Source organism: Nicotiana tabacum, chromosome 6 (genome assembly GCF_000715075.1).
Source record: "Nicotiana tabacum cultivar K326 chromosome 6, ASM71507v2, whole genome shotgun sequence".
Lineage (NCBI taxonomy): Eukaryota > Viridiplantae > Streptophyta > Magnoliopsida > Solanales > Solanaceae > Nicotiana > Nicotiana tabacum.
In genome coordinates, this window is record NC_134085.1 from 114,065,144 (window position 1) to 114,137,232 (window position 72,089).

General features: G+C 39.0%; 1 protein-coding gene and 1 non-coding gene across 5 annotated transcripts; both read right to left on the reverse strand.

Annotated features, from left to right (window-relative positions):
- Nucleotides 1-4,621: 4,621 nt before the first annotated feature.
- On the reverse strand, nucleotides 4,622-31,056 carry LOC107814737 (lipid droplet phospholipase 1). 4 transcript variants are annotated; one of them, XM_075255189.1, is made up of 13 exons: nucleotides 30,649-31,056; nucleotides 29,597-29,664; nucleotides 28,254-28,324; nucleotides 27,887-28,129; nucleotides 25,067-25,227; nucleotides 24,893-24,948; nucleotides 24,743-24,795; nucleotides 24,550-24,670; nucleotides 23,893-23,990; nucleotides 21,484-21,611; nucleotides 20,688-20,735; nucleotides 9,130-9,265; nucleotides 4,622-6,298 (listed from the first exon to the last, which is right to left on the reverse strand). In XM_075255189.1, exons 1-10 carry the CDS (start codon nucleotides 30,786-30,788, stop codon nucleotides 21,540-21,542), a joined length of 1,083 nt encoding a protein of 360 aa, XP_075111290.1. In that variant the 5' UTR covers nucleotides 30,789-31,056; the 3' UTR covers nucleotides 4,622-6,298; nucleotides 9,130-9,265; nucleotides 20,688-20,735; nucleotides 21,484-21,539. The 4 variants fall into 4 exon arrangements, with proteins under 4 accessions (XP_075111290.1, XP_016495675.1, XP_016495674.1 ...); XM_016640189.2 differs by lacking the exons at nucleotides 4,622-6,298; nucleotides 9,130-9,265 and having other exon boundaries at nucleotides 20,573-20,735; XM_016640188.2 differs by lacking the exons at nucleotides 4,622-6,298; nucleotides 9,130-9,265; nucleotides 20,688-20,735 and adding an exon at nucleotides 21,226-21,363.
- An 11,581-nt stretch (nucleotides 31,057-42,637) lies between these two features.
- Nucleotides 42,638-42,710, reverse strand: TRNAR-UCU (transfer RNA arginine (anticodon UCU)). Its single transcript has one exon. It is a non-coding gene; the product is annotated as a tRNA-Arg (tRNA).
- Between the last annotated feature and the right edge of the window lie 29,379 nt (nucleotides 42,711-72,089).

The window sequence follows — 72,089 nt, forward strand, 5'->3', positions numbered from 1 at the left end:
TTTCGCAACTTTTGCTTGACAGAAGGGAATGCTGGATCAGTTGGCAATTTATGAACTACCAGATCAGTGCTCAGGCCCGACATATCATCATATGACCATGCAAAGACATCTTTGTACTCAAACAATATTTTGATTATTACCTCCTTAACTTGCGGCTCTAAATGCACACTTATCTTGGTTTCCCTAACATCATCCTAGTCCCCTAAATTGATTGCTTCGGTCTCACTCAAATTAGGCTTTGGTTTTTCTTCAAATTGTTTTAGCTCTTTACTGATTTCCTCAAATGCTGCTTCTTCATCATATTCTATTTCATCATTATATTCTACTTCTTGGATTGTTATTTCAGAATTAGATTGGCTTTTAAGACTCGGCTGAAAACTCTTCATGCATGTCATGTCACTGCAACCAGCATAAAAAGAACTGTACAAAAGAAAAAAGAACAAAATAAAACACTATTAAGAATAACGGAAAACAGAAAATTGCATTTCATTGAAAATAAAAGGATAGAAGGGTTTGAACATCAAAACAAGCAAAACTAAAAATCTGGATTACAACCCTGGAATAACCCAGATAATAGAAAGGAAAACAAAGCAAACTACCAAAACTCCTTCCTGGTGGGGAGAGGAGTAGCTTCCCAATTGCTAAGCTTCACGTTTGGGCCAACGAGATGCACATTTGCTTTACTAGAGCCTTCACCAACTTCTACCATATTGACTTCTTCGAACAGACTTTGGAACCTCTTGATCAACTCTTCATCAACATCGACCACAGGTTTTGGGATTGAGGAGGTTGGAGGCTTTTCGGTCCCTGGCTTGACAAAAGACTTAGAGATGTGTGGGAAGGGCTTGGGGAGCGACCATACCTTCTGTTTTAGATTTTTAACCCTTTTCATGTCCTTCTCTGTGGGCATGAATCCCAAACCAAATGTACCAGGATTCCCACTGGGGCGCACTGGATGCACAATACCCTGCAGAGATGAGCCCAGACCCTTGCCCGGCACAAAACCATTCTTCAACATTTCATTCGCAACCATGACGGACGTGGATGATAGCTTAGGACCCGGAATGCATTTTCCTTCAGGAATTTTCTCAACGGACACTGTTTCGAAAGTCTGATAGACCCAAGGTCCCTTATCATCTTCAGCTTCGATGAACGGAACAATTGTGTCATTACAAGCTGACAAGTCCTCATCACCGTGCACAACTATTTCCTGCGTGTCCCATTCAAACTTCACCATTTGGTGTAGAGAAGACGGGACTGCCTTAGCAGCATGTATCCAGGGCCTGCCCAACAACAGATTGTAGGAGACAACCACATCTAACACTTGGAATTCCATGGTAAACTCAACAGGCCCTATTGACAATTCGAGCATTATATCTCCAATAGAATCTTTACCTCCCCCATCAAAGCCTCGGACACACACATTGTTCAAGTGGATTCTTTCGGTGCCAATCTTCAGTTGTTGCAGAGTAGACAGGGGACAAATATTCGCACTAGAGCCATTATCAACCAAAACCCTTGAGATAACAGAATCTTCACACTTCACCGTGAGATAAAGAGCTCGGTTGTGTTCTGTACCCTCCATAGGAAGTTCATCGTCCGAGAAAGTGATCCTATTTGCTTCGAAGATCCTTCCAGCTATCTTTTCCAAGTGGTTCACTGTGATCTTATCAGGAACATTTGCCTCATTCAAAATCTTCATCAAGACCCTGCGATGTTCATCTGAATGTATCAACAAAGACAAAAGAGAAATGTGAGCTGGTGTTTTCCTTAACTGCTCCACAATGGAATAATCCTGCACTTTCATCTTTTCAGGAACTCCTCAGCCTCTTCCTCAGTGACCGATTTCTTTACTGGCATTGGGTTATCCTTGAATGGCTTGGCTTTCCTTAATTCTTCTGGGGTGAAACATCCCCCAGAACGAGTCAATCCTCCAGTTTCATTAACTTCTTCCTCTATTTCTTTTCCTTTGTATGTCACTATCACTTGTTTATAGTTCCACGGAACAGCCTTGGCATCCATCACTAGCAGCTGGGTTACTGGTTTAATGATGATAGGGGTAATAGGAGCCCCTTTCACAACTATGACATGCTTACTTGAAATCCCTGGTACTACCACTTTTGAACTTTCTGAACTTGCCCCGATATCTTTCGACAGCCCTTTCACGACCAACACTGGTGACTTCGAATTGAGTGAGCTCGGCTTTTTCTGTAATCCCTTCAACTATCAAGGGCGTTGCTTTTGTAGAGTCTGGAGCTTTAACCAAATTGCTTTCACTGGCCCAAATCATCATGACGGACTTAGAAGACTTTTTGGGCTCCCCATCCTTGTGAACTATTTCAATCATGTGCGTCTCTGCATGGGCTGGCAAAGGGTTTTGGTTGATGTTTGGCACATCTGGGCTTTGGACTACAATTTGGTTTGTATCAATGAGCTCCTGGATTGCCCGTTTCAAATGCCAACACTTCTCTATGTCATGCCCTGGAGCATCAGAACAATAGGTGCATCTTAGGGAATAATCGAGGTTTTTTGGAGGGGGATTTGGTATCTTTGACTCAATCGACCTCAAGACGTTCAACTGCCTTAACCTTTGAAACAGACTAGCATAGGACTCTCCAAGCGGGGTAAAAGTTTGTTTCCGCTGCTGCTTCTCTCTCCTATATCTGGCCTTGATCGAAAATTTGAACCAGTGAGGCTTTGATAGGGTTGTGGGGGTGGATAGGTATTTTGTGGAGCTGGGTAGATATTCTGCGGAGCTGGAGCACGCCATTGCAGGTAAGAAGGGGGTTGAGCATATGACTGTGTGTGGTGAACAAGGTATTGGGATGACCTGGCTAAGTATTGGGGGTTTTGCGGGGAAAAGTAATGTTGAGGTGGATTATATGGAGCTTGGGCGTAGGCTTGGGGTCGGGGTCGAGGATGGATGTACTGATGAGGTGAACCCCTCTGGCCATGCCATGATCCGGAGACAAACATAGCGACATCTTCCTTCTTCTTCTTGCCTAGCAAACATCCGGTACCACTCTGGATTGCCTGGGTGGTTGCTTTTATAGCAGAATAGCTCATGATCTTACTCGACTTGAGCCCCTCTTCCACCATTTCTCCCATCTTCACCACATCATTGAAAGACTTACCAATGGCTGAGATCAAGTGGCCATAGTAAGTGGGCTCTAGGGCTTGAAGAAAGTATTTAACTATCTCGTCCTCTTCCATCGGAGGATTGACTCGTGCAGCTTGCTCCCTCCACCAGAACCCATATTCTCTAAAGCTTTCACTGGGTTTCTTTTCCACCTTGGTCAGAGATAGGCGGTCTAGAACAATGTCTATATTGTACTGAAAGTGTCGGGCAAAGGCCTGAGCCATATCGTCCCAGGTGTACCACTTGCTGGCGTCCTGGTGGGTGTACCATTCTAAAGTTGCCCCACTCAGACTTTGGCTAAAGTATGCCATCAGTAATTCATCTTTTCCCCCGGCGCCTCTCATCTTACTACAATAACCTCTCAGATGAGCTATAGGATCCCATGTCCGTCATACAAGTCAAACTTGGGCATCTTGAACCCGACAAGCAATTGGACATCGAGGAACAAACACAAATCCTTATAGGCTACACTCACTTGGTTTCCCAACCCTTGCATATCTCTCAGTGATTGCTCCAGACTCTGTACCTTCCTAAACATCTCTTCTTGCTCTGCGTTCTTGGGTAGTTTGTCAGTTTCAACATGAGGCTCAAATTGGGGATTGTAAGAGTAAGGATCTGGGACTTTGAAGGTGGGGTCCGGTGCATAGTAGTGAGTATCTGTAGCGAGGAATTTGGGCTCACTAGAGGATCGGTGGAGGGTAGCTTGTGGAGGGGGTACAAAAATAGGAGTAGATGTCTGAGCAGGGTATGAGGTTGTTTTGGCTGGCGGAGCATGAACAGTTTGGGCTGAAGTGCCGGGGTAGTTGTGGTAAGGGGTAAAGCCAGGTGCGTGTTGTAGGGAAAGATCAATGGTATTGGGCATCTGGGATTGAGAGAGCGGTGGAATGGAAGCAGGGTTTTCTGTGTAGTTGGTAGGGAACGAGGGTGGAGGATGTCCCTTAATCCAGGCTTGATACATTTCTGCCATCTGATGCTTCAACCTCCGGACCTCCTCTTGTAGTTCCGATTCCGACTCAACAATCTCCCTTGGTGGGTATACAACTCTAGTGTCTGTTTCCTTGCTAACCATGACTGTTTGACGCTTTGACCGGGTGTTGTATAGATGACTTGCCAGGAGGCCAACAAACTAACCACCTTCCTGAAACTTAATAAAGATAATAGAGGACAACAACACAAAACCACCATGTTAGCATTGGAGTATTTATCAAATAATAATATCACATTACGTGCAATGCACCTAGCAACAATCAACGGTTCTAAAATGGTTTTGAGGGTCGCAGGGTCATATGGTATCATCCCAATTTGCTCATTTTAATCCTTTCTTCTCTTTCTTTTCCAACACCTCTTATCACTCTTTTCTTTTTCTTTCTCTTTTTATTTTGAACCAAAAATGATTTGATCGGACCCGATGTAGGTTGCCTACGTATCATGTCCCTCATGAATCAGACCAAGCGTAGTTCTGGAGAAGTGGTGGAAAATAAATTGAAAACAAAATCTTTTTGGGATTTTTCATTTAAAACTTTTCGATATTAAAATACAAAGGGAAATACGATAATGAAAGACATGACAGACTCAACTACACTACGACAGACTCTGACATTACCTAAAGGACTCGGTACTTCTAGACAAGACACGAAAGTAAAAGACAACATAAGACAATCTCAAAACACCTAAATAGAATGACTCCTCAAGCTGCTCCTGAATGCGACTGTCCTGACCGGGATGGTCCTGGGCTGTCTGCCATGCTCAAACTCTGTAACATGCCTCGTAAAGAAACACCAATGTTGGGAATAAAGGCCCTGGCGTGTGCCTCCGCATCCTGAAGGCCGACCCTAAACAAATATTGGCTATGCTGCCAATCCCGCTAACTGAGACTTTATCAACTCAAGCTTATCCTAGGGATCTTGGTCCGATGCCTCCCCAAAATCATCTGTCTGAACTGCCCGACCCTTGAGTTGGCTTGGCAATGGGATGCTGACCCCTGGCGGGACGGATTGTAACCAAATCAAGTACTCCTGAGTACACTCGGGCCTGCCAACATCCTCTACTAATGTATTTTTCTTCATCCTCTTTGCATTGTTCCAGTATTGCACATACTTGATTTCATCAGCCACCTTTTTGCTAAAATTTATGATGTGCCTTCGAAGGGTCAAAAATCCGGTGTCTACAGCCGCATTACCCTAACGGGAGTGTACGGCCTGACACACTTGAGTCCTATCAGCATCAGGAAAGGCTGCATGAGGCACCCTACCAAGATATCATCCAAAGGTAGCCAAAGGTAAGCCCACAAAACATTCCCATTTGTCCTCAAACCAAGGAACTCAATCCAAGCCGTGACGCCTACTGGGTACGTAAACTTAGGAGATTTCATCATGCGTTCGATGCATACCACCCAATCCCTCAAGGCACGGTCGATGGGACAAAGTAAGGAAGCGGTGTGCAAATGCTCCATCATCCACAGCTGTAGCAAAAGGTTACTTCCCTCAAAATATCTGACACCTCCCCTAACCTCACTCAGGGCTCGGTACAACTCTGCTAAGATCATCGGCACAACGGTAACGGTTTTGCGTTGCTTCTCATGAAATAGTGCCATTACCACTGACTGTAGACGGGTACTAATGTGCCTCTCATCTAATGGAAAAACCAATAATCCCAACAAAGCAAGGCTGAAAGCTTCGAGGCGACGTCTTTGCCACTTTGCCTTGGTTGTGCAGAACTCATCCCAAAAGACATCAAAACTATCCTGTGGTCCAAATCTAGCAAACAAATAATCCAAGGATATCCAGGACTGCTCGAGACATTTTAAATGCTTATTATCTTTCAGGCCTAGGTCGCTGAGGAATCTTGTCCTAGAGTGGTCTCAAGGAAGTATCATGTCCTTGCCTATATAGCTTAAACGAGTGAGACCAGACATTTCTGCCAAGGTAGGAGTCATCTCACACTCTCCAAATCTGAAAATCAAATTTTGTGGATCCCAATAAGTCAGCATCACCTCCACTAAATCTGGGCGGGGTGTGATATCAATAAGGGAAGTTAGGGTGCCCAATTTCTGCATTAACTCGTGCTGCTCTAACGATGAAAACATTTTCCACCACTTGATCAACTTCCTAGGAATCTTTACTACCATCAGCACTTTAGATCGAATCAGCGGGTCCATACCTGAATGAAGCAAACATGGTTAGCGACTCGGGACACTACGTTACCCCACCACATTTCCTAGTCGACAAATGCAGGACACAACTTGGTTATTTTTGCAAAATGGCCTAAGTGGTTGAAAGTGGCTATTAGCGCAAACTTGACAGAGTTGACCCCTAATGCATGAGAAATACTCCATTTAAAGCTTACATGACTCTAATATCCCGACAATCATGGTCTTAAAAATTACTTTGCAGAAATGGACCCTTTTTGCAAAAATGGCCGATGTGGCCAAATGTGGCTAGGGACGCAAACACGACATGGATGGACCTTAAAGTGATATGAAATCGAGTTATAAATCAAGATCCTAAGACATGGGTAATTGAGCCACTCTTGCAAAAATAACCCTATTTTGCAAGAATGACCGATGTGGCCAAAAGTGGCTAGACATGCAAATTTGACAGGAATGAACCTTAGAATTAAGAGGATACTTTATTGTAGACTCAAGATCCTAGGACAAGAGATAGCAAACTACTTTGAGAAAGCACTTCTATTTTTGCAAAAACGGCCAAAGTGGCCAAATATGGCTATACATGCAAGATTTGGCTACGACCCTGGAAGCCAAGAACCTAGGACCTAATAGGAAGACCGGACCCTATGTGGGTTGCCTACGTATCCCGCCCCAGAAGACGAGAATCAGGTTCGCGTAGTTCAGGAAGATTGGTCATGGGAGAAAGCCTTTTTTAAAAAAAATGCAACTAATTTGGAAAAACCATATTTTTTGTCTTTCTGAGAAATGATGGAAAATGTAAACACTTTTTGGATTTTCTTTTCTCTTTTTTTTGAATTTTTGGAAAATGATGGAAAATGTAAAATCTTTTGGATTTTCTTTTTTTTTCTTTTTTTTTTCTTTTTGGAAAATAATGGGAAAATGTAAAATCTTTTTTGGATTTTTCATTTTCATTTTTTTTTAAAAAGTAGTGAAAGAAAAATATAACTGGGCCCTACTTGCTTCGTCTTTCACCCTTCTTTCCCAAGCATCGGTCCGCCAAATGACCTTTTTACCCTCAAAGATGCAACATGTATCACATAGGGATGATTGAATGTCTTTTTGGGCCACGGGCCCATTTTGACAAAATTTGGATAGGTTTCCTACAAAGGGACACGGTACCTGGGACCGAGCCCTACTAGGTCTAAATGACATGATGCAAATAAAAATGATCTAAAGGCTGACCTAAGTTTGGGGTTCACTAACAAGGCAATTCGGGGGAGCGTATGGTCGATGGTGGCTGCTCAAGCTTTCCACCCACTCCATACGCCGACGCCCCCCTCCCCTTCTAAAATAAGGGTGACTCAACGAAGAGTTCGTGCACGCAATGCGTACTCCGAGACTTGTTGCAGAAAGAAAACCCATGGTTATGCACATGATGACAATTTATAAAACAGTAACTCATAAAGGAAAAACTGTAAATAAATAAGCAACTAGCAAATAAAAACGATATAAACAAAATAAAAAGCAAACAAAACACATAAAAACCTCAACTGAATATCCTAAAAACCAACAAGATCAAGTACTAGCTCGAATCTGCAGGTCCCCAGCAGAGTCGCCAGTGATGTCACACCCCTTTTTCAAACAAACTCACTAAGCCCTCTTAAAATAATAAAAAGATTTAGTAAAACTTGAAAAGGGTTTTCGATTCGAGAAGTGACAGAGTTGTGTTCAAAAGGATTAACTCAGAGTCGCCACCTGACATTGATTTCGGTGTGTCAGGTCACCGTTTTTCTAAAAATAATTTTTTTTCTTTTAAAACACTTGAGACTCTAAAGCTAAGTCTGCACCAGAGAATCGGGTAAGGTGGTTTATTTGACTCGGGGAGAAGGTGTTAGGCATTCCCCAAGTCCCGTGAAAGTCACGGTTGCATACTCGATCTAGTTGACTTTTAGAATATTCGGATTGAGGTAAGATAAACACAGAAAAATAAACACACAAAAGGCTCGAGGTCGTCCCCACCTAATAAAAGAAAAAAAATGAAAATAAAATACTACAAGTTCTACTTTTCGGTCTCTGAATACAAATACTACGGGGCATACCCCAGATAAATTTAACTAAGGGAACGACCTCTCTCCACGAAAACTAATAAAAATCCTAAGGCTTGCTTACCCAAGTGTGATCAACCTAAAACATGTTACTAGCGGGGAAACGTTGAAATAAAATTGTTGGAAAATCAAATTGAGTCCTTTTATACCCGCATCCCACCGCATGATCTGAACTATCCAAAATAGGTACGAACTATACCAATAAAATTAAATAAACCTATAAAGGAAAACATCTAAACATGCATATAAAATAGAAGAATGCATAATGGAATAATAGGAAAAGAGAAGCAAACGTGATATTATTTGAAGTTCAAGACAATTTTGACAACTGATTGCTGCTAGAAAAAAACTTTGGTTCTACCATTTGCCTAAATATTACTTATTGTTAATGGCAATTCTAAATCCCAAACTAACTACCATATACTAACCAAATATTCTTCAGTCAATATAACTTTATTGAGCAATTTACTAATAACCAAACTAATCATACATCTACGAGGCTAAACTTCAAACTTTAGAACCAACAAATGCAAAAAGACTCCAAACATTTAAAGAGTAAAATCAACGATCATGCCCCAATATTTTTAGCAAGAAGGTCAATTAAACTGACCGGTAGATTAATCTCATCAAAGTTTAGGCCAAATAAAAGAATTTCACTTAAAATCAAAGAGCAAGCACACAACCAAATAAATGTTCCGTTCAAACACCAAAACAATTGAAATCTGAAAATCTGAGAAGAAACAGAGTGAGGAATAGACCTTTAATTGAGCAGCGACCAAAAATACCAGTTGGGACACGAACACGACGGAATCTCGAACAGAACCTCGCGCCGACGACAAATCGACCCTTTCCGCTTAGACTGGAATACTCGATCAACTAGAGCATCAACCCAAGCTTAAAATAAAATCGAGCAATTCACTAAAAATATTCGAACAGCAAACCACATCGACTGGATCGACTCAAAATGATGGACCATAATTTTTACTCCAGTAGCTACGATTCCAGATTTCAATTTACAAAAGGGAAACAAAAAATGAAACTAGACAAAGTGAACTAAACATTTTTTGGTGATTTTCTTGGTAGAGTATTTGGAATAGTTTGTAAAGGGTCGAGAAGATGAAGCAACCGCCGATGGCTCTTTTTAGTTCAAGACCAAGAGTTCAAAACTTGGGTTAGGGTTTCTATAATTGGGTATTTTATATGAAGGGGGGAAGGGATGATGGCCATTGGATTAGAAGGAAATAGATGGCTAAGATTAAATCTTGCACATAAATGGGCTAATGGGTTGGGAAGAATGTGCTAAGAATAATTAGGTGTAAGTTAAAAGAAATGGACTCACACCTTTGGGCCTACAATTTTTCTTGTTGGACAAAGACAAACTCAAAAATCCTATCAAAATATTAATTAAACTTAGTTAAGTAAATAAACAAAATTTTAAAATGAAACTACTTTTACTTTTTTTTTGTATTTTTAAATGTTATAACACTAAAGTAAAAAGTAAAGAAAATAGGCTAAAGTCATGATAAAATTAAGATACCATGAATAAAAATATACTAATTGATCTTAAACTAAAGATAAAAATATAGAAAAGCGATAAACACAATAAATAAATTTATTTTATATTTTTTTTATGTCTTAGGACTAAAAGTAAAAGATTAAATTATATTAAAATAAAGTCAAGTAAATATTTTAAAAATATTAAAATACTAAAACTAACTTTAAAATTTGCGCGGGTCAAAAATTACGTGCTTACACTTAGATCCTATTATTGTTGTTACTTATTTTTCAATCAACATAAGAGACGTAATTTTCATGTTTATTGCAGTATCCCTTTTGAGGGCTTTTCTTTTTCTTTTTTTTTGGGTGGGGTAGGGTGGGGTGGGGTGTAACGGCCCGACCGGTCATTTTGAGCTTTTTCACTTTGCTCACCAGTTCTCGGGCATGGCTAGCCCCGTATGATGTATTATGACTTATGTAAATCGTCGGTTTTGGTTTTCAGGGTAATCAGAATGAATTTGGAAGAACAGTTCTCAGTTTGAAGCTTAAAATTTGAAAGGTTTGACCAAGTTTTGACATTTAGTATATGATCTCGGATCGGAATTTTTATGATTTGGTTAGCTCCGTTAGGTGATTTGGGACTTAGGATCGTGCTCGGAATGTGTATTGGAGGTCCGGAGTGGATTTAGGCTTGAATTGGCGAAATTGGAATTTTGGCGTTTTCCGGTTGATATGTGAGATTTTGATATAGAGGTCGGAATGGAATTCCGAAAGATGGAGTAGGTCCGTTGTGTCATTATGACGTGTGTGCAAAATTTCAGGTCATTCGGACGAGGTTTGGTAGACTTTTTGATCGAAAGCGGAATTTGGAAGTTCTTGGAATTCTTAGGCTTGAATCTGATGTGATTTTGGTGTTTTGATGTTGTTTTGAGCGTTCTGAAGGTTGAAACAAGTTTGAATGAGGTTATGGGATATGTTGGCATGTTTGGTTGAAGTCCGAGGGCCTCGGGTGAGTTTCGGGTGGTTAGCCGGATCGTTTCATGTTGGTGGAGATTGCAAAATCTCTGATGTTGGGGTTTCAGGTTTTTGACCTTCGCATTAGCGATGCATGTCCCACGTTCGCGAAGGGTTAGAGTGTGAAGCTGTGGAGTTAGCCTTCGCGTTCGCGAAGATGGTCTCGCGTTCGCGAAGGGCTGAGTTCAATGACCACTGCGTTCGCGTAGAGAAAGAGAAATAGCTGGGTCCCCAAGGCGATTGTTCTACGCGTTCGCGTAGTAGTGGTCGCGTTCGCGAAGTGTTGATTCTGTTGTGCATCGCGTTCGCGAGAGGGTTCTCGCGTTCGCATAGAAGGAGTTCCGGTTAGTGAAGCTGTGTTCTTTGTGAACACGAGGGAGATGCCGCGTTCGTGATGAAGGAAAATCTGGGCAGACATTTTATATTTAAAAATCGAGGGTTTAAGTCCAATATCATAAAAGCCATTGGAGAGCTCGGGAGAAGGTGAAATTTGAGGGGATTTTCAGTGGAGCAATTGGGGTAAGTATTCTTCACTCATATTTTGTTTAATTCCATGATTTAGTCTTGAATTTCATCATTTAAGTTGAGAAAATAGAGTGGAAATTGGGGGGAAAATGAAATAAAAGTTTGAGAATTCTTTTAGAAATTTGAATGGGCAATTGAGGTCGGATTTTGATAAATTTGATATGGGTAGAATCGTGAGAGGATGAGGATTCTATTGATGTGATTTTTATCGGATTCCGAGACGTGGGCCGAGGCCGAGTTTGAGCAATTTCAGGATTTTTTATGTAAACTTGATATTTTCGAGTGAGCTTTGTTCCCTTAGCATATTTTATTGGTTATGTACTGATTGTAGTTAGATTTGGAGCATTCGGAGGTCGATTCGAGATGGCAAAAGCATCGCGGGCTAGATTTTGGACCGGATCGAGGTGAGTAATGATTGTAAATGTTGTCCTGAGGGTATGAAACCCCGAATTTTACATCGTTGTGCTATATTGAGGTGACGCACACGCTAGATGACGAGCGTGAGGTCGTGCACCGTTGGGGATTGTGACTTTGTCCATCCCGAACAATTGTTTTACCGCGTATTTGATTGAAAATTATTTGCTATCATCATGTTTTGGGCTGAATGCCATATTTGGGCCTCGTGCCAATTATTTAGACCCTTAGGGGATTTTTACCGCTATTTCCTCACTGTTTTGATTTTATATATGTGCTCAGTCATGCTATATTATATTGTTTTCATAACTCAGACATGTTTACTCTATTTTAACACTTTAAATGATATTTTGGGATGAACATCATATTTTACTGTGCCCGAGTGGTTTTTAGTGATTTCTAACTGAGTAAGGCCGAGAGCCTATTTTGTGAGGATACTTTGGATGGGTTGCACGCCGAAGCAGTAATACACTGATTTATGATTATGAGGCCGAGGGCCTGTGATTGTACGCCACGAGGTGGCTTATTGACATGAGGCCGAGAGCCTATTGATTATGCCACGAGATGGCTTGATATTGCGCTTGGGCCGTAAGGGGCCTCTCCTGGAATCTGTACACCCCCAGTGAGTGTGGGTACCCATTGTGATATGAGATATAACCCGAGGGGCTGGTGTTGTTCCATGATATTGCCTAAGGGGCAAATTCTATTGACATTGTGCCCGAGGGGCGGATTTTATGTGTTTATCTGTTCTAGCTGCTTTCCATTTAATTGTTTAATTGTCAAAAGATGTTTTAAAGAAGTTTACTCTGAACTAAGGTGTCTTAATATGTTTCACTGTCTCATTGTTTTTACTGATTTTGTACTGCTTCTTTATAGCATGTTGATGTGCTTTTATGTGATTTCTTATCGCTCAGTCTTCATTTATTGTTATTACTCACTGAGTCGGAGTACTCACATTACTCCCTGCACCTTGTGTGTAGATTCATGTATTTCTGAACCCGGTAGCGATTGGTTGCTCAGAGGCAGAGTCATCGGAGTTTAGCAAGGTAGCTGCTTTTTGCCCTCTTAATTTCATTAAACTGTATTTAGCACATTTTCCAGACTTCCCGTTGTATTTAGACCTTAGTAGATGCTCGTGACTTGTGACACCCCGATGTCGGATTGTATCTATTTCCACACTTGTTCTATTTCGCTTAATTTTTGGATTTATTTCTTATCAATGACTTAAATTGACTTATTAAAATTGTTAAAAAATGAATTTGGGAGTTGTGTCGGCTGGCCTTGTCTTCACGAGAGGCGCCATCACGATCGGGTCCGGTTTGGGGCCGTGACAAGTTGGTATCAGAGCCCAGGTTACATAGGTCTCACGAGTCATGAGCAGGCTCGCGGATCGGTACAGAGACGTCTGTACTTATTCTCGGGAGGCTGCAGAACCTTTAGGAAAAATCTCACATTCTTGAATTCTTATCGTGCATCATTGATTCAGCTTGAAATATAACTCTTTGAATTCTTTCCACGCATTCGTATGCGCGCATGAGCGCTTAGTATCAGATGTGCATCGATGACTTGTGATTCCATGATCGAGGGGCGAGATGTGATCTCTGTGTGTTGATGTTGGGCCAGTCTGGAGGACTTGAGGCCGGGTTTTGCCTATAGCTGGAGCACTGAGGCGTTGATTGTGTGAGCACGTACTTTTGGATTTGTATTGCCGATAGTGTCCCTATTAGTGGGAGTGATGACTGGACATCTGTGTGATGAGTATGATGTGATTGCGAGATGTATTCATATGATTTGGAAGCGACGAGAAGGGTCTGCGAGAGGATAGAAGAACTATTAGGTGCTTGATTTCCTTCTTGATTTGAGGTATAGCCCCGAGTTATGGGTGTGTGAAGAATCTTTTTATGTTTTCTAGTTGGGGGAGTGAAGTGGATTTCACGTTGTGATGTGAGTTCAGACTCAGGAAGATCAAGTGACTGTGTAATGTCTATGACGGTGGAAGGGTATAAAGAGATGTTAGTTGAGGCGAAGCAGGTGGGTTATCTCCTGTGGATTGTTCTGAAGTTTGCATAATCCTTTATGTCGTTTATTGGAAGATCTCTGTTACCAGGGAAATATATGTGTTGCAATTTGAATTTGGGTCGCCTAAGAGAGTGGGTTTAACTATTACAAGAGTGAATGCGAGATTGGCAGAAGATTTAAAGTACTAGATGGTCTGTGTTTCACGAGCTTATGAAGGATTGAGTTTAATCTCATTATGGTATTATGGAAGCAATAGAGTATATGCGTTATGAGTTATTGTGCGTGTTTTGACCTATGGCTTCGAGCCAAGTGGGGGTGTCTACTATTGATTAGTTGGTTGCACGATTATGTGCTATGTTTGTTCCAGTTTGAGGCATACGAGCGAATCAGTTATGCTTACGGAGATTGGGACCGAGGATGGCTCAAGTAAAGGAAAATTTCGACAAAGGTTATATTATGCTTCATAGGTGTATGAGAATCACAAAATGTCTTGAGTGGTTATTGGTAAAGGATGTGCAGTGCATAGAGCAGGAAGTTGCCTGGGTGCAGGCTACAATGTCGGAGTGCTAATGAGGCACATGTTATTCGGTTCATTTGATAAGTTTAATTGAGGTTTGAGTAGAGTGGATGACTCTCGAGAATGGTTCTAATAAGTTCAAGATTTTACATGTAGTAATTGGAGGTTTTCAAGTTTAGAAATTGAGTTTTTTTCATTTGAGGGTGTCAAGACTCGTGGTATTTCTATATCATCATGGGATTCTATATATCAGTAACAAGAAGGTGAAGAAAACGACTTTGGGATCGCAGGAAAACCCTCTAGGGTAGGTATTTTGAATGTGGTGCTCTTGGAAATATTTAAGAGAGTATTCAGCGGTTTATGAGCCTTGGACGGTGTGGTTTCATGCTTGGGTCCCATGTGGTGAGTCTGGGTTGAGGAACTGTGGTGTTATAGCAAGAAGAAGTATCAAGCTGAAGGTAAATCAGAAGGAACTTGGATAGATGGGATAGCATGGTAGTAGGTTGGATTGGCATGGTAAGGATATCATTAGTTCTTTGGATACGTACGAGGTAATGAGTTTCTTCAGGTATTTCGCGAAATTTCTCTTGGGTTTTAGTGACATGCGTAGCTTGGTTGAGTTAGAAGGATTCAATCCTGATGGTTTAGCTTTGTGCAAATGGAATTCAGAGAGTTCTTTATGGTTTCTACCACGGTTAGAGATGCGTATTTTCTACGAGTGTGAGGAGCATGAGATGTGTAGTGGTTTTCTTCTAGATGGGATCAATGAAAAGTTCTTGGCTAGTTGAGTACGTAGCTGCTTGTGGCCCGGAAGAGATATGAAGTTCTCATGTTTATCCTAGGATGGTATGGTATATGCGGTATATTGTGTAAGATTGAGATTTGCAAGTGTAGGGTCATGGTTCAGTTTTGAAAAGAAGGTCACAAATTCTTAGGTAGCATGGACAGCTTCAGATGATTAGGAAAATAATCTCCAGATGATTAGGGAGATGATATTGCTAATTGGTATGGCTTTATGGGGGGTATACATTTTAGAAAGGGCAATGTGTTTAAGTTGAGAATACTTCATTAGTATTGTGGCACTCTTTTATTTGATCGACTGCTGATATTCGAGTTTGCTTGGTGGCACAGAAGAATTATAGGAGTACTTCTCATGGATGTTTGGGGTATTAGAGGTGTGTTGCATATTTAGGTGGAGTTGGGATCAGATATAGTGATCCGTGTGCTAAATGGATTTGGAGACTGGGAGTTCTCATAGACAGGTTAGGTCGTGGTTGTGAATCGCGTACATCGGTCTTGTGTGGTAACTATTTGGAGGTTTGGAGACCTGAGTGGATATTTGTTGCTTGGTATGTTAGGTTTAGGATGTGATATTGGGTATAGACTGGTTGTCTACATGTCGTGTTATTCTGGACTATTGCACTAAGGTGGCGATGTTGGCTATGCCGAGAATGCCATGGATTGAGTGGCGAGGTTCGATGGATTATGTTCTTAGTAGGGTGGTTTTATATTTTGAAGACCCAACGGATGGCTGGGAAGGATTGTCTTTCTTATTTGGGCCTTCGTGATGGATGTCAGTGGAGAAACTCCTACCATTGATTCAGTTCCGGTGGTGAGGGACTTTTCGGATGTGTTTCTTGTGGTCGGGCATGTCGCCGGACAAGGTTGTTGACTTCAATATTGATTTAGTGCCGGGCACCGTATCATATGGCACCGACAGAGTTAAAGGAGTTGAAAGAGCAGCTTCAGGGTTTCCTTGATAAGGGGTTCGTTGGCAGGCCAATATGCATGTGTGTTCTAACTTGAGTCAGTTTGGTTGTCTCCTAGTTGTGTTGTTGAGGGATGTGTTGATTCGATTGTTATTGAGCTTATTAGTAATCTGGGGAGATCTATGAGTTACCTTTCCGTGTTGCGGGGCATTGGGATTTGTTGGTTATAGGCACATGTGGTGCGGTGTTATTGGGGTCTCTTAGTGGAATTCGAGCGGGAGGAGTATTGGGTATTGCTCGGTGAATGGCACATCGGTTGTGTCCTTTCGGGTTGTGTGATGTTATGTCAATTGCTTCGCCATGATTATGATAATTTACTTTGGTTCTGGACAACAAATTGCGCGTGGTTGTCGATTTTGAGCGTAGTGACTTGAGGTGTTTCATGTGGAGCAGTGTTTGGATAGGGTCGCGCATTGTAGTGAGGTTATGGGGAGGTATGACCCTTCGGGTTAGATTCGTATGTTCTGTTTCTACGATGTGTGACGAGTTCTCAGCATTGTGTGTGGTGGTACTGGTGAGCTGGCGGTACAACTCTCTCTTTTGAGTCATTTTTCGTGATTTAAGGACGCTCAGATTGTTGCTTGTTGGTGTGCGGGTTGCACGAGTTATGGCTTTAGATTGCATTGATGTGTCATGTCAGTAGAGTAGTTGTGTTGGATTAGATGAGATCGTCGGGATCTAAAATGAATACGAACGGATTCGATTTCAGCATGTTGGAAGGATAATATCGAGGTTCGGCTCAGAAATTTGCTATGGTCCTTGCCAAAGGAGAAGTGGCTTCACGAATGGTTGATCTGAGGAATGGGTAGGACTTTCTACGTGTTTCATTTATCATTGGCAGTATATGAAAGTGTTGGAATGGGACTTCAGTTGATAAGAGGTTTACTATCGGTATTCAGTTGTTGTGTGCAGCTGCTGTGATTAGAAGCTATCGCTACAAGAGTTTGAGTTATGTGGTATATCATGTAATTGTACCTAAGGTTGCAGGTATGGGTTATTATAGTTTGTTCGGGCTTATTCAGAGTATAGATGTGAGATTCTGATCTTGTGGATGATTTCAGAAGTGGGAATGTGGTTCTAAGGTTTATGGGCTAGGTTGGATTGTGAAATTTCAGTTACATTGTGTTATCGGACCTATATGAGATAGGGTGACGTGGGATCACCCCCGGGTATGTGCATGGTAAGGTTATTCAGCGATTGGTTGGCTTTTGGAACAACTCTGGGCACGTTCGAGGACGAACGTATGTTTAAGTGAGGGAGGATGTAACGACCCGACCGGTCGTTTTGAGCTTTTGCACTTTGCTCGCCAGTTATCGGGCATGGCTAGCCCCGTGTGATGTATTATGACTTATGTAAATCGTCGGTTTTGGTTTTTAGGGTAATCAGAATGAATTTGGAGGAACAGTTCTCAGTTTGAAGCTTAAAATTTGAAAGGTTTGACTTGTTAGTATATGATCTCAGATTGGAATTTTTATGATTTGGTTAGCTCCGTTAGGTGATTTGGGACTTAGGAGCATGCTCAGAATGTATTTTGGAGGTTCAGAGTGGATTTAGGCTTGAATTAGAATTTTGGCATTTTCCGGTTGATAGGTGAGATTTTGATATAGAGGTCGGAATGGAATTCCGGAAGTTGAAGTAGGTCCGTTGTGTCATTTGTGACGTGTGTGCAAAATTTTAGGTCATTCGGACGAGGTTTGGTAGACTTTTTGATCGAAAGCGAAATTTGGAAGTTCTTGGAATTCATAGGCTTGAATCCGATGTGATTTTGGTGTTTTGATGTTGTTTTGAGCGTTCCGAAGGTTGGAACAAATTTGAATGAGGTTATGGGATATGTTGACATGTTTAGTTAAGGTACCGAGGGCCTCGGGTGAGTTTCGGGTGGTTAGCCGGATCGTTTCATGTTGGTGGAGATTGCAGAATCTCTGCTGTTGGTGTTGCAGGTTTTTGACCTTCGCGTTCGCGATGCATGTCCCGCGTTTGCGAAGGGTTAGGGTGTGAAGCTGTGGAGTTAGCCTTCGCGAACGCGAAGGGCTGAGGTCAATGACCACCGCGTTCGCGAGGCTTATGCCGCATTCGCGTAGAGGAAGAGGAATAGCTGGGTCCCCCGGGCGATTGTTCTACGCGTTCGCGTTTGCGAAGTGTTGAGTCTGTTGTGCATCGCGTTCGCGTAGAAGGAATTCCGGTCAGTGAAGTTGTGTTCTTCGCGAACGCGAGGGAGATGCCGCGTTCGCGATGAAGGAAAATCTGGCAAACAGTTTATATTTAAAAATCGAGGGTTTAAGTCCAATATCATAAAAGCCATTAGAGAGCTCGGGAGAAGGTGAAATTTGAGGGGATTTTTAGTGGAGCAATTGGGGTAAGTATTCTTCACTCATATTTGGTTTAATTCAATGATTTACTCTTGAATTTCGTCATTTAATTTGAGAAATTAGAGTGAAAATTAGGAGAAGAATGGAAGAAAAGTTTGAGAATTCTTTTGGGGATTTGAATGGGCAATTGAGGTCGGATTTTGATGAATTTGATATGGGTAGACTAGTGAGAGGATGAGGATTCTATTGATGTAATTTTTATCGGATTCCGAGACGTGGGCCGGGGGTCGGGTTTGAGCAATTTCGGGATTTTTGATGTAAACTGGATATTTTCGAGTGAGCTTTGTTCCCTTAGCATATTTTAATGGTTATGTACTGATTGTGGTTAGATTTGGAGCATCCGGAGGTCGATTCGAGAGGGCAAAGACATCGCGGACTAGAGTTTGGACCGGATCGAGGTTAGTAATGATTGTAAATGTTGTCCTGAGGGTATGAAATCCCGGATTTCACATTGTTGTTCTATATTGAGGTGACACACACGCTAGATGACGAGCGTGGGGTCGTGCACCGTTGGGGATTGTGACTTATTCCATCCCGAACGACTGTTTTACCGTGTATTTGATTGAAAACTGTTTGCTATCATCATGTTTTGGGTTAAATGTCATATTTGGGCCTCGTGCCAACTATTTGGACCCTTATGGTATTTTTACTGCTATTTCCTCACTGTTTTGATTTTATATCTGTACTCAGTCATGCTATATTATACTGTTTTCATAACTCAGCCATGTTTACTCTGTTTTACTCCCTCTGTTTCTTATTAAATTAGGTACTTTCCTTTTTAGTCTGTTCCAAAACAAATGACACATTTCTAAATTTGGAAATAATTCAACTTTAAACTCTTTCATTTTACCCATTTAACCTTAATGAGAAATTTTTATAGCTACACAAATGTCATGGCCCCACAAACTTTTTATCCCTTAAGCTTTTAAGACCACAAGTTTCAAAAGTCTTTTTCTTTTTTCTTATACTCCGTGATGAGTCAAACTACCGCATATAATATGAAACGGAGGGAGTAATACTTTAAATGATATTTTGGGCTGAGCATCATATTTTACTGTTCCCGAGTGATTTTTAGAAATTTTTGACTGAGTAAGGCCGAGGGCCTGTGTTGTGAGGATACTTTTGGGTTGGGCTGCACGCCGCAGCGATGATACACTGATTTATGATTATGAGGCTGAGGGCCTGAGATTGTACGCCACGAGGTGGCTTGTTGATATGAGGCCGAGAGCCTATTGATTATGCCACGAGATGGCTTGATATTGCGCTTGAGCCGTAAGGGGCCCCTCTCGGAGTCTGTACACCTCCAGTGAGCGCGGGTACCCATTGTGATATGAGATATAACCCGAGGGGCTGGTGTTGTTCCATGATATTGCCCAAGGGGCGAATTCTGTTGACATTGTGCCCGAGGGACGAATTTTATGTGTTTATCTGCTCTAGCTGCTTTCCATTTAATTGTTTAATTGTCAAAAGGTGTTTTAAAGAAATTTACTCTGAACTAAGGTGTCTTAATATGTTTCACAGTCTCGTTGCTTTTACTGGTTTTATATTGCTACTTTATAGCATGTTGATGTGCTTTTATGTGAATTCTTATCGCTCAGTCTTCATTTATTGTTATTACTCACTGAGTCGGAGTACTCACATTACTCCCTGCACCTTGTGTGTAGATTCAGGTATTTCTGAACCCAGTAGCGGGTGTTGGTTGCTCAAAGGCAGAGTCATCAGAGTTTAGCAAGGTAGCTGCCCGACGTTCGCAGCAATGCTGTTCTCCCTCTTGATTTCATTAGACTGTATTTAACACATTTTTCAAACTTTCCGTTGTATTTAGACCTTAGTAGATGCTCGTGACTTGTGACACCCCGATGTCGGGCTGTATCTATTTCCGCACTTGTTCTATTTCGCTTAATTTTGGGATTTATTTCTTATCAATGACTTAAATTGACTTATTAAAATTGTTAAAAAAATGAATTTGGGAGCTATGTCCGCTGGCCTTGTCTTCACAAGAGGCGCCATCACGATCGGGTCCGGTTTGGGGTCGTGACATGGGATAGGGGTGGGGGTGGGGTGGGGGGGAGATGAGGAGAAAAACTCGCATTGCTTACTAACAAATGAAGGATAGGGTACATTTTTGAAAAAATATAATACCTATTTTGCGAAATCAAACATAATTTTATTTAATTCATTCCTGTGATCACCTGTCATCACCTGCCAGTGTGCGTTTGCTCATATTGCCGGTACCAAACCTGCATAAAAGAAAAGGGTTACAGTACACTTGCAACCAGCATAAAACTAGCCAATTCATGATAACAGGAGATGAATTTTAAGAGGAACATGGTTACTGAAGATACATGCAATAGGCCCCAACATGTTTGCGACTGAAGCATAATTGTGGTGTTCTCGTAATTACACCTTCCTTTAAATATGACAAAAATTCTCCTACTCTTCCCATGGCAACTTAAGCCAGAGATCTGACCTCATGGTTGAAGGACAAGGGTCAGTTCCACTTAGGCTATCCCTCCCTTTGTCCTCGATTATGAGGCGAGCAGTAACATGAAGGTCAAAAAGAAGATAAGAATGCATAAATTCCCCAGCATTCCCTCGTTATCCTAATGCAACTTTGTATTCCCAATTGCCTACTGTACTAAAGTAGCGGGAGACAGGAAAAATGGTTTGGAGGTTGATATCCTACAACCTCCAGTGCAAAAAAGTAAGAAAGTCTTTTAACATGGAAAATTAATTAATGCTTTTTCATTGAGAATGAAACAGGTTTAGGGTACACTAAGGGACAGTTGAATTAACAAAACTTCTGAATATGCTTCTCGGTTAAAGTTCCTGCATGCGGTAATAGTGAGACAATACTCTAATTCCGACCTGCAACCAAGTAAAACCAAAACAAATCACACAAACTATGCCAGGGCCCCTTGAAAAACATCTAGTACTTCTGAAAGCAAAAGAAAAGGAAATAAGACTGTGTAGAAGCAGTTAATATACCTTGTAAATTCAGCATTTTCCACGGCAATCCAATGTGCTTCAGATTCGATTGACTTCTATAGAAGAAAATTATCTATCATATGTTGTATAACATCAGCACCTTCTGCATGCATATATTGATCTTTCACCTATAAGCAATACGGCAAGCATTACACAATATTGATCTTTCACCTTTAAGCAACACAGCGAGCATTATATATTAACTTCATAAGCACGAAGATCTGAAAAGCCTTAATTACTGTACAATATACTCTTTTAGTGTGCAATTTCAATGGCAAAACAATAGGGCCTAATTTTGAGACAGCACATAAAATCTGAGGGACATAAAAACGTTTTGAAGTCTGAAGCTCTATCTGGAACACTAGAAGCATGGAATATAAGCTCCCAAAATGTATTAGGAAATTTAAAATGTTGAGCAATACAACTGATCCAAAGATCCTTGTTCACTAACACCTATATTCATGCTCCAAATGCCTTTTTTTAAACCTTTATTGCCATTTAGTTACAGGATTTATGAAGTGAATGACACGTTCAACCCCATGATAAGCAACATAGATGACTTGATATCAGCCTTACTTACGAAAGCCAGATTCAGTCACCAATTAAAATCAGACGCCAAAAATATATAAGTAGTACTGTGTTAGTGCCTTTAGCATAGCTGGTTTAAACTTCTGCAGATATGAACCACTCGTAACTTGCAGAAGAAACGCTCCTCCAAGGATGTCAAAATTTTACAGAAGCTTTTCCCACCACGACCACTCTTCATCAATAAATTACCCATAAAAACCTAATAACTCAGCAATCTGTGCACAAATACCTTGACGCTGTATAGCCTACTGGGCATAAAAGTAGCCGACTTTGAAGATTTAAAAGGGCTTGAAAATTCATTACTAAGTTTTCCTATCACCATCAGTCTCCAAGCCTAAAATATACCCTAGTACAAACATATTTACTCAGAAATTAGCGCACAAATGCTCTTGAAGCTATGTAGTCACAACAAAACATAAAAGTAGCCAATTTCTGAAGATGTACACCTTTACAGGTTCTACAACTCAACTCTAATCAATGTTACATGGTAAACAACAAGACAAATAACACATTAACAAAAGCTCAGCTCTCATCGACATTATAAGGTGGACAAAAGTGTTTCCTACCAAGATAAGAACAATTAAACTTTTACTAAATGGGGTGAAAAACGTGGCAACATTTTGGCAAAACCCTGATGCTTTCAATCCGTTTAAGCGAATAAGGCATTATATTGCAGGACTTGTGTGTTTGGTTTTGTATATGTGACCACTGGAAGGATCCCCCTGATTTGGATTTTCACATATAGGGAGAAAGTAAAACAGCACAATATCCATGTCAAATACAGTGCACAAAATGGCTTTAGTCAAGCACATGATAGAAATCTAGTCCAAGTAATTTTCATTTTTAAACACCACAGACACGCCCTCTCCTCAAACCTATATTCTTTTTCTTTCTTTCATTTACTTTTTTTAATATATGCATCCCAGAGAATAAAAGATGGAAAAGGAATAGGAGTTCCAAGTGTAAATTTTGCAGGTAAACATGCAGTTTCTCACAAAATAAACCTAAAGAATATGCCTGGTTTAAGTAGGATAACTAGTAAATGCTTTTGCTAATTACTCCCTCCGGCCCAATTTATGTGATGCACTTTCCTTTTTTAGTCTTTCCCAAATTGAATGATACCTTTCTATATTTGGTAAGGATAAAATTTTAGACTTTACACTTTACCGTTATTGAGATGATTAATAGTCACACAAATATCTACGGCTTGTTTTAGCCCACAAGTTTCAAAAGTCTTTTTTTCTTTCTTAAACTCCATGCCTAGACAAACTGCATCACATAAAGTGAGACGGAGGGTGTAATACTCAAGGTAACAAGTAAAGGTAACACGACATCCAGGACAAAAACAAGAGTTATTGACAGCTTTTTATCTTAAAGGTGTAAGTGATAAAATAAACACACAATTCTGATACATCGATATAAATAAAATGTAACCGACTGTGGTTCTTGGAGAACCAAAAAAATACTCCTTGTCTCAATTTATGTGGCACCATTCGGATTTCGAGAGTCAAACCTTTTAATTTTGACTGTGAGCTTGGACATGGAATAAAATTTACATATTTGGAAACTACATAAAATGTACTATAAGTCACAATAATTAACAATTCAAAATATTTAAAAGCTTACGAAAAATCGGCAATCAAAGAAAACTCATTTGACTCTCAAATTATGAACGGTGTCACATAAATTGGGATGGAGGGAGCATCAGAAAATGCTCTGTGCATTAACGCTATCGTCTATGTTATATATATGTGATCCATATATATATATAGAGTCCAGAGAGAGAGAGATAGACTATGGGGAGTACAGAAAGAGTGAGACCTGAATAACACTGTGTGCAGCAAATCTGAGCCTACTGCTGTGAAAGCTGACATCTACTTTCTCCCAAGACACCCGAGACAAACCAGTCACCAATTCCTCTGGATAATTTGTCAAAGCATTAGCACTATAATATTTTCTTGATAAGTTAGCAAGCAAGAATTAGTATATAATATTAAGAAGCCAAGATATAAAACATCCTTTTCATTTCCTTTTCCTTTTTCAAGATGGTATTATCAACATATAATTCAAAAGGCGTTAAACTCAAATCAGAAACACGAAAATTCAGTTGCATTTAAGAACAACTACAATTGGAAAAGAACAAATAATTCAACTAAGTACTTCCTATCTGAAAAAGATCGGATGGCCAAAGACTACACTGATTTACAAACAAGGTTGCATAGTACTTTAGGATCAATGGAGTCATTCTTTGTATTGGTGCTAAGCACTAGATAACAGAAAGAATGAAAATTAATCATGCATACATTTTTGAACATATAGCATCACCAAAAGCTCAGCGAAAAAGCATTAACAGGAGACAATTTACCTAAAGTCAACTTCTTGCCATAAGCTAGGGGGAAGCAAGAATCAGAGGAAAGAACCTAACAGGAGACAATTTACCTAAAGTCAACTTCTTGCCATAAGCAGAGAGTTACTAACCTTCTAGCTTGTCAAAACAATCATCTTCCTTTACAACAGATTCACTCTGCTCACTATCGCACGTCTTGCAATGTTCTTCATACACAATGTGAGGATACTTTTCATTTAAGGAGTCCTCCCACTGTAAGCACGTACTGTTATGACAGCACATGAGATTTAATAGGTTATTACTATCAGATATTAGCTATTGTACCTTGGGCAGTTCAGTATTACGTCTAATTGATGACGTTCTCCAACCTACAATATCTATAATAAAGTTTGTTAAAGAAAAAGTAGTCTTTAATGAAGTTTGGATATCAGAGGCCGGTTGCCTGATTCAAGTTCAACAGTACAAACAGGATACGATCATAACCAACATTTGAATATGCGACCCTTCGCTTGAATGAACCCAAAGCAGACCTGCATGTAAGAGTTTTGCAACAAATTAGCATCAAATACTACAGTTTTTACCACAGACCCTCATGAATGATAGGACTACACTGTCTAATGAACGTAGTAAATAAATCTTAGAACTTACATAAAGTGTAATTCACCATCATCTTCCACCATCCGTCTCAGTAATGGAGTCTTTCCTTCATCTTCATTAAGAAAAAGGTGCCGACCAGTTCTCTTGAATATCCAATGAACAACAAGACCGGCAGCTCTCTCAAAGGCAGTTACACCAAAAAGAAATGGCACCTGACAATTAGCAAATAAAATAAAAATTGCCAAAAAACCAACAGTGGTATAGTAGATCTTGTAAGGTAGGGAGCAAACTCACAATCTTAATAATGCAAAAACGGACTTGAGGAAAAGAGGAATACTTGCTCATACCTAAAGATCTAGATGACAGAAGAAACACGGAAATTTTTTTTGCCTCTTGATCCTTCTGTCAGATGACAGAACATTTTCCTTTTCACAGGCCACAAGATTAAGCAGGGATCAATATCTACCACCCGCTACTAAAGAGGATATCTCCAGAATACTGATTATAAGCAAGACCAGCAGATAATTGAGTATGATTAAAAACCGTAACTGACTACATCATTCTAAAAGCCGCTGTGCCATGCAGAAGAATGTAGTTTACAAGTAATTTCTACGTTAATCAGCAAGTTTGCTTTCCTTTACATTTCAGGAACTTTGAGGTTCTCATATCAAAAGAAGGAATCACAGTCAAACACAGGAAGACCCTGATGCAACTTCGAGGTTACTAAAGATAAGGCTTGTTAGATAAGTTAAAAAAAATCTCCCCGTGGTTGCATTCCTTGGATAACTTATCAAGTTGGAGGGAGACAACACTGTCTGGAAAGGGGAATACTTACTGTTATTTTTTCGGTTCATGCAGCTGTAGAACTTCACATCTTGAAGTAAGTCTTTCCAGGTCCTTTCTGATGTGGATTATTTTTTCTGACAAATTAGATGTATCTTTCCTTCTTCTTTTTTTCCCTAGGTGGAGTACATTCCTTGCTTCTCCATCTTAATTTACCGTCTTATGTTAATAGTAGTAGCGCTGTTTTTTTTCTTTGTCAAACATGTGAATTTTATTAAATATTTTTTCAGGTTTTTTGCTGATATTTGTCTCAGCCCTTGCTACTACATCAATAAAGGATGTAGATGATACTCTTAGATGAGGAATCTGTCATTTAAGTAGTTTGTGATGGGTTTTTTCCCCTGATAGTTCTGATATTAATACATAAACTTAAACTTGTATAATGGGTGTTTTATGATTAAACTAGGCATAATGGCTTCCTGACCACTTAAACTTGTAGGGCTTTTGAAAGCCGATACACGAACTTTGGATTTTCCCATTTGAACACTCCAACTTGACAAAATGGATAATAATAAACACATTTGACCGTTGACCATGCCTATGTGGAAGCACTACAGCTGACATGGCTAAACTGTGTGCAAATCACACTCCCAAGACACGTGAATAGTATTGTTTTTACTTAAAAAAATTAAAATTAGAATTAGAATAAAATATAAATAAAAAAGAAAAATGAAAAAGAAAAAAAAGACTTTTCCAATTTTTTCATCTTCCCAGGTGTCCACCATGGATTAAGTGATGCTATCATATGAGTAAGTGATGCTACGAACTTCACCAGACCATGCCGGAGCATGTAAGTTCAGAATCCTAGTGAAAAAGGCTGAGTAGAACTAGAGGGTGCATTGGCATTTGGTCGAACACTGTTATATGAACAGTGCGTAGAATGACCATTTTGGATATTCGAAAGATTTGTCCCATGTAAGGTCTGGTTTGAAGGTTTGGAAACATTCTCCTGAGGAGCAGGAGTAGTTTGGCATTGGTTTTGAGTCCTTTGGTTTGCCTGATCACCTTGCCCGACCAACTGGTGAAGTTTTGAGTTTTCAACTTGGTGGTGATGGTTGATTTCTTGAATGGATTGAGCTGAATCTTTGCATAGAGGATCCATGGGTGTAGTAGAAGGGATTCCAATTGGAAATTGGTCTCCAATTGGCCCAGAATTGATAGGGGCATTTCGTCGAACACCTTGCTCAACCGGACTGCCTGAGCTTTTGGATTGTAAAATTGGAGGAATTGGTTGGTACCCATATGAAATTGGAAGTGTAGGAGCATTCTCCTCATCGAGGCGAACATTTTGGTACCTTTCTTTTCCAATTTGCATACCTGGAACACCTTGCGCATTCATTTTTGCCTCGCCGGAGTTCTGCTGCTCGTCGGAGGTGACGATTCCCACGGTGGAATTGTCGAACTATGTTTCAGGCGTTTTTTTCCCTTTTTGTATTTGTTACTTTTTTTTTTCCTGATTTTGTATTTAAAAATGGGACCCACAAATAACACATGACAAGTAATAAATAGCTTAGCATGATGTGTTGTGCATGTCAGCGCAATTGATATACACGCTCTGGTGAATGTGTTTATTATTATCCATTTTGTCAAGTTGGAGTGTTCAAATGAGAAAATCCAAAGTTCGTGTATCGGCTTTCAAAAGCCCTACAAGTTTAAGTGGCCATTACGCCATTAAACTATTATATGTTTACACCAGCACTAGACCACCGGTAATCAAATACATTAAGCGTGAAATCATGGACAGCACCACACATAATCCCCAGGTTAAAATCCATCACAAAGTGATTTTAAAGCCATGAAAGTGGTGCGCTAAGTGACACCGTAAGCACTAACTAAACTTCACAGCCAACAGTCTCAAAACACCAAGAAATGGAACCCCTCTCATCCAAGAGTAAGCTTCATCAGAAGAGACATAAGGCATCATGGATGCAATGATTGATCTTTGTTTATCGGTGGCACATGATGAAGCCACTTTCTATCAAACCTTAAATTATTCGTAAGATTATTATTTAAAAAACAAATTGATACCTGCTTGTTACCCCTTGAACCCAGATGAGGTGATGCAACAGTGATAAAATTTATTGGTTCCAGGCCAGCTATTGTGCCCTTTGACCCTTCTTCACTGGCATCGGCTGAGAGCTTCTCCACATTCTCCATTCTTGGAGGTCTATATAATTTCCCAATTGCATATCTTGCCACTACTCCTCCAACAGAATGTGCAACAAAAGAAATTTTCTTCAAACCTGGCTTTCTTTTGATCACTTCAAGAACCTAACATCCATTTCCATATCATTACCGTCCGATGGGGTACATACAGCATGCTTTAAAGAAAATATTAGAAAAAGGAACGGGGCGGAACAAAAGAAAATCAAATCACATTATTAAAAAAAACAACCTCCTCAGCCAACCGCTCGCCCATTACATCCACTCCATCCAATGTTAGTTTAGCCATATTACGTTCACTGCCTGCCAAGAAAATCATGTTCATCATTCATCAAAACTGCAAAATAATGTTCATTAAGACTGTGCAAGACTTCCAAGTGCTCAGCCATTATGAAGAAGGTAAAACAGAGACATAGATATAATAGGTTCACATGAGCCACGAAAAGGAAATCTCTTTTTACTGAATAATTGTGCTAATTATTTAACACAAGTATTCTCAAATCAGAAAGGGACCAATGAAGTTGGGAACCACAATCAGAGCAGACTTGCACCTTTAGTTGGCAGTTTATCAATGAGAAAAAGCTTGACTTTTTGCTAGAAAATTCAAAGTTCACAGTCCCAATGGAAGAAAGGATGAGATAATTAAGGGAGTTGTAAACTAAAAGAAGTTTAAAGTTCAACATTCACATAAGAAATGAGTTTCACCACCTTATGAAAATGTATTTCTTTTCTATATAAGAAGTAAAAGGGCTTTTCCCTAGAGTAACGGAACCCAACTTTTCCTTCACCAGCTACTACATATTAAGGTCTCTTGATATAATATTAATATGCAAGACTCACTGGTATACTATCTTTACTTCAACTCGAATGAGAGCTTCTAGATGAGAAACATATATGAACAAACAATTCTTACAAGAAACAAAATGTAAAAATTAGACTTGAATAAGACATGTAGTCATTGACAACTTCAGATCACAACTATTAGGTTCTCTTTTTCTTTTTTCAGAGATTCAGATCATAACTAATAGTTAAGCTGAGCAACAATACTCCACTAATGTAGACGAACAAATGATTACCAAAAAGTGACACCAAGTAGACCAATATACATCATTAATTGTGACAAATCACAAAGCCAAGTGAATGTTATTAGATAAGAGCTCAAGAGAGCCAACTAAATTCACTTGGTCTCCTAAAACAACAATCTCATAGTCGAAAATTGCTGGAACAGCACATATTGGAATAAATTAGAAATTTAGTCCTTTAGTCTAATCCTTGTTATGTCATTCATAAATAATGCTGTGGAACGGGAAATTACATAGCATAAGAGGCAGAGTGTGGAAGGAAAAAAACAGATTAAGCGCCTCTCTAGAGAAAATGAAGATAAAGTAAGTGAAACCTACTTACCTTGTCTATCAACATAGCAAGCAAGAATAGAAGTATATTTTTTATTTACAGCTATAGCAACCTAATCCTAAGAGAGGAGGATTAGAGGGTGGAAAAAACGCAACATGCAGAACTAACTGCTGAAACACAAACAAGTATCAGTTAGAAATGCCACTCAATGTATGTACTTACAATGAACAAAAACTTTGTCAGGAAGATTCCGAACAAACTGCTCAGCACCAAATTTCCAGTCCGAGGCACTGTCGTAGTAGAAAAATAATAATTTTATAAGCAATATACAAACAAAAAAAAATCCAGCAATAAGTAGATTTTTTTTTTTAAAAACCAATACCATGAAAGCACTAATTTATTTGATAAGAATTTATCACTACTCCACAAAAAATTGTCCCATGATTTTAGTTTGACGTCAAACTGAATTGATAACCCCAGTCAGAATTGGCTAGTAATTAAGCAATTCAGAGTGTGTTTGGTATGACGGGAAATATACGAAGCGATTTTGTGGTGTTATCAAACGTGGTAAATATCTTCAATCTTTAACACTCAATAGTTTCAATGCAGAACACTATCCAAGTTGTTGACAATATGATTAATCTTTAAGAAATATTTTTCACTAACCGATCAAACACCGGAAAATATTTTCCAAGAAAATATTCCCGGCAATAACATTTTCCTTCATACCAAAGATCTTAATTGAACTCCGGACGGAAGAATCAAATCAGAGTAGATCAGAAGCAGCTTTCTTCTATGTGTTAGTAACATCAGATTTTTAATTCACATTTTCTCATCTCCAAGCAAGGGAAATTCTTGTGATCTGGCTAGAGCGCAACACTATATATGAAGGAGACAATATCCATAATATGAGTACAAAATAGGTCCAAAATCCCCCCAAAGAATGAAGCAATTGAAATAGCTCCAAATTCAGGAGCTTAAAATGCTAGTATACTAGATTAAAAAGAAGAAAAACTGTAGCTTTACGCGATGTCTTAAAGAAAAAATTACATGAATACTGCAAACTAAACAAGCAGTAACCTCTAAGACAACAAATGTTAAAAATTCATGAAATCATCATCGAACAGGAGCTAAGGCCTAAGAATAATTTCTCAAAAAGCTGAATTAAAATTCTCCAATTTTCTTCTAATTTCACTATAATTCGAGAATCAAAAGTGAAAAAAAGATGATACTAACGCACTATATATATATATATCCACAATTGTGCTAATTACCTTCCGAGAATACCATGGACCATCATAACAAGATGATCGGCGGAGGAAGCATCGGATTCTTTAGAACTAAATACATCTTCGCCGCCGTTGACGGTTTCCGACGAGGAAACTCCTGTGTTCTCTACTTCTCCGTTCTCCATTTCTTATTTTTACTTCTTTTGCTTTTTTATTTCTAATCTGAGTTTCTTGATTCGCAAACTTTATACACACATTTGATACAACAAATATATGAACCACACATTTGATACAACAAATACATGAACTAGTTACAGTTGGATTGATCTGAATTTGAAGTAAATAAAAAGTGTAGAAGTTAGGTCGGCCCTTTAAAAATCTCTCATGAGAGAGAGAGAAAGGTAATATAATGGCTGTGACGAAAGAGACTGAAGGATGAAGGAAGCTGACGACGTGGCCAGGATTCTTTTTTCTTGTATATATATTATCCAATTAAAGAATTTTCTATCTTAACTTTTTTTTTTCTAACTTGAGATATTCTTAATTGAGAATTCCATTTGTTCCGCCATAATTTTTATGCAAAGGAAAAATGGAATTTTTAAGTGGCTACCCGGAGCATAAAATATTTCATATTTAAGAGCTGTATTTTAAGGATATGATGTAAATATAAGTATTAGTAGTTATTTTTACGGCTCGAACCGGAGAACTACATGTCAAATGGAGTAATTTTCTCATTTTAAAGGAAAAAAAAAGAAATATTGAGTAAAAACAGGTAAATGTTGGTGCAGTTATGCTTTGAACAGTGGTACTGTTAATTAATCATGCCTATATTACGGTTTCATATATCTTGACGAATCAGATTGATCTCTGTTGATGTTGTGGGATCCACGCGGCCTTGAGTTTGGATTCTACTGAAACAGAAATGTTTCTTTTTTGTGGAAAAATAAACCTTTTTAAAGTAGAATTCAGTTACCAGCTTTCATAAATTTATAAATATCACTCATTACTGCACATTATTCAAAAGAATATTACAACACAAGTAAAAGGACAAAGTTGTTGGCAGTCAGGAGTTTCGTTTTCATGAAATAATCATAAATGGTTTCAATTATTATGAGCTTGGATCACATGATGGATTGAACTTGATCATCGTAACCTCTAACTTGACATGCATAGAATTAGGTTGTTCACGGTATAACGGAAAATCGATTTAAATTGAAAACCGAACCGATATTTTTTTTTGATTTGAATTGGTTTTGGTTTTAAATTTTTAAAAACCGATAATACTTGGTTTAGTTTTGGTTCTATTATAAAACCCCAAACCAAACCGTAAATTATATACAGAATTTAATAATTATTTATAGTAGTATCATATCTTTTTGCAAATAATTTAAATATATTATGCATTTCAATTATTATTATTTTGAAGTTTGGTTTATCCTACTTATATCTTAAAAGATTGCATAAGCCCAAAACAATAGGAATCGGCTAAAGCCTACACACATACTTTTGCCTAACAGTAAAGTTTAAAAAAAAAACCTACCACAAGAGTAAAGAAAACAAACTCAAATTGCAAGACTACAATGGCTAAAGCTTGAGAAAGTTTATAAGAACGTGTGAATCCAATTTTGTTACTATGAATACTTTATGATTGATTCAATAAAGTGATGTTAGACATTACGTTCTAAAATTAACTTTTTTTGTTACTCACTTGATTTTTGATTGATTCAACAAGTGATGTTAATCAATATTTATTCTTGACATCTGATAAAATGGATTCTAATTTTTTCAGATGAAAAGGACAGAGGTTGAAGATTTGAGGCTCACCTTAAAAATATTACTCCATCTACACTAACATCTGTGGCAACTCAAGCCCATGGTAACATTCCTAATACTTCTATTATGCGCAATACTCCTAAAAGGCAAAAAAGAACAATTTTGGGTGGTCGAAACCATAGCCCTGGGGAATGTCGGGAAAAATCTGAAATTTGGTCACACTTCACAAAGTTTATTGATAAAAAAGGTGATTTGAGGAAAAATGCAATTACTACCCTAAAGACTTTGCTTGTCCTAGTAGGAATGAGACTTTTAACCGTTGGGCACATTTAACCAGTAAGTGTGATAAACATTTCTAGGTAATTGGTAGGAAGCAACCAACGCTCAAACTTGTACCTATTAAAGGAGAGGAACAAAGAAGTTTAGAAAGGATTGCTTATAATGTTGCTGAGGTTAGGAGGGTAGTTGCCGAGTTTGTTATAATTGATGAATAACCATTTAAAGTTATTGCGGGGGAAGACTTTAAGAGATTAATTTCGGTTATTTTGCCTAATTATGAGTTGCCTTCTAGCATTATTGTTGCTAGGCAATGTTTTCAAGAGGAGAAACAAAAGCTTAAAAGATTTATTAGAGATCAATGTGTATGTCTTACTAGTGTACATGAACATCAATTCAAAATTTGACTTATATGGTCATTACTTCCCATTGGATTGATGATGAATGGAATTTCCAAAAAAAAAAAAATCTTAACTTTTTTCAAACTCCATATCATAAGGGCGAGACAATTGCTAAGAGTATTGAGACTTGTTTGTTAGATTGGGGGATCGAAAAATCATTCACAGTGACGCTAGATAATGCGATAGCTAATGATGCTACAATCAAATACTTGAAAGGGAGAATTAATGATTGGAAAAGTGTTATCTTGGGAAATGACAATGCACATATCCTAAATTTAATTGTAAAGGAAAGATTAAGTGAGCAACATGAGTCTATTTTCTGGGTGAAGATGGATGTAAAATATGTGAAGTCTTATCCTATAAGATCTGCTTCTTTTAAGTCACATGCTGAGAAGGTCAAACTAGTCACTCATGGTCTTTTGTGTTTAGATGTTGAGACAAGGTGGAACTCTACATATTTGATGTTAGATACTGCAGTAAAATTTGAAAAAGTCTTTTCAAGAATGTATGTTGATGATCATAAGTACTTTAACTATTATTTAGAATTGAGTGGAACGACAGGGCATCTATCTTCAGAAGATTGGCAGAATGTGAAAGTCTTTCTCAAGTTTCTTAAAAAATTTAATCAAACCACTTCGAAATTTTTAGGAACTTCACATATTACCACTAATTCTTTCTTTCATGAGCTTTTTAATCTTCAAAGCTTAATTGTCCAATATTCTGATGGTGTTGTTCTATCTTGACTAATATGGCTAAGAAGATGAAACTTAAGTTTGATAAATATTAGGCTGATTTTGAGGATATGAATATGTTGTTATTTGTTGTTGTTGTGTTGGATCCTCGGTACAAAATAAAGTATGTGAAGTTCCTTTTTAGCAAATTTATAGTCCTTTGGAGGGTAATGTAAAGTCTATCAAAGTGATGAATACTTTATCTCGCTTGTATAATCACTATAAGGATTCTATATCTGGGAATTCTAATAAAAATATTGGAGATCAAACTAGTGTGAGTCAAATTGATACAATGCATAGTTGTGATGGGTGGCAATCACAATGGAAGAAATTTCTTGAAGATGAGAATAATATTGGTAATACGACTGAGCTTGAGAAGTATTTGATGGATGATATGGAGAGGAATAAGGATTTAAATGTCTTAGCTTGGTGGAAAGCTTCATCTGAAAGATATCCAATTGCTTCTAGGATTGCAAGAGATGTGTGTGTTGTTCCTCCTGTATTTGTAAAAATGATTATGGAAATTAAAACGTTAGCTTATTAACGTAAATATAAATGATATAAATGACACACAAATTAATTCGAGCCCACTGAATTCACAGTGGTTCCTTAAGGAATTTAATCCCCTCCTAGTACCCAAGGTTATGGATTATTTCCTCCCAGGATAGAACGAATTACACACTGGTGTAGCGGTACTTTAAACCCCAATGTTTCAGCGAACACAAAGTTCGGCAGCAAATCACACTTACTGTTGCTTTCTTAGTAGTTTAAAACAATGCAGAACAAGGGAGGAGAAGTCAGAATTCGTATGGAAAATCTGAGAGGAAGGAGTGCAAAGTATAGCTAACGTTGAGTTTTCGGTGAAGAGAAGATCAATTGCTCTCAAGTTTTTAGTGTCTTCAACAGGCTGCTTGCACCCTCTATTTATAGTGCAATTAGCTGCTAAAAATGGACCCGCTGCCACTCATGAAGTGGAGCACTTGGCCATGGTGGACAGAGCACCGGGCTATTTACTAATGGAGCAATCAATATGGCAATGGTGGCTGGAGCACTACTCATGGTGGAATGAGCACTTGCTCATTAATATTCACGGATTGGAAAACATCCGTTACAAACACGGATAATATTACGTTAATATTTACTATTAACAAATAAATTTGGTCCAAAAAATTAATCAATCAATCATTTGACCAAATCCAAATCCAAATCCAAATCCGAAGCCGAAGCCGAGCAACGACGACGGCGCGAGGCTTGCCTTCTTCTTAACTCTTTAAGAGCTACATGAAGTGCATTTGTATATAAACCCACCAAACTCCTTTTCCTCTACCAATGAGGGACAATGTCTCATTAAAAGGAGAGGGAAACTTAAAATTTTACTCAAAATTTTTATTTCCCTCCATTTCCCATTCACCCCCTTTTTAATACCTTTCTATATTAAAAAGAAACTCAACAATCCCCCACATGAATGGGGAATGGCTATATCACGGAAGTATGCATGAAAAACTTGTGTGATTTGCAAGCAAGGATTAATTGCATCTGGATAAGTAGGTTTCCCTTTGAACTTTCCGTAGTGAACTTATGTCGGATATACTCGGTCAATCGGTAGATTTGATATCTTTGAACCGCCGAACTTTAGTGTATACCTAGACAACCATAAGTCACACAATCAATCCCTTAACCGTCTTTGGTTCTCATTGTTATGTTCGTTTCAGCCATGAACACTGCCTAGTTTCATAAGTGCGTAGAGAATTGGCCTTGCAAAATTCTCCTTGAAGCGGCTAACACTTCACACTTACATAGGTGATTCCTAAACGTGTCATCCCGTAGATACACTATTTGATATACCCTGTATCAAATTTAGAAATCATTAAAAAGCCTTAATGCTTTATCCTTGGTACTGAACATTGTCTCATCACGAGAATGGACTAAAATTTTTGTTGACAATGTTGAACCGTCATTAATGACTTTGTTTGATCTCCTTGAACCTAGATCTTGGGATCTCCAGTCTTTTAGGTAGAGTTACCGCCACAATGACTTGTTCTCGGCCATAGTCCCATTCCCCTCAATGATTTCTCAACTACCTCTCTAGTTAGGCCTTTTGTAAGTGGATCCGACACATTATCACTTGACCTTACATAGTCAATCGTGATAATTCCTCTAGAGAGTAGTTGCCTAACGGTTTTATGTCTTCGTCGTATATGATGAGATTTACTGTTATACATAACGCTCTCAGCCCTTCCAATTGCTGCTTGGCTATCACAATGTATGCATATTGGTGCCAACGGTTTGGGCCAAAATGGAATGTTTTCCAAGAAATTCCGGAACCATTCAACTTCTTCACCAGCTTTATCTAAGGCTATGAACTTAGCCTCCATTGTAGAGCGGGAAATACATGTTTGTTTGGACGACTTCCAAGATATTGCTCCTCCACCAATAGTGAATACATATCCACTTGTGGACTTTGAATCAGTTGAACCGGTGATCCAATTTACATCACAATATCCTTCAATCACCGCAGGATATTTACTGTAGTGCAAATCAAAGTTTTGGGTATATCTAAATATCCCAAAACTCGTTTCATTGCCATCCAGTGAGATTGACCTGGATTGCTCGTGTATCGACTCAGTTTACTTATAGCACAAGCTATATCTGGTCGTGTACAATTCATGATGTACATTAAGTATCCCAACACACGAGCATAATCCAATTGTGATATGCTTTGGCCTTTGTTCTTTGCTAATGCAAGATTCACGTCAATTGGAGTCTTTGCAACTTTAAAGCCTAAATGCTTGAATTTTTCAAGTACTGTCTTAATATAATGAGATTGTGACAATGCGAGACCTTGAGGAGTCTTTTGGATCTTAATCCCCAGAATTAAATCTGCAACTCCCAAGTCCTTCATATCAAACTTGCTAGTTAGCATACGCTTAGTCGCATTTATGTTGGCAATGTCATTACTCATTATCAGCATATCATCCACATATAGGCAAACAATGACTATGTGATTTGGAACATTTTTAATGTACACACATTTATCACATTCATTTATCTTAAAACCATTTGACAACATTGTTTGGTCAAATTTTGTATGCCATTGTTTGGGTGCTTGTTTTAGTCCGTAGAGGGACTTAACAAGTCTACATACTTTTTTCTTTACTTGGAACTACAAACCCTTCAGGTTGTTCCATGTAAATTTCTTCCTCCAAATCTCCATTTAAGAAGGCTGTCTTTACGTTCATTTGATGAATTTCAAGACCATAAACTGCAGCTAAAGCTACTATCATTCGTATGGACGTAATTCTCGTCACTGGAGAATATGTATCAAAGTAGTCAAAACCTTCTCGTTGTCTATACCCTTTGACAACAAGTCTTGCTTTAAATTTATCAATAGTGCCATCATCTTTTATTTTTCTTTTAAAAATCCATTTACACCCCAAAGGTTTATTTCCAGGAGGAAGATCAACCAATTCCCATGTATGGTTTTTCAATATGGATTCTATTTCACTATTGACTGCCTCTTTCCAGAACAATGATTCCGAAGAAGACATAGCTTCTTTAAATGTTCGAGGCTCATTTTTCAATAAGAAAGTCACAAAATCTGGTCCAAACGAAGTAGATGTTCTTTGACGTTTACTATGTCTTGGATCCTCCTGATAAAATGTACTTTCTTTTGTTTCTTCCCGAGGTCATTTAGATCCTTCACCAAACAACTCACATTCCTTTTTATACGGATATATATTTTCAAAGAACTCAGCATTATCTGATTCTATAACCGTATTATTATGAATGTCATGATTTTCTGATTTATAAACCAGAAATCGATATGCTTTACTATTGGTCGCATATCCTATGAAAACACAATCAACTGTTTTCGGTCCTATTTTTACCCTTTTGGGTTTAGGAACTTATACTTTTGCCAAAAACCCCCACACTTTAAAATAATTCAAGTTGGGCTTCCTTCCTTTCTATTTTTCATATGGAATGGATTGTGTTTTGCTATGTGGTACTCGATTTAGTATTCGGCTAGCCGTAAGAACATCTTCCCCCTACAAGTTCTGTGGCAATCCAGAACTTATCAATAATGCGTTCATCATCTCCTTTAATAAATGATTCTTTCTTTCCGCAATCCCATTGGATTGGGGCGTGTAAGGGGCTGTTGTTTGATGAATAATTCCATATTCTAAACATATTTGTTCAAAAGGAGATTCATATTCACCACCCCTATCACTTCTTATCATTTTGATTTTCTTGTTAAGTTGCATTTTAACTTCTTTTGTATTGCTTGAATGCGTCTATTGCTTCATCTTTACTTTAAGTAAGTAAACATAGCAATATCGAGTACTGTCGTCAATAAAGGCTATGAAATACTTCTTTCCACCGCGAGATGGTATTGACTTCATATCACAAATGTCTGTGTGAATTAAGTCTAAAGGATTTGAACTCCTTTCTACCGACTTATAAGGATGTTTAACATACTTAGATTCTACACATATTTGACATTTTGATTTTTCGCATTCAAGCTTAGGCAATATTTCCAAGTTAATCATTTTTTGCAAGGTTTTATAATTGACATGACCCAAACGTACATGCCATAAATCATTTGACTCAAGTAAGTAAGAAGAAACTGAAGTTTTATTATTAGTTTCAACAACTATTACATTCAGCTTGAAAAGGCCCTCAGTAAGGTAACCTTTTCCTACAAACATTTCATTCTTACTAATCACTACCTTGTCAGATACAAAAACGCACTTGAAACCGTGCTTTACAAGAAGTCCAGTAGAGATTAAGTTCTTCCTAATCTCGGGAACATGAAGGACGTTGTTCAAAGTCATGACCTTTCCAGAAGTCATTTTGAGAAATATCTTACTGTATCCTTCAATTTTTGCTGTAGCAGCATTTCCCATAGAGAGTGTCTCTTCGGGTCCAGCAGAAGCATATGTAGAAAATGCTTCCCTCACAGCACAAACATGGCGAGTGGCTCCAGAATCAATCCACCACTCATTTGGGTTTCCTACCAGGTTGCATTTAGAAAGCATGACGCACAAGTCATCAACATCATCATGCTTTTCTACCATGTTTGCTTGACCCCTTTGCTTGTCTTTCTTCCAAGCACGACACTCCGTAGATTTGTGTCCGGTTTTCCCACAATTGTAGCAGTTTCCACTGAACCGCTTCTTGCTTGGGTTGTATTTTGGACCAGAAGTCTTCTTTCTCTTTTTGTTACCTTCAACAATATTTGCTCCCATTATTGTTGAATTTCCACGGCCTCTCCTTTCAGCAACTTTATTGTCCTCTTCGATTCTCAATCGAACAATGAGATCTTCAAGGGACATCTCCTTTCGTTTATGTTTCAAATAATTTTTGAAGTCCTTCCACAATGGAGGCAACTTCTCAATTATTGCTGTTACTTGGAATGCTTCATTGATGACAAGACCTTCAATGAAAATTCCGTTAGTAAAATTACTAAAATTTTTACTTTCAACATCAGTATTCATTTGAAATATACCTTCAGTAAGTAGATCATGAATAATCACTTACAATTCCTGGACTTGGGTGATAACAGACTTGTTATCTACCATTTTGTAGTCCAAAAATTTTGCAGCGACGAATTTCTTCATCCCGACATCTTCAGTTTTGTATTTATTTTCAAGTGCATTCCACAATTCTTTTGACGTCTCCACGCCACTGTATACATTATACAGATTATCCTCCAGTCCGTTAAGAATATAATTCCTGCACAAGAAGTCAGAATGCTTCCACGCCTCAATCACGAGAAAGCTTTCATTCTCTGGAGTTTCATCTGAAAGATCAGGAACATCTTCCTTGATGAACGTCTGTAGACATAACGTAGTCAAGTAGAAGAACATCTTCTGCTGCCAGCGCTTGAAATCCATCCCAGAAAATTTTCCGGGTTTCTCTGTCGGTGCCAACGCCGGAGTTCGTCTTGTCGATGTGTTGACAGTCATCATCGGAACAACTTGATTTCCATCATTAGCCATTTTTTTTTCTGAAAAAAAAATGACACAAGCAAATGTTTAATAAACGTTTAAAACTGGAGTGAAAAATCACATAGATTTTAATCTCCAACAAAATGCCACGAAGGCTTTACTCTCCAAATGGGAGTACACAAAACCACAAAGGTTTTAAGTTTCCATAATAATAAGAATAACACAAATACAGAAATTAAAATTACTAAAATTCCTTAAGCTTGTTATTCCTCTTGTATTTGTAAAATAATGATTATGGAAATTAAAACGTTAGCTTATTAACGTAAATATAAATGATATAAATGAAACACAAATTAATTCGAGCCCACTGAATTCACAGTGTTTCCTTAAGGAATTTAATCCTCTCCTAGTACCAAAGGTTATGGATTATTTCCTCCCAGGATAGAACGAATTACACACTGAAATTAAAACGTTAGCTTATTAACGTAAATATAAATGATATAAATGAAACACAAATTAATTCGAGCCCACTGAATTCACAGTGTTTCCTTAAGGAATTTAATCCTCTCCTAGTACCAAAGGTTATGGATTATTTCCTCCCAGGATAGAACGAATTACACACTGGTGTATCAGTACTTCAAACCCCAATGTTTCAACGAACACAAAGTTCGGCAGCAAATCACACTTACTGTTGCTTTCTTAGTAGTTTAAAACAATGCAGAACGAGGGAGGAGAAGTCAGAAATTCGTATGGAAAATCTGAGAGGAAGGAGTGCAAAGTATAGCTAACGTTGAGTTTTCGATGAAGAAAAGATCAATTGCTCTCAAGTTTTCAGTGTGTCTTCAACAGGCTGCTTGCACCCTCTATTTATAGTGCAATTAGCTGCTAAAAATGGACTCGCTGCCACTCATGAAGTGGAGCACTTGGCCATGGTGGACAGAGCACCAGGCTGTTTACTAATGGAGCAATCAATATGGCAATGGTGGCTGGAGCACTACTCATGGTGGAATGAGCACTTGCTCATTAATATTCACGGATTGGAAAACATCCGTTACAAATGCGGATAATATTATGTTAATATTCACTATTAACAAATAAATTTGGTCTGAAAAATTAATCAATCAAGCCGAAGCCGAAGCCGAAGCCGAAGCCGTAGCCGAGCGAGCGACGACGACGGCGCGAGACTTGCCTTCTTCTTAACTCTTTAAGAGCTACATGAAGTGCATTTGTATATAAACCCACCAAACTCCTTTTCCTCTACCAATGAGGGACAATATCTCATTAAAAGGAGAGGGAAACTTAAAATTTTACTCAAAATTTTCATTTTCCTCCATTTCTCATTCACCCTCTTTTTAATACCTTTCAATATTAAAAAGAAACTCAACAGTGTGTGCTATTCCTACATCTACTGTTGCCTCGGAATCATGTTTTAGAACCGGTGATCGGATTCTTGATTATTAGCGAAGTTCTTTATCAACAAAGACAGCTGAAGCTTTTGTTTGTTGTTAATAATGGTTGTAGTTATCATCTTAAGAATGCAAGCTTTAGAAGAAATTCAAAAACTTGAAATCGTTGAAAAATGTAGCTTTATACAATTAACTTTATGAATATTTTTATGTTATTGAAGAGTAATGCCTAATATGGTAATTTTTTTCTAGAATATCCAAACACTGCTTTGAGCATTGACTAGTTTGGAGCTTAAGTTAAGGACGATGGTGGAGTAGCTGTGAAGGTGATCTTTATGAAGAAAAAAAGTAGATGTGAATATGATATTATGGATTCTCTTATTCTTTTTTTTAGTTTAAATACGTAATTTTTACTTTTAAATGGACAGAGTTGTTTGTACTTTGGAACCTTTTTTTTGGCTTGTTCTTTTGGTTCTATCATGTGCTGCAACTTAATTCACCTGAAACAGTTTTCTATCTTACATTATTGCTACAATTTTAATACTCTGCTTTATATCTTTTGTGCTACAGTTTCAAATATAAATAGTTAAAAGAATTATCTCTGTAGACTTAAAATATTGCTCATTTGTCATATCTTTCAATCTTCTAATGGCAGAACTTTTAACCTGTAGATCCTATATGCATATTACCATGTTTCGTAGTTGGCTATGTCTGACGACCCCGAAATTGCAAGATTTTTTTGTTTTTAACTTGGAACCTATTGGCATTTTCTTTCTGTTAAGATGCAACTTTGGTCTACTTTTTAGTTAGTTTTTTGTTCATTCTAAACAGGTAAATGAACTTTCAGTTCTGAAAGAAATATATAAAAAAACATAAATTTAATTAGCAAATTATTTTCAAATTGTTGTCTAGTATTGTTTTACTATTATCGACTTATCATTAGCTTGCTAAGAACCGAAAAATCGAACCAAACCAACAACAACCAAACCGATGGTTTGTATTTAATTTGGTTTGGTTTAAAATTTTAAAAAGCGATTAAATTGGTTTGTTTTGGTTTTAATCAAAAATCGACCAAACAGAACCGTGGACACCCTACATAGAATTGATAAATACTACTCATTCCGTTTTATTTATATGATATTATTTATTTGATGAGTCAAATAACACATTCTTTAACTACAATTATTTTGTATAATTCTTTTAATATTTTCAAGTATTAAAAGTTATTATATAAGAGTTATAGATTGTATATAGTTTCTGATTATTTGATTCCATGTGAGAAAAGATTAAGAACATAATGTTCAAATTGAGACAAAACAAATAGAAGGTTTGATCTTCATATTCCCAAGTCCCAGTTCTTGCTCTTTTCGAAACGAAAGAAGTAGGGAATTAATTAGAAAAGTAGAACATTGATTAAATGAATAATTACGATTTATGTGAATAGTCTAGCGACCTTTTAATAAACCTTTTTTGTTTGAAAAAAAAGTGAAAAGGAGAGACACGCCCAGTGGGACTCGAACCCACAATCGCTTGATTAGAAGTCAAGCGCCTTATCCATTAGGCCATGGGCGCTTGTTGCTTACTCCAGCACTTTGTTTTATAATATATTATTGCATGAATTTTCCAACCACCAAGAAAATCCTTTTTCTCTTCTAATTCAATCAAAATCCTAGTGAAAATAGTTCTTCTTCTACCAGCATTTAGTTTAGATCTTTTTATCTTATGATATTTAATGTCTTGAGATATCTGACACTATCTGACTTTGTTATAAGGACATTTAAGTTGCATTACGTTTTCAAAAGCCATTTACTATGCCTTATAAAAGGATACACGTACGTTTGCAAATATAATCTGAGTATTTAGCCCAGCGCCGAACCCACAAGGAATTAACCTATCAATTACTCTTGTTAGACTTACTAAATTCTATGGAATCAACTTCCCAAACGTTGTCAATAACAGTTGATGGTATTTCTACTAACTACGAATGAATGTAAATAAGCAATTGCAAACTAACTATGATTAAGTTGTAAACAATTAGGAGAAGGTTCTAAGACTATGATTTCCCCTATTGACGGAATCCCTTCTGGTTATGCTTCACATAGATTCGCCTAATCGTCTCTATCAATCATGAGCATTCTTATTACCGTAAATCTCTCCCGAGTAATCACGACAATTTACTAGCCGCACTCTCCCGAATTACGCTACCTGGCTTTATTTATTACAGCTTACTTTAGATTGCACCCAAGGCTTCGTTATCCCTAATCCTGCCTTTAAACCTTCGGTTATTGATCCCTCATATACTTTGGGAGTAGTGTTGTTCAACAATTACCTAAATATGCACTCTCTCCCGAGTTATGCACAATAAATAGGCATAGCTAATTGGGGATCCTGTCAATTAACTACAACAAGAACGTAGTTGAACAAATATAGATTAAACTGGGCAAACTATATTAACATAACAAGAAGTTCATCCTTCAATAGGTTCCATCAAAACCCTAGACTAGGAAATTAGCTACTCATGACAAAACAAGATAAAACTACTAAATTATTCATAATGGGTAATTGCAAGAAAATAAAAGGAGATAGAAAAACTCTAATGTTTGGTTGATCTTCTCCCACTTGTTCTTGCCTTCAAAGTAGTCTAAAAAAAAGCTTAAACCTATCTTGGGCGAGCTTCTATAGTTTATAAGGGTTTGAACAAGTTTTTCCCGATTTACACTTTGGTCCCCAAACTTTCTGGCACGTGAACAGTTCACCACGGTCGCGGCAAGACCGCGACTCGACCGCGGTGAACGCTGAACATTCTGCCTCGAACACTTGGTCTGCCGCGGTTCCACCGTGATTTACTCAGTCCATTTTTTGCTTCATTGTGCTCGGGTACTTCTTGATTGGGCGTTTTCTTCACATTATTACCTCCAAAACACTCCGTAGTGCTTCCTCACTTAGAATATTCCCTGCCAAGCAAAAGAACACCATTAAGAGCATTTTGTTATCAATTTACCTATAAAACAATAATAAAGCATGGTAATATTAAGGTGTAAATATCATCTATATAGCCTAATATCAACACACCACACTTAAATCAATGCTAGTCCTCTAGCAATCCACCACACTCTATAAAAGTTCCTTCCCTAAACTTTTCCCTTAACGACTCACACCTTGAACAATTTACCAAAGTTGCACCTAGTAGTGAACAACCTTTGCCTCAAAAGTTGAATCTCTCGTACCATGCAACATTCGCACTTACTCAAACTACTCTATACAAGAGTCAAGACTTACCTTTCCTTTGTGAATCACATGCCCTCACATCACACAAGAGAGTAGTTTCACATATAATGATATTTCGACCAATTAGGAACTTAGATAGACAAAATTCACTCACTATAAAAAAGAACATTCACATGCCATAAATATGCACTATAGGCTTGCGTGCAGTGTACTACTCTACTAATCGAGTCCACTCAGTCTAAGATTAGTAGGACTTCACTTGGTTGTAATGTAGGCTAAGGGACAGGTAAGATATATTTGGATATAGTGACTAACCTCCCTAAGCACTTTTAATACAAAACACATTGACATTCCATATCATTCTTATGTCAACCAGACATTTCCCACAATTTATTTATAACATCCCATTCCTTTAGGTGCATTTGCATCAAGCTACCACTTATCAACCATTATATTTATTTACAAAATTTTTTTTTCTTTTCGTGGTGCTTCTTCTTTTATTCTTCAAAACTCTGCACATTTTCTCTATTTCAATGGTTCTACTCAAAAACCAAACCACCACCCCACACTTTTGCTTTTGCATAATTTCAATACAATTTAAGTGCTTATGGGAGGTATAAGGGTTCAAACAGAAGGCTATTCAAACAATTGGGTAAGGTTCGCAATGTGGTTGCTAAAGAAACAGGCTTATAGGCTCAGCGAGGTTAGCTATGATGGATTACATTCAGGTGGATTTACGTTATATATAACCGGCTTAACAAAAAATGCCTATATCACTTCTAAGACTGAATGAAGCTATTATTTCGCTTTGCAGACACACAGGGTAAGTTCTAGGCATCAAATGTAAAGCATAGAATACAGTATAGCTCACACACACATGGCACATGACTCACTCCGGATTGATTTATCAAGACATTCTCTTTTGAGTGTTCAAGTCAGCTACAAATATACAACTTTAAGGCACTTAGCAAGAGTTAGCCATTGATCTTAGGCGTTACACTCTAGTGTCGATTGTGTTCAGGTGTATTCACGCCAAGGGATTCTCTTCCTATTTCAGCTCGTAGCCCATCAATGCTAACTAAAATGAAAAAAAAATAAAATAAACAAAAACTACCTACACCTGATTCAAGCTAAACCCTTGGAAAAGGACCGTGGCCCAAATAAAAACTAAAGGGGAGTTACTACACTACCTAAAAACAAATCTTTTTGGTTTTTTTCTCTAGACTTACTTCCCTCAAGAACTGTTTCAAATATCCGTCATCAGGAAGAGTCTCCATATTCCCTTTTTGTTCTTTTCTCTTTTTTTCGACTTAGTCCCGCAAGAACCCCGTCGAAAGAGATCCGTCATTGGGACAAGTCACTTACCTACTTTAACTTACCTACTGAAACTATTACTCAAAACACCAAAAACAATTAAAGCAAAACACAAAAAGAATTCAAACAGCCAAATTCTTACAAATATATACATACATTGAAGTATCCCCCACCCCACACTTAAAATGTAGACATGTTCTCATGGTATAAAAAATTAAAGAACGGTGAGGTAAAGGAACTTCCCTGAAAGATCAATCCTGATCGGAGACGGTGTCTGGGTTCACATTGCAAGCATGACCTAGAGCTCTCAGCCAGCCTAAGAATTTATTCTCTGACTTCACCTGCCGGTTAGACACCGCGGCTACGCGGGCACCCAAATCAGTGACTGCGGTGTGCAACCCAGCCATCTCCTACTCCAAAGCTGTTATGCGGGTACTCCGGCGGGGCTGTGAAGGGCCCGCCTCATCAACCCTTGTAGGTGGTGGGATCTCAGCTGCCTCAGCATCATCATCATCAGATTCATCAATATTCACCACCGGCTCTATCCTAATTCTAATTTTTCTTGCTAGGAACGGGGCTTTCAGTGGTAATTTCCCATCAACTCTAGGGTCTTCAGGGACTCTAGCAAGACGACACAGCCTGGTGACTAGAGAAGGGAAGTAGAAGCCTTTGAGAAACTCATGTGATCTAATGAGAATCTCGCCATGGAGGAGCTGAGCCACATCAAAATCCCTGTGGGCCATGAAACAGTATATCGCTGCCGCCCGTGGTAGATTGACATCGGTCGTATTGCTTGAGGGCAACAACCGACTGTTGATAATGGTGAGCCAAAACTTAGCCTCCCAATTGAGAGACTGGGAGTTAAGTGTGATCCGGTGCTTTATCCATATGTATTCTCTATCTGGCACACAGATAGTCTCAAGAAGAGTTCCCCACAAGGCACTTGTTCGGCTAAAAGTACGATAATCATCAGAGTCCTCCCTGAACACTAGTAGCCGGTACACCTTGTGGATGGCCTCGATGGACGCATTTACCCGTGTATTGCGGACAGTAACAACTCCATTCTCATGTTCCAGGCAGTTAGCATAGAACTCCCTTACCATCTGAACATTGGCTTCCTTCGGTACCTCAAAGAAGATGTAAAGCTGACACCTCCTCAACTCATTGAAGATATTCAGGCATTCCACCTCTAAGGCTTGTCGGTCAATATGCACCTCATGTAGCAATTTCTTAGCTGCTTTTGCATTGTATCTATCCTCCGTCTATTTGGAGACAAAGCTCGTGTTGTCAAACTGTGGTGCACTGGCTTGCCCTAGCTCTGGAGGAGCTTCTCGGTCCACTAGCGGAGGACCCGGTGTTGCGTCGCTTCCTAGATGGATTCATTGTACCTGTCAAACAGAGAAACGCCTATCAGTGAGTGTGTGAAATGTGTGACCATGGATGGTTATTTAGACTTCACCACAACCATGTCACATTAGCCCTTATAACTCAATTGGGGCAATTTCCCAAATGCCTTGTGGGCAAGACAATTTCTTTATACACTTAGCCCATATGGATACATCAAAGCTTGCCCCAAATCAAAGATTCTACTACACCATCACACCCCACAACACTTCATTCAACACCCACAAACATATACCTTTCCACCATATTATACACATAGCCCCTTCACCAATCAGTCCCAAAAATGAAATTCAAGAGAAAATAAGAAGAAAACTACAAAAATCAACTAAAAAATCACTACACAATTACAAACACTAGGCTAGCATATGAATATACACGATGCAAAAAGAGAAGAGAGGGGGGAGGTTAGTAGCATACCTTAATGGAAGAAGGGATGAGAGGAATGAAGATGGGGGAGTAGTACGGGTGAAGAGGAAGAAGGAGAAGAAGATAGGAATTTGGGGAGGTATGGTTTAGAGAGAGAGGGAGATGGAGAAATAAAGAAGAGGATCGGGTGTTTTGGTGACATAAAAAGGGGGAGGGGGTTCTGATATTATTAGGGGGTGGGTTAAGAAAATTGAATAAAATAAAAAAACGGAAAAGAAATAAAAAAATAAAAAAAATACTTACCTGACGCCGAACTGCCGCGGTCTCACCGCGGTCGCGGTGGGCTTAATGCCTTAAGACAGAATGATATCATCTCACCGCGGTCCCACTACGGTTGCGGTGATTCTAGCAAATTCGAGGTAGAATACTTGGCCTCTACCGCGGTCTTGCCACGGTCGCGGTGCTGACGCCTTTTTTTATATAAAAAGTTACACAAGAAAAGACTAACAATAGTCATGGGTTGCCTCCCATGCAGCGCCTGATTTAATGTCACGGCATGATGCAGACAAGCGCATTTAAGGCTCGCTCGACCGCTGAGGTTCCGTCAGGTGGATTTCTAACACTTCCTTTGGTTCTTTCATGCCTATGTATAGCTTCAATCTCTGCCCATTGACTCTAAATGTGTGAGAGTCTTTCTTTGAGGCAATCTCTACAGCCCCTGAAGGGAATACTTCGACCACTCGAAATGGACCTGACCATCGTGACTTTAGCTTACCAGGGAACAACCGTAATCTTGAGTTATAGAGCAATACCATGTCCCCGGGTTTGAAATGTCGCTCAACAGTGGTCTGGTTGTGCAACCTCCTCATTCTTTCCTTGTTTAACCTTGTGCTTTCAAAAGCAAGATGTCGGAACTCGTCAAGCTCATGCAATTCAGTGATTCTCGTTGTGCCCGCAGCCTCAATGTCTAGGTTCAGCTATTTCAGTGCCCACCAAGCTTTGTGTTCAAGTTCTACTGGCAAGTGGCAGGCCTTACCAAACACCAACTTATATGGTGACATACCAATTGGTATTTTAAACGCAGTTCTATAAGCCTAGATTACATCATCTAGCTTTTTCGCCCAATCAGTTCTTGTGGCATTTATAGTCTTGGTCAATACACTCTTTATCTCTCTATTAGACACTTCCACCTATCCACTGGTTTGCGGGTGATAAGGGGTAGCCACCTTGTGGCATACATCATACTTTGCTAGCAACTTCTCGAAGGCTCGATTACAGAAGTGAGTGCCTCCGTCACTGAAAATCGCTCTCGGGGTCCCAAAATGGGTGAATATGTTCTTCTTCAAAATCCCACCACGACTCTTGCATCATTAGTGGGAAACGCTGCAGCTTCTACCCATTTGGACACGTAATCCATAGCAACAAGTATGTAGTTATTGCCAAATGAGCTGACGAGGGGTCCCATGAAGTCAATCCCCGAGACATCAAACACTTCCACCTCTTGAATCGGGTTCATGGGCATCTCATGGCGACGGGAAATGTTCCCGGTTCACTGACATTTATTGCAGCCCTTCACCCATTGGTGCGCATCTTTAAACACTGTTAGCTAAAAGAAACCTGCCTCTAGCACTTTCGCAGTTTTCCCGACTCCTCCAAAATGTCCTCCATACGCCGATGCATGACATGCCTGCAAAACAGAAGATTGTTCTATCTCGGGGATGCACCTCTGAATCATATTGTCAACACATATTCAAAACAGGTAAGGTTCATCCCAATAATACATGTGACAATCACGATAAAACCTTTTCTTTTGTACAGAGGAAAGGTCATAGGGGACTATACCGATGGCCAGGTAATTTTCAAAGTCTGCATACCATGGCACTTCCTCAAGACTAGTAGCGAGCAACTGCTCGTCTGGAAAGGTTTCCAGAATATCCTCAACCTCAACTGAGTTTTCAGCTCCCTCAAGTAGTGATAGATGGTCAGTGACTTGGTTTTCTATGCCCTTACGGTCACGAATTTCGAGGTCGAATTCTTGCAGTAGCAATATCTAACAAATCAGGCGCGGCTTAGACTCCTTCTTCTCAATCAAGTACCCGATAGCTGCATGATCAGAGTATACAATTACCTTAGAGCCAATTAGGTATGATCTGAACTTGTCGAAGGCAAACACCACAGCTAACATCTCCTTCTCAGTCACAGTGTAGTTCAGCTGGGCTCCACTCAGCATTCTATTGGCGTAGTAAATTGGATGCATTAGTTTGTCTTTTCGCTATCCCAGCACTGCCCCCACTGCATAGTCACTAGCGTCACACATGAGTTCGAACTGTTTCTCCCAGTCGGGGGCAACAATGATAGGTGTTGTGACTAGCCTCTTTTTCAACTCCTCTAATGCTACCCTGCAATCATCAAAAAACAAGAAAGGGTGATCTTTTTCTAACAACTTACAGAGAGGGTTGGCAATTTTTGAGAAGTCTCTTATGAATCTCTGGTAGAAACGGGCATGCCTGAGGAAGCTCCCGATTTCCTTGACTGAAGTTGGAGGTGGCAGCTTTGCTATCACATAAACTTTAGCGCGATCCACCTCAATTCCTTTACTTGACACCCGGTGCCCCAAGACTATGCCCTCTTGTACCATGAAATGACACTTTTCCCAATTAAGAACCAGGTTAGTCTCAATACACCGTTTCAGCACACGAGTCAGATTCATAAGGCACTCATCGAATGAGTTCCCCACCACAGAAAAATCATCCATGAATACCTCCATTATGTCCTCTACCATGTCAGTGAATATGGCCATCATGCACCTTTGGAATGTGGCAGGTGCATTGCATAAGCCAAAGGGCATCCTCCGAAAGGCATAAATGCCATATGGGCAAGTGAAAAAGGTCTTCTCTCTGTCCTCTGGTGCAATGGAGATTTGATTGTACCCTGAGTACCCATATAGAAAATAGAAGTGTGACGTCCCTGACAATATGTCTAACATCTGATCAATGAAGGGAAGTGGGAAGTGGTCTTTCCGGGTGGCCAGATTTAACTTTCTGTAGTCCATGCAGATTCTCTAGCCCGTGACGGTTCTTGTTGAAATCAGTTCATTGTTATCGTTTTTGATCACCGTCATGCCACCCTTCTTAGGCACACATTGCACTGGGCTAACCCAACTACTATCAGAGATTGGGAAAATGATTCCCGCATCTAACCACTTTATCACTTCTTTCTTCACCACTTCCTTCATATTTGGGTTCGGCCTTCTTTGGTGTTCCTTGGAAGGTTTGTGTCCCTCTTCCAGTAGAATTTTATGCATATAGTAGGCGGGGCTGATTCCCTTAATGTCTGCCATGGTCTATCCAATGGCAGTCTTACACTCCTTGAGTACCTGCAAGAGTTGTTGTGCCTGCACATCTAACAAACTAGATGAGATAATAACAGGTAATGTGGAGTCAGGTCCAAGGAACTCATACCTGAGATGGGCGGGCAGTGGCTTCAATTCCAGCTTTGGTGGTTCTTCTATGGACGGCTTGACTGGAGGAGTTTCTCTATTTTCTAAGTGCAAGGGCTCAAATTCAAGAGTTCTATCCCAGAACCCTCTTCCATCTAACGCCAATACCCATTCTGCCAGTTCTTCTCCATTCACCTTATCTAAATTCATCAGATATGCAGCAAGAGGATCCTCAATAGTCAGCACCTCATCATCAGTTTCTACGATTACATCCACGGCATCAATAAGAGAGCAATTGGCAAATTCACTTGGTCACCTCATAGATTTCTTCACATTGAATGTTATCCTTCGTCGTTCAATCTCATCTTGAGCTCCCTAGTCTCACAATCAATGAGAGCTCTCCCAGCGGCCAAGAACGTCCTTCCCAAAATTATGGGAATTTCTTCATCCACCTTGCAGTCTAAGATCACAAAATCTGCAGGGAACACAAATTTTCCCACCTGAATCAACAAATCATCCAGGATACTAGAGGGTCTTTTTACAGTCCTGTCAGCCAGCTGCAACAACATAAAGGTGGGTCTAGCTCTTCCAATCCCCAGCCTCTTATAAATCACCAGGGCATAAGATTTATGCTGGCCCCTAGATCACAAAGTGCCTTAGCAAAAGAAAAATTACCAATAGTGCAGGGAATTGTAAAGCTCCCTAGTTCAGATAGCTTCTCCGCAATTGGTCTAGTTACCACTGCACTACAGGTCTAAGTAAGAGTCACCGTGGCCAAGTCTTGGAAATCGAATTTTTGGGACATTAAGTCCTTCATCATTTTTGCATACCCAGGAATCTCTTTCAAAGCATCTATCAATGGAATATTTACCTGGATTTGTTTCAGCATCTCCAAGAATTTCTTATATTGCTCCTCTTTTTGGTACTTAGCTAGCCTCTAAGGGAATGGTGCGGGAGGTGTCTTCTTCCCAATGATTTGGGACTGCTCTTTATCAGCTGCCACCTCAACTACTTGTTCCTGGGCTGTCTTAGCTTTTTCTCAATCTCAATTTGAATGTTATGTTCTTCCTAGGTAGGCTGGACTGTCAACTCTGTCAGTTTCATTGACTCATCTAGCTCAATGGGCACGGGTATGAGTGTCTCATACTGTCTGCTTTCTCGAGATTTCTCTTGCTCCATGTCTAAATCTCTGCCATTTCGTAAACTCACTGCCATTAGCTGCTTCGGGCCTTGATCTTTTGAGTTTATTTGAGTGTATGCAGGTAATGTCCCATGAGGACGATTGTTTAGAGACATCGAAATTTGGCCTATCTGCACTTCAATATTCTTGATAGCTGAATCATGTGCATCTACTCTTTTACCAATTTTTGCATTAGACCCAATAACCTGCTACATCATTGCCTCAAGTCTAGCAAACCCATCTACCTGCCGTCCACCATGCTACTGCTGAGGAGGGTGATACCCCTGATGCAGATTTTGATTGTTATATCCCTGTGGACTTGGGTAAGGTGCCATATTGTTATGAGGTCTCATACCTCCCATGTTCCCATTGTTGAACTGTGGCTGGACTAGCATGTACGGCTGATTTTGCTGGCCCCAATTCTGACCACCCTGTCTCTGTCCTCCATAATTAGACACATAGTTCATGTCTTCAGGGTAGTGATGATGATTATGTTCTGCATTCCACTGGTTACCATTTGGCTGACTAATGCAAGATGTGCACAAGCCCCCATTGGTAGTATCTATGATGTGTACATGCTGCTGTTGCCCTGACTCCTCCACCTTTTTGGTGAGAATACTCATCTGTGTCAATAAGGTGGCCATATTTTTAGCCATAGAGTTGGATGGATCTAAGGGCACTAAGTGAACCACTGGAGTGATAGGTGCATTCCTGGTTGTCCATCCTGAATTCTGTGACATCTTGTCAAGCAGACTCTTGCCTTCTGTTGCGACCAAAACACTCACGCAAGTGTACGCGATCGACAAGTAATATAGTAGTAAGAAAAGTATCGTTCCCACGAGGAATTGTGATCAACTTATCGACTGATGTAGACTCAAACAATTATCAATTTATGCTATATTGTTACAAAATATTTAAAGAACCAATTTACAACTTACTTAATAATTGCACAATAATTCAACACAAAATTACTACACTAATTACACAATATTTTGATAACAATTTGGGTAAAGATTTTCCAGGGTCATGGACTTGCTAGAGATCATGCTACTATTTTAGCTTAAGATTGATTTATTGAATTATCCGGGTTATTGATTATAGGGTTAATAATATTCATAAGAATCTTTCGAGTTCTTATGCATCTATTCAAGTTAAACTAATACCTATATGTCTATGGTATTAATATTAGCAAGAATGCATTTACAACTCCTATTTTTCAACCAAACAAGGCAATTAAGTATATGTCTATCTTAATTGCAAATTCTTCACCCGATGCCCGAGATTCAAAACTTGTTCTATTTGATTCTATATGCAACCAAGAATTTTCTTTGTCAAGTTTAATTCAAGATTCGTAAATAATATTTCACTGTTAGCTACGCAGTAAAATAATTAAAAGCAGAATCAAATAAACAACCCATAACGATAGATTCAAGATCTTCAATCTAAGCTTCAAACAACAAGATCATCTAACACCCATGACCCAAGAATACTAGAGTTTTTAGCTACTCATAATCATACAAAAATCAACAATAAAAGTCTTAAACATAATATAAACAAACAAATAGAAGAAAGTTTAGAAGAACTCTTTGAATCCTTGCTCCAAGATGTTGTTCTTCTTCTCCTTTCTTAGCTCCAAGATGAAGCTACTCCTTCTTCTATGGCTTTTTTCTCCCTCAAAATCTGATCTCTTCTCAATAATGGAGCTTTACTTTATGTAAGTTGAGTGGATCCTCTCAGATTTCCCATTTTGCCCTCAAATAATTGATTTCCCGGACTGGACTAGCGCGAGAGCGCATGACTAGCGCATGACCCGCGCTAGTGGGGTTTCTTTCTATCCAAATCACTGAACTAGCGCGGGAGCGTATGAACAACGCATGACCCGCGCTAGTAGGGTTTTCTTTTGTTCAGATGTTGCTGCTCAACTTTTCGTCATTTGACTCCATTTTTCACTTGATTACCATCATAAATCCTCATTTGTTTATTGAACTCCTGTGAGACATTAAAGTCATGATTAGAGCCAATTTTTGCATTATTTGAACATTTACAATAGTAAACCATCCTTAAGTTGAGCTAAAACATAGGCTATATTAAACAATTTAGCCTATTATCAACACCCCACACTTAGCTTATTGCTAGTCCTCGAGCAATCCACTATATTCTTTTTAGAGAATTCTTCACTCAACCATTTCCCCTCACGCATTACACCTAGAACATTGTACATATATTACGCCTAGCAGTGAACAATGCTAGCCTCAAAGTCAACTCTCAAGTGCCATGCAATATTTACACTTCCTCAAAGTACTCTACACAGAAATCAAGACTTGCTTCTCCGTCATGATTCATATGCCCTCACAATTACATCAACAAAAACTGAGTTCAATCCACCACATTCAATTCATATATTCACATATATCAAGGAAATCACTCACTCTCACAAAAGAGGTCACATGCATGCAATTGGTACCATAAGCTTGCCCTTAATGTAAATCTCTACTAATGTAGGCTAGCTCAATCCAAAATCAATTAGGACTTTTTCATGGTTGTAATGTGGGCTAAGGGATGGGTAGGATGTATTTAGGAATAGTGACTCAACCCCTAAGCACTTTAACACATCACACGAGCAATTTTCAGCATAAATTCTTCAACCCACTTCTTATTTATACACAATATCATCCCACAAATACGCCCTTCTTCTTTAAGCACTCTATTAATTCATTCCCACTAGCTAGAGCAAAACACAATGTAATTTTTCTTGTCACTCAATTTCTGCTAGTAATGTATTTGTTTACAACATAAGTGCCCCTTTCATCCTTTTATTGTATATATATATATATATGCCAACTCAAGAAGGTGTCACGACCCAAATCCCGGTCGTGATGGCGCCCAACACACTACTAGGCAAGCCCGACCATTATTCAACACTTAACCCAATTTATCAAAAATAGCGGAAAAAAAGTATCAATTAAGCAAGATTAAAGTACTGAAGATTTTAACAAAATACACAATATAATCTCACTAGGACCCGGTGTCACGAATCTGAGCCTCTAGAATACAGAAGATCATCCTAATACATGGTATATCCAAAGTCTGATAATGCGGAAATAAAGAGATAGGATAGGAGGGAGAAGATCAATGGCTGCGAACGCCGTGTAACCCCAGAGGCTGGATCTGCTGATCAACTGGATCTACTGAGCCTGAGACTGCCCTGGATCTGCACACAAGGTGCAGGGAGTAAAGTGAGTACTCCGACCCAGTGAGTAATAAAAGTAACTACAGTCCGAAGATAAAAAAATCCAGTAAATACACAAAGTAAGCTAAAATCCAAATATACAGCAACATATGGAACTGAGCAGCTAAACACCAGTATAAATACAAATACATGAATGCAATGCAATGCATATGATGGTACATTCCAGTACCCACTGCGGCGTGCAGCCCGAGCCATCCATATTTATTTATCGTCGACGGCGCTCACTGGGGGTGTGTACAGACTCCGGAGGGGCTCCTACAGCCCAAGCGCAATATCTTGGTCAGTCATTGTTACCTGACCGGTCAGCCATTGTTACCTGACCAATTTATATCATACAGTGTCATTGTTACCACTGTTAAAGTATATCATCCAGTGTCATTGTTACCACTATTTCAAGTATACCAGTGTCATTGTTACCACTGTTTCAAGTATATCACACAGTGTCATTGTTACCACTGTTTCAAGTCACTTTATAATCAGTCCAAAAAATAATATAATAAGCCCCTTGGGCATTTACAAAACAGAAGTTCCCAGCCCGGAATACATTTAAAAATATCATTTAAGTTTTCAACACTTAGAATTATGGCTGAGTTTGCAAAACAACATTTAAAACCTTGGACTGAAATTAAATGATATGCAAATCATGCTAAGCAGTAATATCAATCCTCGAAGGATTTTACAAATCGGCACAAGGCCCCAAACATGGCATCAAGCCCAGTAATATCAATAAAGTGTGTGTATCAATCACCAGTATAGTATAAACATCACACGGGATGGACCAAGTCACAATCCCCAATAGTATCCGACCCAGCACTCACCATGAAATGCGTGTCACGCCTCAATATAGCGTTACGATGTGAAAGTCCGGGGTTTCAAACCCTCAGAATAGCATTTACATCTATTACTCACCTTTAACCGGTCGTAGACTAGTCCGCAATGCCCTTTCCTCTTGAATCGACCTCTTCGCGCGTCGAATCTAGTCAAAACCACAACGAATATGTTACAATAGGCTAAGGGAATATAACCCAATCGAAAAGACTCGAAAAATATCGAAAATTCCGAAATTAGCAAAACCCGAGCCCCGGCCCCACGTCTCGAAATTCAGAAATTTTTACATCAATACGACCCTTATCTCTCCACGAGTCTATACATACCAAATTCACAAAAATCGGAGTTCATTTGGCCCCTCAAATCACCATTTAATTCTCTTAAGTTTCAAGCCCTAAACCACCATTTTTGTCCATAAATTACTTGAGTTTTCAGCTCTAATCCATGTATTTAACTTGGAAATAAGTAGAAATAACTCACCTTTGATGCTTGATGAAATCCCCTTGAAATTCTCTCCAAAATAATCCAAGCCAAATGAAAGAAATAAGCCAAATCCGTGTTTAAAAGAATCTGCCCGTGCTTCGTCGAGTTGTACCTTGCACTTGTGCTATACAAGTTGTACATCCTATTAAAATTGTTCCTTGTCGGACACCTTCTGTTTAAACATCTATAACGTCTTGTACATCCGAAGTACGCTCCACGATTGCAGTCCAAAGACCTTCTGCAGAAAATTGCAGCAGAAATTTCTGCAGCTTTTTCTTTTCTTTTTGGTCCGAATTTCATTCCGTTAACCTTCCGAAATCCACCCGAGGCCCTCGGGACCTTAACCAATTATATCAACATGTCCCACAATATCATTCAAACTTGTCCCAACCTTCAAAACACCCAAAATAACATCAAAACATCAAATCATCATCGGATTCAAGCCTATGAATCTCACGAACTTCCAAATTCCATTTTTGATCAAAAACTCAACCAAACCACGTCCGAATGACCTCAAATTTTGCAGACAAGTCCAAAATGACATAACGAAGCTACAGAAACTCTCGGAATTCCATTCCTACCCTCGGATCAAAATCTCACCTATCAACCGGAATTCGCCAAAATACTAACTTTGCCAATTCAAGCTTAATTCTACACCGATCATCACAAAAATATTCCGGACACACTCCTAAGTCCCAAATCACCTAACGAAGCTATCCGAACCATAAAATTCGCATTTCGAGCTCTCTAACACATAAGTCAATATTCGGTTGACTTTTCCAACTTAAGCTTCCTTAAAAGAGACTAAGTGTCTCAAACCTTACCAAAATCATTCCGGAATGACTTCAAATTTTGCACACAAGTCACATTCGACATTACGGACTTGCCCCAACTTTCGGAACCGCATTCCGACCCCGATATCAAAATTTCCACTTCCGATCGAATTTTCTCAAAAACCTTCAAATTTCTATATTTAGCCAAATGACTTCAAAATGACCTCCGGACATCCGAATTCACTTCCGATCGCGCTCCCAACTCCAGAATCACCATACGGAGCTATTCCCAGACTCAGAATCCCAAACGGACATCTATAACACTGAAATGCCTTCCAACCCAAATTTATGAAATTCTTCTAAAGTACTAACTTTCATAATATATGCTGAAATGCTCACGGGTTACCCAAAACCAAATCCGGACATACACCCAAGTTTGAAATCATTATACGAACATGCTGGAACTTTCAGATCCCAATTCCGAGGTCGTTTACTCAAAATTCTAATCCTAGTTCATTTCTTCAATTTTAAGCTTTCAAAATGAGAATTTCCATTTAGATTTGACTCCAAACTTCCTGAATTTTAATTCTGACCATACACACAAGTCAATATACCTGAGATGAAGCCGCTCATGGCCTCAAACTGCTGAATGACGCGCCGGAACTCAAAACAACCGGTCGGGTCGTTACAATCTCCCCCACTTAAACATACGTTCGTCCTCGAACGTGCTGAGAACTACACTGAAGTAGTCCAAAATCACTTGTTTAACACATCATGCACCTTCCCATGCTACCACTACTCCGTTGAGCACATTAGCTCGATAATTCTGTAGATATACTTATTTATTCAAGCAAATAAGCCATTAGGCCCAATTCCAACATCCTAAATTTCCCTGCCAAGCCTGTTTCCATCATACGACCACCATATTAATCTCCACACGCTGTACCCAAACATGACTGCATAACTTTGCTGAATTCACACTTTGCATCACTTACTCATAGAACCACAATAACATTCTTTAAACATAATGGTCGAAATTCCACAAATCTGATGCTCCTATTGCATCTCATGATCTACACAGGTCTTGCTCTAGTTTTTTTTTTATATTCTTTTCCAACACCAATACGACTAAAGAGATGTGCCGAAATTCACAACCAACTGCTGAATCAACAATTCATTGGATCTACACTCCTGACAAGTTCCATTACCTTGTCCCAAACCAAAGAATGATCTTTGCTCTATAATATACTTCATATAATCAGTTTGCACTGACCCCAAATCTAGTAACCTCGTCTCACCCAGTACGAACTGCTCAGGCAATAAGCCACCTCAGACATAATCAAAAATCCCACAAGGCGCCACAATGTGCCAGTATGCTATCAATTCGAACGCGATACAAAAGGAAGGCGAACTCTAGAAAGGAACTACTCAACTCGCACACTAACATAGACTTCCTCAGAAAACAGGGAAACAGAACACACAAAAGCAAATATGGGCACTGAACTGAACATCACACTGTTGCGGCATGCAACCCGATCCAAACAACATACCCATGGCGGTGTGCCACCCGATCCACATATAGAACTCACATAAGGAGATATACGTCGAGCTGAATAGCTCATCACATCAAAATACCGAATATCGGTCATAAACACACTAAGGTGCATAATATCATTCCCAAGGAAACATATAGCGCTATAGGCTACAAACTCAAGCACAACTGAGGTGCGATACATGATCTAAGTCTCATCCTGCTCATATAACATCACCGCTGAGCGGAACCTCAACACATAAGGAATTTACCAAGCCGTCTCACAACTCATACGGTGCAATATATCTTTACATGAATTAACTGACCACGAAATAAGACCGCGACTATCCTTCCATAAAGAGCGCATTGCTGAAATAAACACAACTGGCCTGACGTAAGGCTCACTTCCACATTTAAATCTATCCATCGACCTCAAGTCGATCCTGATCGTGCCAAGCTAGGCCAATAATCTTTCACAGGTCCATAACCCAATAAACAGAGTGCCCTCCAGGCATAAATTCTCAAATGGATGATATTACCAAAATCCTCATACTTGGTTTAAATTTCTAATTAATCAAGTGACTACATGTCACACTTATACAATATTCCTGTGGGACAAGCTCCCACCATCTTCCGAAATAATTAACGGGTCTGCACATCCAAACCACCGGCTGCACTAATGCTGAAAAGCGATCAAGAATCCCTAACCAGGATGCAAAGCCTTTCTCATAGAACACCGACCTTAGGTGATACTAACGTCAATACCCATCTTACTCAAAACACTGAAACTCATATACTGCTCATCCGAGATCGTGACATCACAGTCATTGACCAAACTGCAACCTTGGTCCTTACTTCAAATTCCATACCACTCACTGCACCTCACGTGCCAATATACGATAGACGCGATTTCCATCACAACTCTGGAACCGCCGATAGACTAATACTTCATCACATAAGACTTTCCATTTAACTCACTTCAGGAGAACTATAGCAGCATACAGGCGAATCCTCATAATCGTCGAATATGCCAATCTCTAAGTAGTTGTCCAAGCCACCATAACACTTTCTGGGATCCGCCTACTCATAATAGGCCCTAACAAAAGCATGCTTCAGAATAACATCAATCACTGCGGCCGACAAGCCTCACATGCATAACTCGATCACGCTGGACGAACCGATCACTGACACCAGTATACCAACTAAACTATGGCTAATCAATCTACTTCCTTCCAATTTATCCTTGATTGCCTTAGAAATAATAATATCTCCCTTTAACACCTAACTTATTTCAACCAAACTCACCCCGAGTGACCTTAAATCATGAGACCATGCTGTCTCAAATACCATGACCATTTCATGTCCCTCAAATGCTACACCGCAAGTCAAAACATCATAGAACATTCTGTGCCTTTCTTCATAAGCTGCTTCAAAAGCTTGACACTTAACCGTACTTGTCGCACCTCCTTTTGACCGCGCCCGCCGGGGCGCGTGGGGGAGTTTTCTCCAATTGAAGGACAGTCGAAACGGGATTTATTTAATTATTTCAGAGTCGCCACCTGGGAATTTTAAGGCGTCCTAAGTCACCAATTTTAATCCCTGAATCGAGGAGAATATGACTCTGTTTATTATTCTGCGAACCAGAAATCCTGAGTAAGGAATTCTGTTAATCCGGAAGAAGGTGTTAGGCATTTCCAAATTCCGTGGTTCTAGCACGGTCGTTTAACTGTTTTTATTATTGGCTTAATTATCTTGATTTTATTAAATACATTTTGTTACGTGATTTTTCTACCGCTTTTACTTATTGTGATTAAGGACCCTTCTTTGAATCGAATTACGCGTACGTATATTCGTGTTATAAATTTAAAAAATGCGGAATTGTGTCACGCGTACGTGTACACAATAACTTTTGATAATATATTTATTAAGCAATCATTTTTTATTTTTTTTCGAAATTGTGTCGAATCAAGAATATTTGTTTTTCTTAAATAGTGACCCGCACATCTCGGGTTTTTATGAAATTAATTTAACGTCCTCGAAGAAATCCCTTATATTAAGTATTCATTCGAAATTGCGCGTACGCATAATTCGAATTGCTTTTATTGGTATAATCAGATTACGCGAACATATCCCTAATCACACCAAATATTCTTAATGGTATTATGAATTTTTCCACAAATTGTTTGTTGTATCTACACATTTTATATAAAATACTGAGAAATTCATATTCAAGGGATGTCTTTAAATTCTTTTAAAAGAATTCACAATTTATTAAATATTGCCCGTTGACTATAATTTCCGAGTATTAATTATGTTCATCCCACGACTATTCAAATTCAAAGTAAAATAAGAACATGATTAATATTATCCTTCACAAATACAACATATACATATACCAAAGGATGAATGCCATATGAAACTCACAAAAATAATTTATGAAGGGAAGAAGTATTTTTGAACAATTTTTTTTATTTTATTTTAATTAATGCAAATTCTACTTTTATTTACCATTGATATAAAGTGTTGTGATTTGTTCTTATACATATCACCTCATTCTCACACGCTTATTTATAACGATAAATGATCAAATTGATGAGAATAGAGTTATTATGCAAATTGATTCAATTCAAATTGTATTACATACAACATAGTTGTACGCTTAAACATTCATAATATTCTTAACATCATAATGAGATACATCAATTCATCATCCCTTAATGGTTATATATATACCTGTTATCACGCCATATATGAACGTATAACTCACACCATTCAATCCATAACTAAATCAGGTATTAGAATAAACTAGCAATATGGTTTTTGACATTTTTATACTACTCTTTATTCAACTAACAACATCTGACCTTAATCCACAACCAAACAATCGAATTACACTAACCATGCATTTTTTTGATATTTCAGAATATTCTGTACCTGACTAACAATGTCATAGGACTTAACTAATAGCCAACTTCCTGCCATATTCCCTATCTTAACAATTCAATCATAACTATACTTTAATGAAAATTTAGAAAATTAACTTTATTACAACACTTATACAGTCTTCAATAAAGGACATTTAACTTACAGTCATCCTATCAACATATATTACTTATTTGATCAAGAAACAAAATTGAATTTTTAATTAAAGAGCTCAAATGAATAACAGACATTATTACAATTCAAGCTTCATTTATCTGTCATGATGAATCTCTTTCCAACATAGAATTTAAAGGATATGTACCTGAAAATGAAGGTAGAAGGAGTAAATTTCAGCAGTAGCAGCAGTAACAAAATCAACGGAATAGCAGTCTTTCCACAGGTTTGAGCAATAATAAGACCCGAAGAACCCAGATGCACAGTGACAATACTTTTAGGAAGTTTCAGATTTTTAACTGAACAATGATATTGAACAAATCCGGACAGATTTAATGAAAAGAATAATATTTCTGATTCTGAGACTTAGAACAAAACAGACTGAAAAAAATTTCAATTTTTTAACACAGAATCAACTTCAATCCTGACTTCCGAGACAGAATTCTATTTTATGCTTCAGTTTTTCTTTCTTTCTATGAAAACTGATAAGATCTCCCTCTCAAAATCTGATTTCAATCTTTCTTCAAAATCTGTATTCAAAATCTGACCCTTTCCTTTTCAAATCAGATTTTCTCTCTCTTCTTCCTTTCTAATTTTTCTGTCTGAAAGCTCTCTTTTTTCCCTGTTTTTCTTTCTTCCAAATCTGAGTCTCTCTCAACTCTCCCTTTGTCTAAAAACTCATCTAAATCAGTCCCAATTCCCTCTATCTTATACAGGTCTGTCCCCCCTTTTTAAGTGCTGCCTGGACCCCTTTTATCTTTTTAAAAACAGAAAATTTCCATTAAAAATCTGTTTTTCCACTTTAAATCCCATTAGGCTAACTTTTCCCTGATTTTCAGCAGCCCATTACCCTTTGTTTCCCATTATCACACTAAATAATAGCCATTAACTTTCCACTTTCAGCCCACTACTATTAGCACATTACCCTACTGTTTCTATCCCAGAAATACCCTTGAAAATCCTACTGTAATTACAGTCTTTACTGCCCCAGACCAAAGACTGCCTAAATCTTAACAGGTTTATCTGAATTGAACTGTTTAGCAGCTAAGAACCAATTCCTAAATCAAAACAAACATTTTGTCTTTTCAATGATAGCTAATTGATCCCACACCCAATGTCTAATAGCTAATGGACAAAACTAAATTCAGATTGAACACTGAACTTGTATACAAACGTATTAACAATACACAACACTTAACAGAACAAAAATCTGAATTGAAAATTGAATTTAGCATAAGTGCAGGGGCATGGTCAGTATATTGACACTGCCTGAAACTTAATGCTAAGAAATCAAAATCATCTTATTGAATTTTAAACAAAGCTGATTTAATTAACGAGTATTAGTCAAACTGATTATTTACAACAATTGTCAACAAACAACTGATAAACATATTATTTCAAACAGCATTTTCAGAAACAGAATTCTATAATATAACTAATCGACGAACTTAATCGAGTCGATTACACACATTTTAATTAGTCACAACCAACAGAAACAATTCACATTCGGATCAAGTAGATAGGTAGGAGGCAGAATCACGAAATTAAACAAAAATATGCAACATTACCCAGGTTACTGAAACAAACATATATAATACAAAAAGGAAATAGAAAAACATACCTCTGAATCTTTAAATTTAACCGGACTCAAACTCAACTTGGATTTGGACTTTTTGAAATCAAACAGACCTTAGTCGAAGTATTTTCAACTGAAAATACTTCGACTAAGGTCGATTAAACCTCAATCCTTCGTTTGAATTGAAAAAAATTTCCAAGATTGGAAAATTTAGGTTTTCAGATCTTGGATTTTAAATCCGAACATTTCCGGGTAAATTCGAAGGGGACCAAATATGACACAAGGGTGAGGGTAGCCTAGAGGTCATTTGGTGTCAGTTTAGAACAGATCTGAGTTTGTTCTTGTTTGGTCCGAATCTTCAAAAGAAGATTCGAAAAGCTCGGAAACGATTCGAGCCAAACAAACTACAGATCCATACTTAGGGTGGTTAGGGGAAGCTATGGTGTCGATTTGGGGCTGTTAGGTTTAGATCTAAGTTTGGCTCGAATCTTCAAATGAAGATTCGAGAACCCTCAGGAAGATTCGAGCCAAGCGGCTAACATATTTAGATAGAGGGTGTTCGGGGGGTTCTGGGTTGTTAAGGTGGTGACCGGCGGCGTTGATGCCGCCGGGTTTCAGGCGGTGGGGAATAAGGGCGGCTAGGGTTAGGGGTTTGGTTCAGGAAGATGATGAACAGGAGAGGAGGGGGGGTGTTTAGCTAGGGGGCCGGGGTAAGGATATTGGGCTTATATAGGGACGGGGTGGGTTAATGCTGACCGTTAGATCTAGTAGGATGAGTGGTCAGGATTTATTCACTTAACCAAACGGTGTCGTTTGGTTTCCTGCTGGGGTCGGGCTGAATCGGGGCACTGGGTCGGGTAATGGACATGGGTTAAAGTTCGTGGGATCTCAGCCGTTGGTTGGCTTTGATCCAACGATCCCTGATAAACCACAATCAAACGATGTCGTTTTGACTCGTTTGATTTGGACCGGATGCCTGGGTTGTTTGGATTGGGCTGTGGGGGGGGGGGTAAATTGATTTGGGCCTGGATTTTAATCCAGGTCCAATTTTTACAACTTGTATGTATTTTTATTTTCTAATTTCATTATTAATTAATAAAATCCTAATCAAAAATTATAAAAACAAAATTATCATTACAATAATATTAACTATCTTTTAATAACCATTAACGCGTAGATGAAACATTAATCACACAGTGGAATAAAAAAAATAGAACAAAAATGCATATTTTGGTGATTTTATTTAAATTATCTTTCAAATACATAATTAAATCCTATATGCATGCAACATGTATTTTAGTTTAATTTTCATTTTATTATGACAAAGTAAACACTTACGGACATAACACAAATATTTAACACCACGCAAATTCAAAAATTATACAGTAAAAGAAATTTATTTTATTTTTTTGATTTATTTTGGAGTAGTTTTCGTAAGGCAAAAAATTACGTGCTCACAGCTGCCCCTCTTTGTGCGGAAACTCGAAGAGTTTTCGTGCAAAGATAAAGTGAGCGTACACGAGCGATTTTTGCCCGTTCAAATACTCCGTGGGAAGCATTTTTTGAAAGATTTGACCGAACCTCTGCTTCAAAGGTTTCCTACATATCCTTGGCTATAAAGGAATCAGGTCAATGTAGTTCGGGAAGTTTTTGGTAGCTGGGACTACCGTGGGACCGTGATGTTACTGCTGCCTCGTGCTGTTTTTACTGCTTTCTGACCTCCTTATTACACCTTACTTCAAAGGTAATACAAAAACTAAACTAGATTATGGTACAGGAATTATAAAAAATCTTATCTAGGTCATGCCCTTGCGTTTCTTGTTGTCTTGATATCTTGGTGACTCTTGGGCATTTGGCTTATTCTGTATTCCTTTTCATTGTGTCCCGTATTTTCTTTTGGGACTCTCGTTGTTTCTTGCTGGGGATTTTGTTGGACTCCTCTGCTTTATTGATTTTAGATGTGCTCCTTTATCATATGAGCGGGCTTTTGATTTCAACACTTCAATTGTATTCCCTCGTTCTCCAGGTGGGTGCCTTGACTGTTTCTTTTCTTTCTTCATCCTCATTCTCCAGGTGGACGCCTGACTTCTTTTAACTTCTTCATCCTCGTTCTCCAGGTGGACGCCTGACTTCTTTCTTTTCTTCATCCTCATTCTCCAGGTGGACGCCTGACTTCTTCTTTCCTCATCCTCATTCTCCAGGTGGACGCCTGACTTCTTTAATTCTCATCCTCATTCTCCAGGTGGACGCCTGATTTCTTTTATTCTTCATCCTCATTCTCCAGGTGGACGCCTGACTTCTTCTTTTCTTTGTCCTCATTCTCCAGGTGGACGCCTGACTTCTTTAATTCTTCGTCCTCATTCTCCAGGTGGACGCCTGACTTCTTTAATTCTTCATCCTCCGGGTGGACGCCTGACTTCTTCTTTTCTTCATCCTCATTCTCCAAGTGAACGCCTGACTTCTTCAATTCTTATCCTCATTCTCCAGGTGGACGCCTGACTTCTTCAATTCTTATCCTCATTCTCCAGGTGGACGCCTGACTTCTTTTTCTCATCCTCATTCTCCAGGTGGACGCCTGACTTCTTTAATTCTCATCCTCATTCTCCAGGTGGACGCCTGACTTCTTCAATTCTTATCCTCATTCTCCAGGTGGACGCCTGACTTCTTCAATTCTTATCCTCATTCTCCAGGTGGACGCCTGACTTCTTTTTCTCATCCTCATTTTTCAGGTGGACGCCTGACTTCTTTAATTCTCATCCTCATTCTCCAGGTGGACGCCTGACTTCTTCTTTTCTTCATCCTCATTATCCAGGTGGACGCTTGACTTTTTCTTTTATTCATCCTCATTCTCCAGGTGGACGCCTGACTTCTTTTTTTCTCATCCTCATTCTCCAGGTGGACGCCTGATTTCTTTAATTCTCATCCAGGTATTTCCTGACACAAATATTGTATTTGCCCCTGTTTTAAATCAAAGAAAACTTCGTTAGTTTAAAGCAGGGTGGTTGACTGGGGTATTCTTGCCGATGATGATGCTTCTCTTCGTTTCTCTTTATTGCCTTGGAATGGTTGAAAAGACTGTTTTGTCCTTGTAATTGATTCTTGACTATAGGATTCTCCTCTGTATGTTTTCCTTCAAACCCTTTTAACTGTAATCATATGTCCCTTCTGACTTTGCTGATCCACTTTTGATCTCACCTTTCTTACACCCATATCTTTTATCTCCCACCTTTCGTGGCTGTATTTTGTAACCTTGAATCTTGGCAGTATACCTTGACATTCCTTCTTATTTGTTTGGAAATAAACTTATCTCAAAGCTTTTAGAAAGTAAGATTATTAGTAACGAAATACGCTGATTTCGACAATCATAGAATGAAAAGAAAAATCCAAATTTGGATGACTGTTGGAAAAGGAATAAAGGACTTATCTGATTGGAATTACTGGCACCAATGATCAGGGTATGCATTTCGGATTAATCAACCCAGTCTTTTAATCAATCTCCTTTCAATTGTCTCAAAGAGTTTTCATCGATAAACTTTCCTCATTTTTCACTTCCTTTTCGCCTTAGGGTGCCTATGAAGGTTTTCACCAATAAGACTCTCTCATTTTACTTTTCTCTCAACTTCCGTCGCCTTATGGTGCCCGTGTGGGTTTTCACCTATGAGACTCTCTCATTTTTACTTTCTTTTCTTGTTTGTACCAGAGTGTTATGAACCATCTTCATTTGCTTGACTCAGCATTTTTCTAAGATTGGTCGAAAGGTCTTTCTGGTATGGGGTTAGAAATGGAAAAGGTATTAAAAGCTACACAGTTCTGGTATGGGTTTAAAATTACAACTCTTGGAATTTTTTTCTTATTTCCAATACAATTTCTGCCCCAGTTTTTGATTGGGGTCGCTTGACATAACTTTTTGTGCACATCATGTATATTGTGCACCCTATGACCGAGCCGTGAGGCGCCTACGTATCCTTCTTTGAGGAATCAGGTCAAACGTAGTTCACCACATGATAGTGATTTTTTATATATAAACCAAATGATAGTGATTTTTTTTTATTGCTTCCAAGAGGGGGTAGGAAAGAAACAAGTATGGCTCAAAGGGGGGAAACAAAGGGTATAGTGTTTGGATAGCAGAATAAATTGCCTTTGTCATTCCAATCTTCGAAATAATGCTAAATACAAACATTCAAAAATTTTATGCATAATATCTCTTTACCGCGTCAGAATTGATCGCCATATCTATGCATTTGCCTTCAATATCTTTTAAACATAATGCACCATTTGATAATACTCTGGTCACAATGAATGGTCCTTGCCAATTCGGGGCAAATTTGCCTTTTGCCTCGACCTGATGTGGAAGAATACGTTTCAGCACATGCTGACCTACTTCAAACTTCCGGGGTCGCACCTTTTTGTTGTATGCTCTTTCTATTCTTCTTTGATATAATTGACCATGACATACTGCGACCAATCGTTTTTCATCAATCAAGTTTAACTGTTCCAGACGGGTTTTGACCCATTCATCATCATCAATCTTTGCTTCGGCGATGATCCGAAGGGAAGGAATCTCAACTTCTGCAGGAATTACTGCTTCAGTGCCATATACCAACAAATAAGGAGTTGCTCCTACTGAAGTACGAACAGTAGTGCGGTATCCCAATAATGCAAATGGTAATTTTTCATGCCATTGTTTTGAACCTTCTATCATTTTCCGAAGTATCTTCTTTATGTTTTTGTTGGCTGCTTCTACTGCTCCATTCGCCTTGGGCCGATATGGGGTAGAGTTACGATGTGTAATCTTAAACTGTTGACATACTTCCTTCATTAAGTTGCTGTTAAGATTAGCACCGTTATCTGTGATGATCACCTTCGGGATTCCGAATCGACATATGATATTTGAGTGGACAAAATCGACCACAGCTTTCTTGGTCACTGATTTGAATGTCTTGGCCTCAACCCATTTGGTAAAATAATCAATAGCTACCAGAATGAACCTGTGCCCATTGGATGCTACCGGCTCAATTGGTCCAATCACATCCATGCCCCAGGCAACGAAGGGCCATGGTGCCGACATTATGTGCAACTCGGATGGTGGAGAATGAATCAAATCTCCGTGTATTTGGCATTGATGACACTTGCGCACAAAACTGATACAATCTCGCTCCATGGTAAGCCAATAGTAACCGGCTCGGAGGATTTTCTTTGCCAATACATATCCACTCATGTGGGGTCCGCAAACTCCTGAATGTACTTCAGACATGACAGCTGCAGCTTGTCTGGCATCTATGCATCTTAATAACCCAAGATCTGGTATTCTTTTATACAAAACTCCTCCGCTTAAGAAGAATCCATTTGCCAATCGCCTAATGGTCCTCTTTTGATCTCCTGTGGCTTGTGCGGGATATATCCCCATCCTGATATACTCCTTGATGTCGTGGAACCATGGTTCACCATCAAATTCTTCTTCAACCATATTGCAATAAGCGTGCTGATCGTGGACTTGAATATGTATTGGATCTACATAAGCTTTGTCCGGATGGTGCAACATTGATGCCAGGGTAGCCAATGCATCGGCAACCTCATTATGGATTCTTGGAATATGTTGGAATTCCACTGATTGAAACCGCTGACAAAGATCATGTAGACATTGTCGGTATGGTATGAGCTTCAAGTCTCGGGTTTCCCATTCTCCTTGAATTTGATGTACCAAAAGATCCGAATCTCCCATGACTAAGATTTCTCGGATACCCATGTCTGCGGCTAGCCTTAACCCCAAAATGCAAGCTTCATATTCAGCCATATTATTGGTGCAATAAAATCGCAATTGAGCCGTAACAGGATAGTGATGCCCTATTTCAGAAATGATTACAGCTCCTATCCCGACTCCTTTCATGTTAGCAACTCCATCAAAGAAAAGTTTCCAGCCAGGCTTTTCCATTCGCTCCACCTCGTCGATATGCATTGTTTCTTCATCAGGAAAATAAGTTTTCAACGGCTCATATTCCTCATCGACCGGGTTTTCGGCTAAATGATCGGCCAGTGCTTGAGCCTCCATTGCAGTTCGAGTCACATAGATGATGTCAAATTCTGTGAGCAATATCTGCCACTTTGCAAGCCTTCCCATTGGCATAGGCTTTTGAAAAATGTATTTCAATGGATCCAACCGAGAAATGAGGTAAGTAGTGTAGGATGACAAATAGTGTTTCAATTTTTGAGCTACCCATGTTAGGGCGCAACATGTCTTTTCCAGATGAGTATACTTAACCTCATAAGCTGTGAACTTCTTGCTAAGGTAGTAGATAGCCTGTTCTTTTCTGCCAGTGAGGTCATGTTGCCCCAATACACAACCAAATGAATTTTCCAAAACCGTCAAGTAAAGAATTAAAGGTCTTCCTGGCTCTGGCGGGACCAACACGGGTGGGTTTGACAAGTACCCATTTATTTTATTGAATGCTTCTTGACACTCATCGGTCCATTTGACCGCAACATCCTTTTTTAACAATTTGAAAATTGGCCCACAGGTTGTTGTGAGCTGAGCAATAAACCTGCTGATATAATTCAACCTTCCCAACAAACTCATTACTTCAGTTTTGTTCCTGGGAGGTGGCAATTCTTGGATGGCTTTGATTTTTGATGGGTCTAGCTCGATACCTCGTCGACTGACTATGAATCCCAGCAATTTTCCAGATGGAACTCCAAATGCGCATTTGGCAGGGTTAAGCTTGAGGTTGTACCTGCGAAGTCTTAAGAAGAACTTCCTCAAATCCCCAACGTGGTCGGCCTGATGCTTTGATTTTATGATCACATCGTCCACGTATACCTCAATCTCCTTGTGTATCATATCATGAAACACTGTGGTCATTGCTCTCATATAGGTTGCTCCGGCGTTCTTTAAACCGAATGGCATTACCCGGTAGCAATAAGTTCCCCATGGTGTGATGAATGCCGTCTTTTCTGCATCTTCTTCATCCATTAGAATTTGATGATACCCGGCATAACAATCCACGAAAGACCCTATATCATGCTTGGCACAATTGTCGATCAAAATATGGATATTGGGTAATGGGAAATTATCCTTTGGACTTGCTTTGTTGAGATTACGATAGTCGACGCATACTCTAATTTTGCCGTCTTTCTTTGGTACAAGAACGATATTAGCCAACCAAACAGGATATCGAGTGACTCGAATGACCTTTGCTTCCAATTGTTTGGTGATTTCTTCCTTAATTCTCACACTCATGTCAGGCTTGAATTTTCTTAGCCTCTGCTTGACAGGAGGCACCGTTGGATCGGTGGGCAATTTGTGAACCACTAAATCAGTGCTCAGGCCCGGCATGTCGTCATACGACCATGCAAAAACATCTTTGAATTCTATGAGTGCTTTAATTAATTCCTCTCGGATCTTTGGTTCAAGATGGACACTTATTTTAGTTTCCCGGACATTACTCGTGTCCCCTATATTGATGTCCTCGGTATCACTCAAGTTAGGTTTGATTTTTTCCTCAAAGTGAATTAACTCTTTACTAAACTCTTCAAAAACCTCATCTTCATCATATTCTGATTCATAATCACAATATATTTCTTGAATTAATACTTCGGAACCAGATTGATTTTTAAGACTGGGCTGAGGATTCCTCATGCATGCCATATCACTAGAGCCAGCGTAAAAAGAACTGTACAGGAAAGAAGAAAAAGAAAATAAAACTATTAGGAATGATAATAAAAGGGGAACTGCTTTTTATTGGATGATGAAAGATAACAAGGTTTTGCACACTTCAAACAAACTGTAAGATAAGCTTTGGGATTACAACCCTAAAGTAACCCAAACAAACTGAAAGAAAATCAAAATAAACTACCAAGACTCCTTTCGAATTGGGAGAGGAGTGGCTTTCCAATTACTGAGCTTTGTTTCTGGCCCAACGAATTGAACTTCTGCGTTGCTACACCCTTCTCCGCTTTCCAACATATTCACATCACTAAACAATTTCTCGAATCTTTCAATTAATTCCTCCTCAGGATTGACCTGGGATTCAGGAATTGTTGTTATCGGGCGATTTTTAGCACCGGTCTTGATAAAAGACTTTGACAGATGTGGGACTGGTTTTGGAAGAACCCATGCTTGGTGTTTCAGCTTCCTAGCCCTTATCACGTCATTGGCAGTGGGTATGAACCCCAAACCGAATGTTCCCCAGTTCTCGGGGAGAGATACTGGTTGTATAATTCCTTGCAAAGATAAACCCAGACCTTTGCCGGGTATAAAGCCATTCTTTAACATTTCATAAGCTACCATGACTGATGCAGAGGATATCTTTGGATTTGGAAGGTATTTCCCCTCTGGAATTTTCTCTATCGACACTGTGTCGGTCACTTGGTATACCCATGGTCCCTGGTCATTTTCTGTCCCCTTGACCGGTACAATGGTACTTCTGTGAGCATTTAAACTTTCTTCTCCATGCACGACTACTTCTTGATGATCCCATTCAAACTTG

Excerpts from the sequence above, each read along its gene's own strand:
- LOC107814737 (XM_075255188.1), bottom strand. The coding sequence starts at position 30,788 with ATGGAGAACGGAGAAGTAGAGAACACAGGAGTTTCCTCGTCGGAAACC. Across the intron at positions 28,325-29,596 it reads TGACAAAGTTTTTGTTCATT|GCAGTGAACGTAATATGGCT; the intron begins GTAAGTACATAC and ends TTTTCTTGGCAG. Across the intron at positions 24,671-24,742 it reads GTAATACTGAACTGCCCAAG|TGGGAGGACTCCTTAAATGA; the intron begins GTACAATAGCTA and ends ACGTGCTTACAG.